General features: G+C 39.6%; 6 protein-coding genes across 6 annotated transcripts; 4 read left to right on the forward strand and 2 right to left on the reverse strand.

Moving 5' to 3' along the window:
• The first annotated feature begins 5,847 nt into the window (after nucleotides 1-5,847).
• LOC128628433 (olfactory receptor 2D3) lies at nucleotides 5,848-6,813 on the forward strand. Its single transcript, XM_053672250.1, has one exon. The coding sequence runs from the start codon at nucleotides 5,872-5,874 to the stop codon at nucleotides 6,811-6,813; it is 942 nt and encodes a 313-aa protein (XP_053528225.1). The 5' UTR covers nucleotides 5,848-5,871.
• Nucleotides 6,814-15,657: 8,844 nt separating this feature from the next.
• LOC119040582 (olfactory receptor 10A4-like) lies at nucleotides 15,658-16,650 on the forward strand. Its single transcript, XM_037133601.2, has one exon. The coding sequence runs from the start codon at nucleotides 15,658-15,660 to the stop codon at nucleotides 16,648-16,650; it is 993 nt and encodes a 330-aa protein (XP_036989496.2).
• Nucleotides 16,651-21,266: 4,616 nt separating this feature from the next.
• Nucleotides 21,267-22,202, reverse strand: LOC128628434 (olfactory receptor 2D2-like). Its single transcript, XM_053672251.1, has one exon. It carries the CDS (start codon nucleotides 22,200-22,202, stop codon nucleotides 21,267-21,269), a length of 936 nt encoding a protein of 311 aa, XP_053528226.1.
• A 16,526-nt stretch (nucleotides 22,203-38,728) lies between these two features.
• Nucleotides 38,729-39,754, forward strand: LOC119040578 (olfactory receptor 2D3-like). Its single transcript, XM_037133600.2, has one exon. It carries the CDS (start codon nucleotides 38,753-38,755, stop codon nucleotides 39,752-39,754), a length of 1,002 nt encoding a protein of 333 aa, XP_036989495.2. The 5' UTR covers nucleotides 38,729-38,752.
• Nucleotides 39,755-41,230: 1,476 nt separating this feature from the next.
• LOC119040581 (olfactory receptor 10A4-like) lies at nucleotides 41,231-42,205 on the forward strand. Its single transcript, XM_053672253.1, has one exon. The coding sequence runs from the start codon at nucleotides 41,231-41,233 to the stop codon at nucleotides 42,203-42,205; it is 975 nt and encodes a 324-aa protein (XP_053528228.1).
• Nucleotides 42,206-46,580: 4,375 nt separating this feature from the next.
• Nucleotides 46,581-47,516, reverse strand: LOC119040577 (olfactory receptor 2D2). Its single transcript, XM_037133599.2, has one exon. It carries the CDS (start codon nucleotides 47,514-47,516, stop codon nucleotides 46,581-46,583), a length of 936 nt encoding a protein of 311 aa, XP_036989494.2.
• Between the last annotated feature and the right edge of the window lie 16,460 nt (nucleotides 47,517-63,976).

Below are 63,976 nucleotides of genomic sequence, written 5' to 3' on the forward strand. Positions count from 1 at the left end.
ATATTCTATAATGTAACAGTTATTGAGCCAAAAACATTCACACACAGACTCATTATTGAGATATTTGTGGTTCTTTTATATGTGTTGATAATATGTTGTATAATTTGGATTACTCTCTCTGCGAGAGGAAATAAGTGAAAATGCAGTGGATGAACACCAAGGACAAGATACACCAGAGTAGTCAGAAGAGATTAGATGTACATGTGGCAACATGAATGATCTTAAAGACTTAGAACTGAGTAAGAAGGTAAAAAACAAAGAGACACATAATACAATATCACTTATACAAATTAAAAGTACATACACAAACAAAGTAATCATTTTGTAAGAATAGAATAAAGGCACTGCATACATCAGAATGGTTATGAGCTCAATGGGAATCATGTGTGGGTATATATTAAGCAAGTAATAAATAAAATAAATGTATACATAAATAAACAAGAGAGGGACTTTGGAACCAGTAATCATGGTGATATGTCATACACTTAGGAATATAGTTTAATTTAATTCTTCACACCTGAGAATCAAACAACAGGAGGAATTAAGATTGCATGGTACTCACATAGAAATAGAAAATCAGAAAATGGACAGACTAGAGAGAATAAAAATGAACCAAATTTAGTAGGCATTTATTTTTTCTGTTTTTACATTGATTTGGGGGATGGGTAACATTGTATAGGTTTTAAGTGTACCATTCTATAATACATCATCTGTGTGTTCCATTGTGTGCCCACCACCCAGTGGCTAGTCTTCTTTGTCACCGTATTTGACCCCATTTACTCTCTTCATCCTCTCATATTCTAAGCCCCCTTCCTTTCTCATATCCACCACAGTCTTGTCTATGTCTACAGGGCTTTTTGCTATTTGTTTTACATTCCATATTTGAGTGAAATCATGGTTCTTGCCTTTTTCTTACTTATTTCATTTCTTGTGATACTCTCAAGATCCATACATGCTGTTGCAAGTGGCAATATTTCATCTTTTTTATGGCTTAGTAGTATTCCATTGATCACATCTTCTAGAGCTTTTTTTTTAATCTTCTTTATCCAACTATTACTTGAAGGACAGTTAAGTTCTTTGCATGTCCCGGCTATTGTAAATAATGCTGCAGTGAACAAGGGGGCACATATATCTTTTTAGTATCTTGTATATAAGTCATTTAAAATTGATAGTTATCTCATAAATGGTACTAAGTGACTATTTGGGGGAAAAACTAAGTATACCTATCTCATTCCTTACATCAAAATAAATTCTAGGTGTATCAAGATGTAAAGAAAGTCATATATGTAAGCAAAATTATGAAAATCTTAGAGAAAAATGTAAATGAATTTTAAAAGCATTATTTTTCATAACAGAGGCCTTTCATATATTGACACAAAAATCAGAAGTCATGAGTTAAAAGAATGATCGATATGCCCATATTGAATTATAAATCACATGTGTGATACAAATATCCATAAAGAAAGTCAAGTGGCAAAGTGGAAAAGGACTTATCTCCAAGGCAAAAATCAAAGAGCCAAATTTTTTCATAATATTTAAGGGTTTTACAACGTGGTACAAGATGGTTGAACAACCCAATAAAAGAAAATTTGCAAAAGAAACAGAGTTCCTTTACAGTAAAAGAAATAAAAATAATTAATAAACAACATTATGCTCATCCTCAAGTACAGTTGAAGCGGTATGTAATAAAATAGCAAAATTGAAGACTGTGACACAAGTCATTGGTAAAGGTGTAACTGGATTGCAACTTTTGTGCAATTTAAAGGGAGTATCAATTAATGCAGCTGACAATGCCTACTAATATCTTAAAGGAATATTCCTCGAGACCCAGCAATTAAGCCTCAGGAAACTTACTCTTCAAATACATTTGACAAAGACACAAAGATATATGTGCAAAGAGTTTTTGATTTAATATCTAAAGACTGGAAATAACCCAATGTCCATTAATATGGATATGGTTAAATAAATCATGGCATGTTATACCACAGAACATAATCCATTTATTCTTAAGAGTTAGATTTATATGTGCTGTGAAAACAAAGCTAAACTAGTAATAATGGGTAAGCCAAACCATAAAACCAGTGAAACAGTTGCATATAAGGTAATAGCATTTCCTTGATGTGATTGATTGATGCATAAATTGCCACAGAAAATGTGACTGAGGGACCATCAGTTTCAGGGGCTTCCTTGAATCCCACCTGCCTGTACTACCATCTGATAACTCGATCCTTCCACCATTTTTCTCTTGCATCATTTACCCATCAGATGATAGGCATACAACATTTAAATGTAAAACTCACCTTCAATTTTTGTTTCTTAGCTTGAGAGAACTATAGGAGTTTCATTTTCATGTGGCCAAGTCTCAATTTAATAGTTTAAGAAGCAAATGGTTTAAGAAATAGTTGTATACAAAATGGCCTTTGACTGTGAATTATCCCCACAAAAGAAAATGTTTGACTTTATGTCCAGTAAAAGTATGCAACTTTAAGATAACAGCACACTCAAAACTCCTGTAGTTATATGGATATCATTGTGGGGGCAACTTTCCTCGCAAATTCCCCCATGTGCCACGGATGAGAATAAACATGGCTGAGACATGATCTGATCTGCTTGGGGAGGAAAGATGGCCCATCCCTCAAAGGGGAAGGGCCAAGAGCCCCCTGCTTAAGGGGATTTTATTGGGTTCATTTGCACAAGAATACAGGTAAGGATCAAACAATAGATAGCACTCAAAGAACTGTGAGGGCTTATTCTCAGTCACAGTCCTGAGAAGCCATAAAACTTTGAGGAACAAACTTCTTAATTGGACCCTTATCATTTAAATGAGAGCATTCTAAACAAAGCAGTTTTCACAGGATTTTTACATATTCTTTCTTATGCCTGATTTACCCCACAAAGCCGCCCTTTACAGCACAGGGTTGCACCACCTTCCACATCATAGGTTTTCAGTCTTAAGGGGATTAGAGCCAGGAAGAACTTCTCCCAGAAGACATAAGGACTCGGGCTATCTCAAAGGCTGGGGGGCGGGGGGCAGTGAGAGTCCATTGCTCTTTGTCGCAGCCCCCCTGAGTCCTTCCATGATGGCCTCCCAAGTGGTCGTGTCTGGCCTAGGTTGCCCCTCCTCTGAGAGGTCTTACTTGTCAAGGACTTCTAATCATGCTTTGGGAGCAGGGAAAGAAAATTGAGGCAGCGTTTGCTACCAGAAACAAGCTTTGTCTCCTGCAGCTCCATTCCAGAAGTCCTTAGCCACAGGGGGTTGAGTTACAATTTCTAGAACCAGACAGAGTGGTTCACAACGTATCATGGCTACAAGACAGTGCTAATCAACTCTATCACTTAAGTTTATCACCTTAACAACCATAAAACAAAATGAAAGTACAACCCTTCAATCAAGTTGCATTTCTCAGATAGAAAGTTGGTCTCCAGATAATTCAGTATATGCTCATTGTCCTTTTTATTTAATCACCATGTAAATGAAAACACAAGTGTGATAACTTGTAAATCCTCTGGGAATATATCTGCTGATGTCATTTGAATGACATTGGTGTACAGGTGAAAAATGTAGAGGCTTCAGTCTGTGATTTCAAATGTAACACTAAGTGCCCTAGGATGTCTCAGAGGATGGAAAGATAATAAAATGGAGGGCTGTTAAATCCCCAAGGGAATCCCTCATTTACGTCACTCTCAGCAATGCACCTTCAAATATTCCCGTGAAGGAAAATCTGCTGTTCACAACTGGGATCTAGGAGAATTGGAGTCTGTACCTTCAATCAAACAAGGAAAAAAGGCTTGGGATGAAGTCACACTCCTAGGATGACTCTGGTGCAGACCTTGAGAGGCACTGCTTAGGAGCCAACCTGCAGAAACCACTCCATCCCACACTCCACCCTGGATTCCTAAAGCAATGACTCCTCAGCCCCATGTCTGCCTGCTCTCTGCCCTCAGGTGAGAGTGGGAAAGCTGCTGCTGAGCCTCAGTGTGAAGGATTCTGCAGTATTGACTGGGGGGTTTGTGGGGACTAGAAATGGCGTTGGGAAAGATGGACTTTGTCATTTATTCTCCTAGTGTCCCTCAACTTATTCCTTGCCAATCTCTCAGACACAGCAGATCTATTTCCATTCTTTAGAAACCCAACCTAAAATCCTCTTTAGGACTCTCCTCTTAAATGAGGCTGTTTCCAGAAACATCCCACTCTGCCTGACTCTGCCTTCCCTCTGCTGTCAACCCTTCAATTTGCATAGTTCCTCTCAGTTGGCATTTGTTCCCTCATTTCCCACTGAACAGGCAGAGGACCTGAAGGAAACTAGGAACCTTACTTTGAGGAACCTCATCAAGAGCCTCTTGATCTTGAGCAGGCTCTGAGTCTAGGAGATGTGAGGGAACCAGGACTGAATGGGACACTGTTCTGGGAATACTGGCATTGCCACTTCCAGCCCCTTTGTAAGAGCAGGTGGAGTACAGAGGGTCACATGACATCAGTGCTGTCCATCAAGTCCAGAGGAGGACACTGACCTCCACCACTGGTGCCACCACACCACACCCTATTCTGCAATGACCTCCCCATACAAGCCAGGCATGGTGGGTTCCCATATACCCAGCCTGGGTCAGTATCCAATTGGCTCAGTATCCAAGTATCTGCTCTGTGACTCCTGTTACTGTGAAAGATCTGGTGCCCATGAAGGTCACATATAAGAATCTGAAACACTTATGTGAGTATATCCATGATGTGTGGATGTGTACATGTTTCTGTTGCATATGGTTTGTGTGCAGCATGAGGTGTGTATGAATAATAATCCACATGTATGCAGTTATGTGTATCAGTCATTATGAGGAGATTTTTGGAAAGGCCATATTGGTCACAACGCTGTCAGGGACTCATGGGGATAAAAGATTCATTACCCACACTTTTGGTTTGGGGGAAACAGCCAGACTCATAGATCTCTTCCTGCATCTCCTCTTCCTTCTGCTTTTCTCCACATCTCTGTGCTCAGCTTTCTATCCCTGCTTTCTTCTAACTTTTATTTTCTTTATTGTATTTTAACTACTCTTATTTTTTTTCTCATCTTCTGGCCATATTACATAAAGAGACATCCTGTTGAAATAATTAGTAAAGCTGATAGTTAGATTAAATATTTAGAGTACAAATGAATGAATAATTATTCCTGGCCTTTCTTGGAATGTAAATGTACAACAGTTCATCTTTTCACCTCCTTCTTCACTAATTTTTTTACTCATTTGATACTCTCCTTTTCTCTCCTTTAATCTTGAGATTAAATCATCTTTTTCCTCATGCCATATATACACACATGTGTACATAAGCGCTCAAATCCTACCTCTGAGAGATAGACTGTTCTTTATATTTGCTGTGCAGTCTGTACATGGATTTAAATTACAACCACAGCCCTGACCCATGTGGCTTAGTTGAGCCACCCAATGCCCACCCATGGGCATTGTCCCACAAGGAAAAAGTTTGCCAGATCTGTCCAAGTCTGGGCACATGCCTGGGCTGTGGTTTGGTTTTCCTGATCACAGTGCCGCTCAGGCCAGGTACAGGCCATGTCTCTCAACTAATTGGTTGAGAGACAACCAATTAGTATTTCTCTTGCACATTGCTGCTTCTCTTTATCTCTTTCTCCTAACCTTTCCCTCTCTCCAAAAATAAATAAATCAATTGTTGTAAAAAATTACAACCAGCTAATAAGAATAAAAATGTTATATTTAGCATTAATTGGAACAAGCTGGATAGCAAAGGAGCTACAAATATGCACTTAGGTGTCAGTTTTAAATGAGCCTCTTCTACAGGACTTGACATTGGAAACCCGAAGTTTTCCTTGTTGTTGGTGCCAAACAGGTAAATAGGCATCACTCTCAATGGGAGAAGAAAACCAAACCTTTGTGGCTGAGTTCATCTTCCTCGGCCTTTCACGGGACTTGCACACACAGATCCTGCTGTTTATTCTTTTCCTCATCATTTATCTGTTGACTGTGCTTGGAAACCTGCTTATCATCGTTCTCATCTTCGTGGACTCTCAGCTTCACACACCCATGTATTTTTTCCTTAGAAACCTCTCTTTCGCAGATCTTTGTTTCTCTACTAGCATTGTCCCTCAAGTGTTGGTCCACTTCCTGGTAAATAGGAAAACTATTTCTTTTGGAGGGTGTGTGGCACAGATAATTGCCTTCCTTCTGGTTGGGTGCACAGAGTGTGCACTGCTGGCAGTGATGTCCTATGACCGGTATGTGGCTGTCTGCAAGCCCCTGCACTACTCCACCATCATGACACCACAGGTGTGTCTCCAGCTGGCCATAGCATCCTGGGCCAGTGGGACAGTAGTGTCTCTGGTGGACACCACCTTTACCTTCCGACTTCCCTATCGAGGACAGAACATTATCAATCACTACTTTTGTGAACCTCCTGCTCTCCTGAAGCTGGCTTCAGCAGACACCTACAGCACAGAAATGGCCATCTTTGCAATGGGTGTGGTCATCCTCCTAGCTCCTGTCTCCCTGATCCTTGTCTCCTACTGGCATATTATCTCCACTGTGATCCAGATGCAGTCCGGGGAGGGCAGGCTCAAGGCTTTCTCTACCTGTGGCTCCCACCTCATTGTCGTTGTCCTTTTCTATGGGTCAGGAATATTCACCTACATGCGGCCCAACTCCAAGACCACAAAAGAGCGGGATAAGATGATATCTGTCTTTTATACAGTGGTGACACCAATGTTGAACCCCATAATTTATAGCCTGAGAAACAAGGATGTCAAAGGGGCTCTCAAAAAACTAACTAGAAGAAAGACTTCTCACAAGCAGTGACCTCTAGGTGTCACTTTCTGAGCTATGGGAGCATCCTTAGAAGAGAAGCAGAACTTTGATAAAGAGTTATTAATTAGGTCATTTCAAAAAAAAAAAAAGCATGACATCCTGGCTGGTGTTGCTCAGTGGATTAAGTTCCAACCTGCAAACCAAAGGGTTGCTCATTCATTTCCTAGTCATGGCACATGCCTAGATTTTGGGCCAGGTCCCCAGTGAAGAGTATGCAAGAGGCAACCACACATTGATGTTTCTCTCCCTCTCTCCCTCCTTTCTCCTGTCTATAAATAAATAAATAAATAAAATCTATCTTAGAAAACTATTTTTAAAAGCATGAAAGTGAAGGGCATTATTCTAGAAACTGTGAATACTGCACTCTAAGCTATGACACAGGGGGGAAATAAAAGAACGAAAAGGTAGATTATATTCTGAATATGAAAACTGTCATCTTATCTTGAAGATGTTTATGGTTAATTCGTCTAATGTGGACTTGTTTTACTCATGGTTACAATGGAATCTAGGAGGTTTAAACTGGATTATCCAGAAATATGAATGCTTGCATGATTCTCATATCAAAGATGCTTCAGGTTTGGATGTCCCAGTCATACAAACCTAGGAAGAGGCTCTGAGTAAAACAGTCGACATACCTAAAAGAGTTTTTACTGCTGGGGTCATGTACCATAATATTTCACTTTGTAGAAAGTACTAGAGGTAATCATATTTGATCGTTCATAATGTTCTCTCCTGAAACCTCCAGAAAAAGTTATTTTGTAGTATCATCCAAATCTCATGTAATTGTGGAGTATCAGTTGGGGTAAAAATGAATTCAACAGTCTTTTAATCCAACCACATATCTGAGGCTTAAACTACTCCATAATATTTTTAATTGAATAAGTGTCTAGCATTTGTCTAAACAAGGATGATACAGCTCCTTGCTCTCTTGGATGTTCTCTTCCATATATAGTTTTTTATTACAAATGTGTTCCTCGTGGTATGTCAAAACCAATTTTCATGTATCTTCAACTCACTTTTTCTAGTTATTCCTAGAACAATTTTTTATTATCCTTCTAGACCACAACTTATTGGAGTCAGTTCCCATATTTGCCCCAAATCAGTTCGCACTAAACCATCCCCTTTTTCCTTTAAAATTCCTTTATCCAACATAATTTTCATCCCCACAGTCCAAATTCTGAACCCACAGAATGCTGAGCAAAATAAAATAGTTACCATTTTAAGGCACTACGTTTTGAGAGGGTTTGTGAAGTGGCAATAGATGACTGAAACCCTGAGAGAATCATGCTCCTATTTATTCCACCAAAGTAGATGCTACTGGGCCTTTTTCACATGACCAAAGAAAAATGGTCTCCTGACACTACTACCTCTCACTCTGTGGAGGGAGAGGGGGAATAAAGGGCCAGAAAGCTTCTAAAGAAAAAGTATTTAGTATACATACCCCCAAATCATAATAAACATCATATGTCAGTCAGGGCTCTTAATAATCATTATGCATGAATATGCATAATGACTATGCATGATTAAAGCTAAAAGGACAAATATTGGAATAAAGACAATTCTGGTATTCTGGTCCTGAGCCAGAACCACAGACGCAAGCCCTATCACATAACTACTATTCAACACTAGGTGGCGCAAATACCCTGCCAACACCATCAGTGCAGACTCTGCTTCTGGAGCTGCTTCTTGGCTGAAACTGGAAATTGGGATGTTGCTGCTTCCTCTGCCACAGATGATCAAGGTTAACATCAACAGTGATAAGTCATGTTGATAGTATGTCTCCTTGAGCTGATATGATGAAAAAAAGCACTTTCTCAGTGGTCTGTCTTGCCCAAACTCATAACCTGAACCTAATCATGAGCAAAACATCAGGAATATTCTAATAGATGAGCTTCCCATGAAATAAATATATGACCAGTACTTCCCAAAACTGTAAAGGTCATCAAAAACAAGTCTGAGAAATTGCCAAGAGGAACCTATGGAGACATGACAACTAAATGTAATACACTATCTGGTTGGATCAGAAAAGGATCAGGAAAAAAATTATACAAAAAAATCCTAAAGAAGTCTGAATAAAGTATGGACTTTAGTTAATAATAAGGTATGAGTGTTGTTTTCTTAATTATAACAAACGTACCACAGTAATGTAAAATAACCTGATGAACGAAATAGAACCAGAGTCATGGGTACATGGAACAGAATGACAGCTGTCAGAGGGGAGCAGGGAGAGAGGACTGGATGAGAGAAGGTGAACAGATTAGCCAAAGAACATATGTGCATAACCCATAGACACAGACAAGAGTGTGGTGATGGCCAGAGGGAAGGGGGCAGACTGGGTGGAGGTGGGAAAAGGGGGAGAAATGGGGACATCTTTAAGTGTCAACAATAAAAATAAAGTTAGAAAAACTAATAGGGAAAAGTGAGTAGGTATATGGGAGTTCACTGTACTATATCTTTTCAATTTTTCTGTAAATCTGAAACTGCTTTAAAACATCTATTTTTAAAAAATACAAGAAACTGTTTGCTGTCTTTGCTTTTTCATATCACTATCTCTTCATTTAAAGTCTACACAGGGCCCATCTAATTGAGTTCAAGTTACATGCAATGCCCTAGCTGCATTGAAGACAAAGAAAGTGGATTTCAGGTAATATTCAAATTCTGTGGAGGGAGGCACACTCTAAAATCCCCCCATATTCACAGAAATCTATAAACACAGAAAGGGTATTCAATGATCAGAAACCAAAAGTTGACAAATGTCCATTACATATAGCCTATGAAACCAAATTATCCCCACTAATGTCTTGACTAGTGAAAAATTCCAGACTTACCAGTGCAATTCACAATCTACACAACACAATATTCTGAGGATGTGTGTAATAACACAGAGCTTTAAGTGAAGAGATATAATAATTTAGCATAAGGGATCTTCTGTTTAACATTAAGATAGCCCTCATCTGATTGTGTTTACTAATATACTCTCTCAACTGTTAGGACAGTATCTGCCACATTGGATTTGCAACACAAATTTGCTGAATGAGTACAGAAGTGGTCTAGGAAAAGTGTTGGATTAAGTCAGGTCAAGTATCTGTGTGTGTGTGTGTGTGTTTAATGCAAACAGATTACTTAATAAGAAGCGAACCAATAAATCAGGAGAGCTGAATTTCATGGTGATAAGAGGGAATGGAGTTTGTAACAGACAATTCTATGCATTTTAAGGATCTGGTTCCAGGTGGCTTTGGAAACCTTTATCTATACGGTATGAGTCATATATTTTAGTGCTTCTCTAGGGATTACAATAAACAGCTTTAAGTGTTTCTAACCTGCAGTTACTGCAACACCACTTCTGAGCTGAAGAGTTTATTTCCTTTAGCATGTTAAAGATGAGTTTTCACTGTCTTCTGGGCTCTATGGCTTCTGATGAGAAAAGCTGCCAACATTCAAATCATAGTAAACTCAATGGAGAAGACGGGCAAAGAGATACCTTATAAACTTGTGCCATCCCAATAGCTAGACCTTCTGTGAGGTGACTGCAACCTGAAAATGACCCTCGTCTCATTAGAGAAGACCATCTAAACTTCAGTGGGCCTTTGAAGGTGCCTGGTCAGAAACTTCAAGTCTGCAAATGTTATGAAAGGAAGGCTGATCATTCTCCCTCCTACTTAGTGTGTTTTCCATTTCCCTGCACTCTTAATTGACTCAAGACAACGTCGGAGCATGTTTACTATCAATACTTTCAAGTTAAGTTTTTATTTTGCCTAGCTAGTAAACTATGAATTGTATAAAGGCCAGTCCCATCACAAACAATTCAGGGCACATATCATACCCTCAATCTTAGAAAATATCATTCCAACATTCTGTCTTCTCTTACTTCTAAATCTTGTAGCATGAAGAGAGCAGCTGTGGGACCAGTATGAAGTGATCTGAGCTTGAGCTTTTGAACCTTAGCTGTGCCTTAGCTGTGCCTAAATTTAAAGGGGTAATAATGTCATCAACCTTATGTAAAAAATAATTAAAACTTAGGCTACATTAATTACTAAGTCTTTAGTGTTCAGCACTCCACTGGGTGCAGAAGGTACAGGGACAAAGGAATAGATGTGTCCTCGTTGTGTTAACAATTCAATGACATCAATAGATGCACACATACACAATTATGAAAGTGCCCTAATACAGGTAAGACACAAAGTGTTATAACACAATTAATAAATTATTCCTTGGTTTGGCCAAGGGAAGACATAAAACTCCACAGAGGAAGTTATGTTTCAGCTGAAAATTGCAAAATGAACAGGAAGTTATACATAATTGCAGGAAGAGGCTTCCAAGAACAGAGAGCCACATGCAGAAGGCAAGGAGGGGTGAAAGAACATGACATGTGCACAGAACAGAAAATATTTTTACGTGACCAGGGCATCAGTAGTCTAGAGGATTCACAACTGGAAAAATAAGCATATATCAGAGAAAAAATCCTTATTAAAGGGTTTATCCTTAATCTCAAGGACAGTAGGGAGTGACTGAAAGATGTGAAGCAGGTAACTTAATCAGAGTTGCTCTCAGATCATGCAAAAGCCACAGATGGTTTGAAAAGAACCAACTGGAATTCAGTTCCCACAATATTCCAAAGCAGAAAAAATAAGAGTTAGTATTTGCAATCAGTATGGTAGGTATGGGGAAGGGGCCACTGAATCAGTGTTCAGAAGGAAAAGTAATCAAGTCTGGAGGAGGAATTAAAAGATTTTTATCCTGGTTCCTGGGTTATATAGTGGGTATTGTCATTTTCTGAAATGGGGTAGGTAGAAAGAGAAGGCTCTGGATAGAGGGAGATAATGAGTATAATTTATAACTCACTACTGTTTAAATCTGTGTATAGTGTATAAGGCTGTGTTGTTGACACATGCAGTCTTTTGTGTCTAAATTCCTTATGGGTAGAGCTCAATGTGTTCTTATATTCTGTTTATACAGTTATTTCCCTGATTTTCTTCATTATCTATCCATTCATTCAATAACAATTTACTGGGCATCTACCTTGCTAGAAACTGAAATAAAAAATTGAATAGCATAATTTCTTCTCTCAAGGAATATACCATCTTGACTATGAGATGGAGACATAAGTCAATGATTATTCTAAAATAAAGACTATGAAAGTGGTATTTCATGTCTCCAGTATTATGTCCTGCTCCTCCTGAGAGATGGTCTTACTATTTGCTCTCGTACTGTCACCCAATGCTGAGTGCTCCAGCTTGTCCTCTGTGGGAGCTCAGACTTGGTCCGGTTTTCAGACAGTGGGTGGAAGTGTTGCTGGCAGTTAAATTCATGAGTTGCAGTCAGATGGCTCCGGATGCATATCCTAACACCAACACTTCCTGGAGGCCTATCCTTAGAAAAATGACTTAATTTTTCTATTCCTCCTCTTCCTTGGCTGTAAAGTAGAACTAATAAAAGTTTCTATTATCTTTAGGTTGTTGTCAGACAAACAGCATGACACGTGTGAAACATTTGAATTGGGGCCTGGAACTAATTTGGTTCTCAATAAACACTAGTTTTTACATGAAAACAAAAAGGTATCAAAAGAAGTTTTCATAGAAGTAATACCAGGCTTGAAGTGTTTTAAATGAATAGGATTCAGAAAAAAGATTTAAAATAGCACTTTCTCATTATTTTTGCTCTTTAACTCCCTCCTTCCTTGACCACCCTGACTTCACATCTTGCACCTGCTCAGGACTTTACTCAACTGTCCTCTTTGCAGTGAAGCCTTCTGTGACACTCCCCACACAGCCACATGCCTATCTCCTCCCCTGCCTTGTTCTTCTTCATTATTCTGGTTCCTATCTAACAGACCATACATTCTACTTACATAATTTGTTCATAATCTGTTTTCTCTACTAGAAGATGGGTTCTGTGAGGGCAGAGATTTTTGTCTAGAAGACAATCAAAGTCTATTGAATAAATTATTTTTTAACATGTTTTTTTATTTTATTGATTATGGCATTACATTTGTTCTATTTCCCCCCTCCCTTCCCCTCCACCCTGCACACCCCTTCCCTACCATTCCCCGCTTTAGTTCATGAACACGTGTCTCAAGTTCTTTAGATTCTATATTTACCCTACTATTCTTACCCTCCCCCCATCTATTTTCTATCTTCTGTCTATGCTACTTATTTTCTGTACCTTCTCCCGCCTTCTCCTTCTCCCACTCCCCTGTTGCTAACCCTCCATGTGATCTTCATTTCTATGGTTCACTCCTGATCTTGCTGTCCTCTTAATTTGCTTTTGTTTTAGGTATGGGTGTTAATAACTGTGAGTTTGCTGTCCTTTCACTGTTCATCTTTTCTATCTTCTTTTTCTTAGGTAAGTCCCTTTAACATTTCATATAATAAGGGCTTGGTGATGATGAACTCCTTGAATTTGATCTTATCTGAGAAGCACTTTATCTGTCCTTCCATTTTAAATGAAAGATTTGCTGGATAAAGCAATCTTGGTTGTAGGTCTTTAGTTTTCATGACTTGGAATACCTCTTTCCAGCCCCTTCTTGTCCGTAAGGTGTCTTTTGAGAAATCTGCTGACAGTCTGATGGGAACTCCTTTGTAGGTGACTGTCCCCTTATCTCTTGCTGCTTCTAGGATTGTCTCCTTCATTTTAATCTTGGCTAATGTAATTATGATGTCCCTTGGCGTGTTCCTTCTTGGGTCAAACTTCTTTGGGAGTCTCTGAGCTTCCTGGATTTCCTGGAAGTCTATTTCCTTTGCCAGATTGGGGAAGTTCTCCTTTATTATTTATTCACATAAGTTTTCCATTTGTTACTCTTCCTCTTCCCCTTCTGGTACCCCTATAATTCGGATGTTGGAATGTTTAAAGATGTCCTGGAGGTTCCTAAGGAGGTTCCTCATTTTTTTGAATTCTTGTTTCTCCATCCTTTTCTGTTTGGTCATTTTTTCCTTCATTCTGGTCTACTCCCTTGATTTGAGTCCCAGTTTCCTTTCCATTACTATTGGTTTCCTGTGCATTTCCCTTCATTTCAATTAGTTTAGCCTTCATATGTTCCTCTAATTTATGACTAAAATCAACCAGCTCTGTGAGCATTCTGATCACCGGTGTTTTGAACTGTGCATCTGAAAGTTTGGCTATTTCTTCATCGCTTAAATTTATCGGCTCTGGGACTCTGAGTTGTTCTTGAGCCATGTTTTGATCTGTTCATTCCTGTTACATATGAAGAGCCAAGCCTTAGGTGTTCACCAGGGCGGGGCCGCCCAGGTCACTGCTTTGTGACACTGTATGTGGGGGCGGGGTCAGCGAGGGAACGATGGCGGTCCTCTCTGCTTGCCTAGTCTGCCTCACCGCTCCCCCCTGCCTGTTTATCTGCGTGCAAATGTGCGAGCTCGCTGCCCTGCGCTGGGGCCTGCGAGGTCTGTCTCAACCCACGTCCCTTCACTGGTTTATCTGCGCTGGTTTATCTGCACGCATATGTGCGACCTCAGACCGCCAGCCGTATCGCGCCTTTCCTGCTTCTACCCGTAGCTACCCTGCACCTGGGATCCTTGCCCTCGGTTGCTTGCACATCACTTGAGTCAGGGAATCATTTTGCCCAACCTGCTCCTCTGCTGGCTTCGCCCCTCTCGCAGGTTTAGCTGAGCAGTTTGTAGTTTTTGGACTCCGTATTGTTCAATTTTCTATAGTTTGGTTGCGTTTGTTGTTGTTAAAACTTTATTGTTTTTAGATTTGGTTGTGCGAGGAAGCAAAGTGCTTCCACCTACAACTCCACCTTGGAGGAAGTCCTCTAAATTATTCTTTTATTAGAGATGAAAAGCAAGTCCTATAGTGAGTTTGGGCAATGGTAAGATAAGTGAATTTTGAAAGGTAGATTTAACACTCTATCATAATAATTACAATGGCAATTATTATATATGTATTATATACCAGTTACCATGCTAAGTGCTTTATATTTATTCCTTCATTTAAATTTGTAGTGACCAGAAATAATTTCAGTCTCAATTTTGAAGCTTAGTTATTGATACAATGATGAAAACTTGTTTCTTTTTCAGAGGATTTAATATTATCAGTCACACCTGTGCTTTACTAACATGTAACACTCAAGCTTCATATTTCTGGAGAGTAAAGACACAAGTCAACCAACAGACAATGATGAAAGGGTGCATTCATAACACGCCCAGGTTCTCTCTATGGTCTGATACTACCTTGAGTCTGTTTTCCCTTTGTCTGACCACAAATATGTGTGTACCCACATGGAGAATATTTAGCCCAGGGATCAAAATAAACCACAGTTTCTGTATCGTGTGTCTTCTTGTTTACACTGCAATTGTCTGAGTTTACAATGAACATTCCTCCAATATGCTGAAATCTTCCTGAGTGCAAGCTGCTGGAGACTGGCACGCATTCAGGACTCCTCCTCGGGGATCGTTGGTAACTGCTGCCTCACTTCCTTTGCTTTTCTCCTTCCCACCCTTTTACTTTGTAGAAAACATATACTGATTCATGTCAATACCTTTTGTTGTGCCTCAAGATCTGTGTCTTCAGAAATGCTTGGCCTGGCCTCATTTCTTTTTACCACCAGTGACTGGTGCTAAAGAAATGAGAAAAGTCAGGAGATATATGGGTATGCACATCTATGGTGTGCCTCAGTTCAGTCTGAAAAACAGGCTAGTGTTTTTCCCCCCAAAATGTGAATCCCATAGTCAGACTCGTTTTTCACATTTTTGAAAGTACAGCTGTTTGATCTTCAACAACCATAACAAGAGAGGTGGAGAATGAGGCCACAGGAGGTCCCATTTCCAAGGGTATAAGAGAGGGCTATGTAACATACTGAGAGTTCTTCCCAGAGCATGAATGCCTGGCAGAATCCTGGGCAGGAAAATGATGTGGGGAAACTGGACAAGTGTCAGTGAGTTTGTTCTTGTGAGTTTCTCAGCCTTGTCTTTTGAGCTACAAGTTCTGCTATTTCTCCTTTTCTTGACCATTTACATCGTTACCCTAATGGGCAACATCCTTATCATCCTGGTCACCACAGCTGACTCTGCACTACAAAGTCCTATGTACTTCTTCCTTAGGAACTTGTCCTTCCTGGAGATAGGTTTCAACTTGGTCATTGTGCCCAAGATGCTGGGGACCCTGATCATCCAAGACACAACCATCTCCTTCCTTGGCTGTGCCACTCAGATGTATTTCTTCTTCTTCTTTGGGGCTGCTGAATGCTGCCTCCTGGCCACAATGGCATATGACTGCTATGTGGCCATCTGTGACCCTTTGCATTACCCAGTCATCATGGGACACAGGGCCTGTGCTCAGCTGGCAGCTGCGTCCTGGTTCTCAGGGTTTCCAGTGGCCACTGTACAAACCACATGGATTTTCAGCTTTCCTTTCTGTGGCCCCAACAGGGTGAACCACTTCTTCTGTGACAGTCCCCCTGTCATAGCCCTAGTCTGTGTTGATACTTTGCTGTTTGAACTGGAAGCTTTGACAGCCACTGTTCTCTTCATCCTCTTCCCCTTCTTGCTGATCCTGGGGTCCTATGTTCGCATCCTCTCCACTATCTTCAGGATGCCCTCAGATGAAGGGAAATGCAAGGCCTTCTCCTCCTGTTCCTCCCACCTCCTGGTTGTCTCCCTTTTCTACAGCACTGCCATCCTCACATACTTCCGGCCCCGGTCCAGCACCTCTCCTGAGAACAAGAAGCTGCTCTCACTCTCCTACACGGTGGTGACCCCCATGTTGAACCCCATCATTTACAGCCTAAGGAACAGTGAAGTGAAGGCTGCACTAAATGGGTCATCCAAAGGTCCCTATGCCTGCGGAGACAAAACTGACTTAGATGAAAACTGAAAGGGTGGAATTCAAGGACAAAGGAAAGAAAAACAAATTCCTCAGATGGATTTTGGGACTCCAGTCTTTCTAGTTGCTGCAGTACACTCACTGGGATTTTTGACTTTCCACTGGGATCATTTTCTGAAAAAACAAAAAAAAAAAAAAAAAACCAAAAACCCATAAGTGATGAAACAAAGAACTTCATTCAGTAGGCCCAGGGTTCTTTCGGACTGTGGTACCAATGTCTCTAAAGATGCTACTAGTTTACCATGTTATGGACCCATGTGAAGGTCAAGAACTTCATTATGATTTGCTGTCTTTTATTTTAAATTTTTCTAGAACTTCATCTATATAATTTCATAATTTTTCTTTTTCTCTCTTCTCTTTGTCCCAAAACTCTACATTAACTTTTAAAGATCCTTTTCTTTACAAGGTAAAATAATGAAAATAAATAGTAGAGTTTTGTTTCATATTTTATTGGTTATGCTATTACAGTTGTCTCATTTTCTTTCCTCACTCCCCTCTACCCTGCACATCCTCTCCCATACGCATTCCCCCACTTTAGTTCATGTTTGTATGTCATACTTATAAGTTCTTGGTTTCCACATTTCCTATACTATTCTTACCTTCCCTCTGTCTATTTTCTACCTACCACCTATGCTACTTATTCTCTGTACCTTTTCCCCCTCTCTCCCAACCCACTATCCTACTGGTAACCTGCCATGACTTCTCCATTTCTGTCGTTCTGTTACTGTTTTAGTTGTTTGCTTACTTTGTTTTTGTTTTTGTTTTAGGTGTGGGTGTTAATCATTGTGAGTTTGCTGTCATTTTACTGTACTTGTTTTTATCTTCTTCTTCTTAGATAAATCCATTTAATATTTCACCAATAAAGGGCTTGGTGATGGTGAACTCCTTTAATTTGACATTATCCGAGAGGCACTTTATCTGTCCTTCCATTCTAAATGAACGCTTTGCTGAATAAAGCAATCTTGCATGTAGGTCCTTGGAATACTTCTTTCCTACCCCTTCTTTCCTGTAAGGATTCTTTTGAGAAATCAGCTGACCATCTTATTGGTACTCCTTTGTAGGTAACTCTCCTTCTTTCTTGCTGCTTTTGAGATTCTCTCCTTATCTTTAATTTTGGGTAATGTAATTATGATGTGACCTCCTTGGGCTCAAGGGGTGTGTTCCTCCTTGAGCTCAACTTCTTTGGGACTCTCTGAGCTTCCTGGACTCCCTGGAAGTCTATTTCCTTTGCCAGATTGGGGAAGTTCTCCTTCATTATTATTTCAAATAACTTTTCCACATGTTGCTCTTCTTCTTCTCCCTCTGCTACCCCTATAATTCAGATGTTAGAACATTTAAAGATGTCCTGGAGGTTCCTGAGCCTCTCCTCATTTTTTTGAATTCTTGTTTCTTCATTATTTTCTGATTGAATGTTTCTTTCTTCCTTCTGGTCCACTGCATTGATTTGAGTCCCAGTTTCTTTCCCATCACCATTAGTTCCCTGTACATTTTCTTTTAATTCCCCTAGAGTAGCCTTCATTTTTTCATCTAACCAGCAACCAAATTCAACCATTTTTGTGAGCATTCTGATTACCAGTGTTTTGAACTGTGCATCTCATAGGTTGGCTATCTCTTGGTTGTTTACTTGTATTTTTTTTTTTTGGAGCTTTGATTTGTTCTTTCCTTCTGGCCATTTTTTTATTTGACCCACCTCTTATGTAGCGAGGGGTGAAGCCTTAGGTATTCACTAGGGCAGGTGACCCAGATTGCTGTGTTGTGATGCTGTATGTGGGGAAGGGGTCTAAGAGGAAACAATGGTGCTTGCTGTACTCTCTGCTGGATTTTAGTCCCTTCCACCACTTCCTCCAAGCAAATTGGCTTTTCTGGTGCTGATTCCCATGAGGGTGAGTTTGTATATGTCCTGAGGCCCTGTGGGTCTCTCCAGTGAACTCTCCTGTGAGGCTCAGAGTTTCTTCTGTCACCTCAACCCCCACAGGTGTCCTCAATTGGTGTTTTGAGGCCTTATTTCTCTGCACTGGGACCCTGGGTTGCTTGGTCTGGCTTGCTGCCCAGTTGTGCCTGGTTTATCTGCACTGGAACTTTGGACCACCAGCCTACCAGCAGCCTTGAGCGCCTCACCCCTCCACAATCTACCACCTCACTGGGTCCGCAAGCTTCGCAGCCTTGAGCCCTCTGTGTTTCTGCTCCTCAATTCTGCCCCTCCTACCAGTGTGGATGGATGTGTCTACATTAACTCCTTGGTTGTCGGACTTTCATACAGTTCAATTTTTTGTCAGTACTGGTTGGTTTTTCTTTTTAAATTGTGTGTTGTTCTTCTTTTGGTTGCACAGTGTTGTCTACCCACTCCTCCATCTTGGCCAGAAGCGTTTCCTTCTTTTTTTTTTTAAACAAAGTTTTATTCAGTACTCAGCCTATGTTAGACCCTGTTTAGGCCCAGAAGACACATTTCTAAATAAAACAGACCAATTTCTCACCTTTTGGAAATTATACTGAGAGAGGGAAAATAAAAAGATACTTAAAAACTCCACAGGCAATTGAAAAGTTCTCCCCCTGCTACCATGTGTTCTGTGCCTTGTCTGGAGAAAAAGAATTCTACACTACAAACCGTTTCCTCCATATCCAATTATCCACCTTGGATATGAGAGTTGATTGACAGAAAGTATTAAAGGAAGTTGTAGTCAAGTATAAGTGGCCAACTTACAGAAAACTGCTCCGAATAACCCAAAGTATCTTTGCTTAGCAAATTATTTTTCAAAAATTCATTGTGATTGAATGAAGTCAACTGTTCATTTTAAGCTTTGGTATCACTCAACCAATGCAGCAGCCACACTTTATGATTTTGTCCAGCAAATATTACCCAAATCCAGACTCCCAGCAAACAACAGGCTTGCAACATGACACCACAGCTTTGTGTAAACTATTCACAAGAATGTAGTGATAGTTAACAAAGTAAGATAGCATTTACTGCACAGGTATGTCCTTTCCACAAACCCTGTGAATAACTCTAACTCTGTGTGCCATGGAGACACCAGGACCAGCCCAGTCTCCTACACAAGGTATCCTTCAGCTCAGGGGCATCAGGGCTCCTGCAGGGCAGCACATTCTGAACATTACCATCAAAATTTGTAAATGAGCCCTGGCTGGTGTACCTCAGTGGATTGAGCACGGGCCTGTGAACCAGACAATCGCGGTTCGATTCCCAGTCAGGGCACATGCCTGGGTTGCAGACCAGTTCCCTGCAGGCAAATTCCCAGCACGGGACGCAAGAAAGGCAACCATACATTGATGTTTCTCTCACTCTCTCCTTCCCTTCCCCTCTAAAAATAAATAAATAAATAAATCTTTAAAAAATTTTTCTATAAAATTTGTAAATGAAAAGGCAGACCACAGGGTTTTATTTGCATGATGGCAATCACACAACTGAGCAGGTTGGTACCATTTATTCATTTATCATCTCTCATTTAAGCCAAGCATTCATCACTGCCTCACATTCATTTTACTTGACCTCAGTATGGTAGGCAGAATAATGGGCCTACAGAGATAGCCACATCCTGGACCCCGGTACATGTTACCTTACATGGTGAAAAGGACTTTGTCAATGTGACTAAATTAAGGATCTTCACATGGAGAGATTAGCCAGGAATTTTGTTTTACTATGGTGACAGAAAATCAGAAAGCAGGTTGAGAATGACTTTGAAACATTTATTCCCATGGCTTCCTCACCTCCATATACCAAGTCCACCGCCCCTGCCTGGTGGCCTTTTATATAAAGTTCCCTCTCCAAGTTCTGTTTGCCTCCTCTTGGTCCTTTGGTCCCAGGATTGGTAATAGCTTCTTACCCTTGCTGCTCTGGGTTATCACTATTTCTTGCTGTTTCCCCAAACCCTGTTCTTACTTTCATAAAGGTGTGTCCTAATAGATATAGTACTCATGTCTCTAATAAGAGTGTGAGAAGTACAGCAAAGCTCATAAATTCTATTTCATTGTAGCCATGCTCTTCACTACCCACCGAGAACATATACAAGGGTGGGCAAAATAGGTTTACAAATAATACAGGTAGATAATACAATAATAATTAATTAACAATAATAAAAGTTTAAACTCTGTTTCTTGTACTCATACAGTAAACCTACTTTTGCCAACCCCTGTGTGGAGGTACGTGTGCATGCACATGTATATGTGGCACCTAGCTCATAGTGAATAAGTAAGTAATGTGTACTAATTTGTTGTTTGATGATGATAAGAAATATTAAAAGATAAAGGAATGGAATGGGAGTAGGTTCTGAGATAGATAGATATTAATACATAGCCTGACTTAATAAGGTAGATGTCATAGGTTTCAGGGCTTATAAAATATAAATGCTTCTTAAGAGATTTCCTAACTCTTAGGTGCTGAAAGACCAACCAGAGGGAAGGCCCTCCTTCCTATTGCTCCATGAATTACTCTTTCTTCTCTTACTGAGGAAGTGCTGAATAAAGGGAAGAGGGTTGGGCCATGGAAAAGGCCCAAGGATGAGACTCATACCACATTCTAGTCTTGCTGAGGAAACTACTCAGCAAATCTTAAAAGTAGGGAGCCAGGCAGTTCTCCCTGTCAAGTGGCAATTTCAGAATCTGCATAGAAAATTCCTTGCAGCCATTTTCCTCAGAGCTCCCTTCACATCCTTGTTCCTCAGGCTGTAGATGAGGGGATTCAGCATGGGGGTCACCATTGTGTAGAACACAGACATCAGTTTTTTCTGTTCTTTGGAGAACTTTGGTGCCATGTAGATGACAATTGTTGACCCGAAGAAAATAAAGACCACCATGAGGTGGGAGCCACAGGTAGAGAATGCCTTGAGTCGTCCTGCAGCTGACTTCATCCTGACCACAGTCACTATGATGTGGCCATAGGACACCAGGATTAGGGAAACAGGTATGAGGAGAATCACAACCCCCATGAGGAAAATGGCCATCTCTGCAGTCCAGGTGTCTGTGGATGCCACACTCAACAGTGCAGGTGCCTCACAGAAGAAATGGGCAATACTATTGCTGCCTCTGTAGGGTAGCCTTAGTGTGAAGGTGGTGTCCACCACAGACACCAGAATGCCACTGGTCCATGAACCTGCAGCCAGCTGGAAACACACTCTCCAAGTCATGATGCTGGGGTAGTGCAGAGGGTTACAGATGGCTGCATACCGATCATAAGACATCACTGCCAAAAGGGCACACTGAGTAGCCCCAAAAATGAGGAAGAGTAGAAGCTGAGCTGCACAGCGTGTGAATGAAATGACTTTCTTTCTGGAAAGCAGGTGGACAAGGGCCTGAGGAACGGTGCTGGTAGAGAAGCAGAGGTCAGCCAAAGATAAATTGCAGAGAAAGAAATACATAGGTGTGTGAAGCAGGGAGTCAACCTGTACAAGGGACATGAGCAGCAGATTTCCGACCACAGTGACAAGGTAAACACCCAGGAATAAGATGAATAGTAGCTGCTGGGTATGTGGGTTTTCAGAGAGTCCCAGAAGCAAGAATTCTGTCACCTGTGTCTGATTTGTCTGTCTCATGGTTTGTCTCCTTTTTCAGTACAAGGTCACTACATGCTAAACATAGGTGTGCATATTCAGAGTTGGAGAACTTAGGAATTGCCTCCTCTCGCTACCAACCATTTCAAGAACATTCTTTACAGGATTTTTAGAAGATGATTATGCTGCTTTAGTTGGAACATTTTCAATCCTGTTACACTTAAATCTTTATAAGATGGTGCACTCATTTCTAATGTCCTCTGGCAAGTATAGAGTAGGACAAAGCATTATCTTCTTTACATGTAATATTGCGTATCTAATAATAAAAAGATAGATTGAATTCACATATGAGGTCATGCTATTTAATTTTACCTTATTATTAATAAAACCTTGAGTCTTATGCTGCTCTTGCCACACCTTCCCCATCTCATGTAGGTGCAGATGTTTTTCATTCTTTGGACATCCAACCAATCTGCTGTCTATTTCTTGGAAGGGAAGAAACAAAGGTATGAAAAAGCAAATGGAACTGACTCTTGTCTTGGAGAAAATGACCTGTTTAGAAGGAGCAGGGGAACCAAGAGGTACCTCTGGATAATATGCCACAATCTCTTTGGAAATCCTATCCTCCCTTTACTGGGGCTCCCATATATCAATCTTAACTGTCAGTGAACTTCCAAAATAATGAACACACATCCCAACATAATTTCTATTTCAATCCACCAACATGGCTAGTTTTCTGTGTTCAGACAAACAATACTGATCTGCTACCACCAGCCCATCAAGTCTCCCTCCTTGTGTTCTCTTTGTCTACTCCTTCCACAAATTTTGAACAACATTGAAAATTTTGCATATATTTTTTATTTTTTATTTACTTTATTAAGCATACTATAGAGCTTTGTTTAATAAATTGTCATTAATTAAATAAAGTAAATAAAAATTATTTGCCCACATAGTTTAATAGGGTTGTTTTAACAGCCTGCCTAGAGAGACCTGCAAGAGTTTGGGAGCAATGATAAGACATCATAGAGCCACTCCAAAAAGAAAGGAAAAAACTTAAAGTCTAAATTATAAGGTTCTATATGAGCCTGGGTCTGTCAAGCCTTTATCTGTCTGATAAAGGCACTTCAAAATAATGTTTTACAAACGTCAAATGCATACATACACATGTGTATACATACAAAAAAGAAATGCATAGGATTATCAAGAAAACCAATTACATCAAAATTTACCTATAATAGTTTCAGAAAACAAATATACCACATTTTTTGGACCATAAGGCACACACAGGTTTTAGAGGTGGCAAATAGAAAAAAAACAGATTTTGAAGGAAAGACTGTGGTAAAATATTTACTAAAATAAATAACATACTATTTCACCAAAGTAAATGTAAACAGAACTCAACAGCAGTATTAACAGCCATTATTCCTCCCATATTTGGGGGAGGTGAGTGCATCTTATAGTCCAAAAAATACAGTAATAATATGTATGCTTCTTTAAAACATTACATTTTAAAATGTTCTGGCAAGTCTAATAACCGTCTTAATTTCAAAATGATGAGCTTAAATGGTACTTTGAGATATCTTCAACAACTACAATGCAATGTAAAAATATCTCTGATATCTATTGGTGATGAAGTCATGGATGTGGATAATGTTGGTTTGGCTTGCTTACCTACATTCAAACAAGAAAATCATTTTAGATTTCAGTTAAAGTAAAATAAAGAAGTAGCATTTACACCTAAATCAAATAACCCCTGAGTTCCAAGTGAAGAACTCCTGGGCTGAAGGAATTGCCAGTTTTCTCAAAAAGACACAGTTACACTCTATATAATCTGAAACTGGAGTCTTAGGTAGTTGGATGGGTCCATGACCCAAAAAGATGAAACATTTCAATTCATCATTGAAATAATGAATGAATACATAAAATGTTACTATGAACAATCACATCTCTGCTTGCTTATCATTCATGACTCTCTTAGTTGACACAGGCCACCTTTCTAGGCATTTTTCCCCACATAACTAGGACACACTGTATTTTTATATTGTACTGGTTTTTGCTCAGCCTTCTAATATTCCCTCTATTTAAAGGTATGCCCACCACACAGAGTTAGCACCATTTCTGTTAAACATTCATCACACTTTGAATACTCAATCGCCTTATTCATTGAATAAATGTTATTGACCAAGCACTTTCTTGGTGATGGGGATACAGACAGAAGATCCAGCCTCTGAGGACAAAGACTCTCAGATAGGAGGGACCAAACTATAATCATGTTTTATCCCCAGTGCCATTGTGTTTCCAGAACATCATAGATTCACAGCAAATACTGGCTTATGAATGAAGGTACTGGACCAAGTGAGTCCAGATGATCTAACAATTACCTAAATCAAACTCATATAGAACTGCTTCTAATGAGAAATGTAATCTATTGTTAAAGCTGAAAAAAAAAAACCAAATTTTTGGAACGCAAGCTCTTTCAAGATAGGTACTCTTGGAATTACCATCCCCTAGTGGAAGGTACTGCCTGGTTAGTTGTTAAAGTCTCCAGGTTATGGTCCAGCTCAGGTCCTTTAGACTTACTTCTTCTGCCACAGTTCACATCCTTCCCAGAGGTACTCATCATGTGTCTAGAGCTCAGGGAAAATTCAGTGGTAAGCAAATGATGTTTCTTGGTTTTGATGAAAAGACAGGATAAAATGTTAACACTTGTCACAAAAGTCTGAGTGATGTTTACATCGGTGGTTAACCTAATGAAAGGGCAGCTATAGGATATTGTTCACTTCTATGCCTTCTTGTCCATTCCCCAGCTCCCACCTCTAACACACAAAGACATAGACACACACAAGTACACACATTACAAACACCTGGTACAGCCTAGACAAATTAATGTACTTACTGCATGATGTACTTACCTCCATCATTGCTCTTAACAAATATGATTGAAGTTATTTTCTTTCTCTGTTACTGCAAGGCATTCAAGAACAGCGACCACATCTGACTCCTTTTTATTCACAGCAAATAAGATCAATCCTGGCACAGAATAAGTGTCCAACACATGCTTTTGAGCTGATTTGACTTGAACCAAAGTAGTAGCAGACAGGTAAATGAGTCAGAAATGAGTGTGACTCGTGACTTGTCAGATGGTAGGGATGCTCACTGACCCTGGTAGTATAATGTTAGAAGGCTACATTTCTGACCCCTCCCAAGTTCTTTTTTAAAGCATGTTATTCTCCCATGCAAATCTGGAGGAGAAATTGCTCCCCCAGGCCACCTCAGGGTCAGGAAACTTCTGTAAGAAAATCCTGTCTTCTGTCAGTCTTTCATCTTATTCTGCCTTTCCTCCAGATTTAACATCAACTTGTAAGTTGATTTCTCTAAAAATGACATATATTACTAGGGGTAGGGTAGGATAATAAGGTCACAAAACCATGCATTATATAATTCACATTTCTCTTTGGATGAGGATGCTGGGAAAATCCATAGGAACCAAGAGAAAATTTAAATTTGTAATTCCAAGTACTTTTGACCTCAAAATTACCTATTTCCCACCATCCATACCCACTTACTGTCTTCCCAGCCTCATGCAGAGGTGTAAGAATTTACACCCAGAGGATCAGTAATGAGTCCATGGAAGTTCTGCTTTTGTCTCCCTCAGGTGAGGACCAGGATTCTTCTTCACAGGGAATTCAACATGGAAATTGTGGTTTGATGAGGCAGATCCACTGTGGAGAAAACCTTAGCTAGATATATTACAGAAGATTTAGCCCTAAGAACTATGTTGTTTGGACAAAAATTAGCTGAATTTAAAACCTCAGATGTATGAAGGGATTAAATCAAATTCCCTCTCAACATATGCCAGGTTGTCCCCTTTGTTCAATGTGTGCCTCCTCTTTCCCTCTCTCTAATAACCTTACCAACATTTTCTCCCCCAGTGGACAAAAAAGATCAACTGAGCATGCCCAAACCAATAAAGACATCTCACTGTTGGGGGAACTGTTGCAGGTGTATAGCTACACAATGGGCAGGGTAGAGACTGGGAGCATCTTGTCATGAAGTCAAAGGGCTCAGAAAAATCAAGGACAAGGCAGGAAGGGGAATCCCCACATCTCCCATGTTCACAGAGGTCTTATCATTGATTTCAGGACATGCTCTGCAACAACACTTCCATTTAAAGGAGATGAACAAAGGGATGCTTGAGCAGTCTCTGGAGCCACTCAAGTGCTCAGGAGAATTCTGAATCATTAGAGTGAATCCTGAGCTGCATTTCCTATCAAAAACTTCCTTAATGGTTAATGGGAGGACAAAGAAATAACATGTTGTTAGCACTCACATCTCCATGTGTGGGAGAATGTACATGTAAAAATTTTAACTAAAGGGAGAACTGATTGAATCCAAAAAAATTATTTTAAAATAATATGGCATAATTAAATATGATTCATCTCTGGGATGCAAATGTGTTTCAACATCAGAAACCCAACCTAGAAATTTATTAATTATTACACTGAAAATAAAATCAGTTAATAATTTCACTGATGTAGGAAAAGCATATCCTAAAATATATTTATTATTAATTAATCTTTGCCCATCAGGAATAAATAAACTTTCTTAAAACCTGGTTGGTTATGCATCAAAACCCAACAACACATCTCATATTTAATAGACAAGTTTTTGGTGCAGTCTCTAACATAAGGAACAAGACAAGGAAGGGTACTGTCTGCACAATTACTATTTAGCATAGTGCTGAGAGTAATAAAGGTTACCATGAAGAAAGAAAAAATATAAGTAGTGTAAGATATAAGAAATGGAAGATAAGATATAAAACTGTACTATTTTCTTGTTCTATATAACACCAATTTAAAAACAAAAAAAATTCAACAGTTAGAAGCTGTAAAGAAATATTACAAGTTTTTTGTATCAGAGCTCAACCTTAAAAAAATTAAAACAATTTTTCTACCTCTCGAGCAGCAATAACCAATTAAAAATGTAATTTTACATATACGGTAAAATTTCACAATAGCAACAAAAATTATAAAGTATGTAGAAATGAATCATGGTGTGACAAATTAGCTCTAGTAAAATAGAAGATAATTTGAATAAATGGAGAGATATTTCATTTTTTGGATCAGTTGATTTTAATATTAAAAAGATACCATTGTTCCTCAAATTGATTTATAAATTTAGGGTGATAACAATAACCCTTCCAGTTGGACGTTTAGAGTAACCCAACAGATTTACCTTTACATTTATGTAGGGAAATGATGCACACTTGTCAGAGTATTGAAAGAGGTGATCTAGGAATGTCCTACTTATACCCTGTTAAGACATATTGTCAAGCCACAAAAGTAAAAGCCACTGGTACTGGTGCAAAAAAAATGACTAATAAACAAATGGAGAAGAATTTTGAGCTTATAGATAGACTCTATGTGAATTTAATATTTATATAGAACAAAACAAAGGTAATTCCAAATATCATTAAGCAGAGGACAAATACTTTAGTAAATAGTGTTGGTAAAAAAATTAGTTCAGTACAACGAGACAAATAAAACTGAGTTCCTACCCAATCTGACCCAAGGAGGTAGTCTATAAATGGGTTAAGTACCACAAGTTACAATAGAACAATGACATGATAGAAGATAACATAGCAGTGTATCTTACTGACCTAGAGTAAAGAAATTCCAAAGCATAATTCATAAGGAAAAATTTGCTGAAATTGATTCAACAAATTCTGGGATATGTGTTTAGTAAAAAATATTGTGAATAAAGTTAAAAGATACACAAGAAAATAGATAAAATATTTGTTTTATCTGAAACAAACAAGAAACAAGAACTTACTACCAGGTATTTACAATGAATTGTAAAAATCAGCAAGAAGAGGGAGAATCCCATCCCCTCAAAAGAAAACAGGGCAGAGAATGTATAAAGAGAATTTACAAAAAAAAAAAAGAACAACTTTACAACTTTAAAGGGCTACATCAACATAAAGCAATGCTCAAATTCATGAATAAACAAAAGTCTACAAAGTAAACTCAAAGAGATATTGATTTACCTGTATTACACATGCAGAAATTAGAAATTCAGGCACAATAAAGTGATGGCAAAACACTAGAAAATAGAAGAACACATTTACCTGTGTGAATAGGTAGACCCATTCTGGGAAGGAATCCAGTATTACTTGGTCATCTTATGCTTGTGCATATTCTGTGATGTAGCACTCACTGAACCAAAAACATTCTCACACAGAATCATTATTGGGATATTTGTGGTCCTTTTATCTGTGTGGATAATATGTTGCGTAATTTGGATTACCCTCTCTGAGAGAGGAAATAAGTGAAAATGCAGTGGATGAACACCAAGGACAGGATACACCATAGCAGTCAGAGGAGATTAGATGTACATGTGCCAACATGAATGATCTTAGAGACTTAGAATTGAGTGAGAAAGTAAGAAGCAAAGAGACACATAATACAATATCACTTATATAAATTAAAAGTACATACACAAACAAAGTAATCATTTTGTAAGAACAGAATAAAGGCACTGCATACATCTGAATGGTTATGAGGTGAATGGGAATCATGTATGGGTATATACTAAGCAATTAATAAATAAAATAAATGTATACATAAATAAACAAAAGAGGGGCTTTGGAACCGCTAATCATGGTGATATGTCTTACACTTAGGAATGTAGTTTAATTTAATTCTTCACACCTGAGAATCGAGCAAATAAACAACAGGAGGAATTAAGATTGCATGGTACTCGCAGAGAAATAGAAAATCAGAAAAGGGACAGACTAGGGACAATAAATATGAACTAAATTTAGTAGGCATTTATTTTTTCTGTTTTTACATTGATTTGGGAGGTGCATAACATTGGTTAATAACATTGTATACATTTCAAGTGTACCATTCTATAATACATCATCTGTGTGTTCCATTGTGTGCCCACCACCAAATGTCTAGTCTTGTTTTGTCACCATATTTGACCCCATTTACTCTCTTCATCCTCCTAAGCCCCCTTCCCCTCTCATATCCACCACAGTGTTGTCTGTGTCTGTGGGGGGGGTTTTGCTATTTGTTTTACATCCCATATTTGAGTAAAATCATATGGTTCTTGCCCTTTTCTTACTTATTTCACTTCTCATGATACTCTCAAGATCCATACATGTTGTTGCAAGTGGCAATATTTCCTCTTTTCTATGACTCAGTAGTATTCCATTGATCATATCTTCTAGATCTTCTTTATCCAACTGTCACTTGAAGGACAGTTAAGTTCTTTGCATTTCCTGGCTATTGAAAGTAATGCTGCAGTGAACATGGGGGAACATATATCTTTTTAGTATCTTGTATATAAGTCATTTAAAATTGATAGGAAATTATCTCATAAATGGTGCTGAGTAACTATTTGTGGGGAAAACTAAGGACACCTATCTCATTCCTTACATCAAAATAAATTCTAGGTGTTTCAAGACATAAAGAAAGTCACGTATGTCAGCAAAACTATGAAAATCTTAGAGAAAAAATAAATGAATTTTAAAAGCATTATTTTTCATAGGAGAAGCCTTTCAAATATTAGCACAAAAATCAGAAGTCAAGACTTCCGGCCAAGATGGAGGCATATTGGAAATACTGTACCTCATCACACAACCAAATTTAAGGACAACAAAGATTTAGAAACAAAAATACAACCAAAACAGACAGAAAATTGAACTGTACCAAAGTCCAACAACAACGAACAATTCATCCAGACTAGTAAGAGGAGCAAAGTTGGCAGCTGGCAGAGAGGGGTCTGGGCAGAAAAAGGCAATGGTTGGAGACCCAGATGGGTGTGGGGACAAAATCCCAATAAGGCTCACAAGGCGGCTGGATGACCACGGACACACATTATTGTACAGATAAACCAGGCAGGTTTAAAAGTGGTCAGTGAGAAAGACCACGCAACACAGGGCCCCAACAATAAGAAATAAATCCTAAAAGTACTGATTGAAAAAACTTTTGGAGGTTGAGGTGCCAAGAGAGGCTCCCTGCCTCATAGGAGAGTCCACTGGGAAGATCCACAGTGTCATAAAATGTACAGAAGCCCACACACCTGGGAATCAGCACCAGAAGAGCCCAATTTCCTTCTGGGAAGCAGAAGAGGGGACCAAAATCCAGGAAAGAAAGAAAAAAGCACCATCACTCCCTCTGACCCCGCCCCCACATTTAGCATCACATCCAAGCAACTTGGGTTGCTGCACCCTGGGGAACACCTAGGCTCTGCCCCTCAAATGTAACAGACCCAAACAGACCAAAACATTATGGCTCAAGCAGAAGAACAGCTCAAATCCCCAGAGCCAATACTTTGAAGTGACCAAGAGATAGCCAATCTATCAGATGCACAGTTCAAAACACTGGTGATCAGGATGCTCACAGAACTGGTTGATTTTAGTCAAAAATTAGTTAAAAAATGAAGGCTACACTAAGTGAGAAGAAGCAGAATGCACAGGGAACCAATAATGATGGAAAGAAAACTGGGACTAAAATTAATGGAGTGGACCAGTGGAAGAAAGAAATAACCAAACAAAAGAACGAAGAAACAAAAATTCAAAAAAAGGAGGAGAGGCTTAGGAACCTCCAGGACATCTTCAAATGTTCCAACATCCAAATTATAAGGGTACCAGAAGAGGAAGAGGAAGACAAACAGGTGGAAAAGTTATTTGAACAAATAATAAAGGAGAATTTCCCCAATCTGGCAAATGAAATAGAGTTCCAGGAAGTCCAGGAAGCTCAGAGAGTCCCAAAAATGGTGGACCCAAGGAGGAACACACCAAGGCACACCATAATTACATTGGCCAAGATGAAAATGAAGGAGACAATCCTAGAAGCAGCAGGACATAAGGGGACAGTCAACTACAAAGAAGTTCCCATCAGACTGTCAGGTGATTTCTCAAAAGAGACTTTACAGACAAGAAGCGGCTGGAAAGAAGTATTCCAAGTTATGAAATCCAAAGACCTTACAGGCAAGAAGGGGCTGGAAAGAAGTATTCCAAGTCATGAAATTTAAAGACCTACAACCAAGATTGCTCTATCCAGCAAATCTTTCCTTTAGAATGGAAGGGCAAATAAAGTGCTTCTCAGATAAGGTCAAGTTCAAGGAGTTCATCATCACCAAGGCCTTATTATAGGAAATGTTAGAGACTTATCTAAGAAAAAGAAGATAAAAATATGAACAGTGAAAGGACAGCAAACTCCCAGTTATTAATATTCACACCTAAAACAAAAGCCAACTAAGTAGGCAGCTAGATCAGGAGTGGAGACACAGAAATGGAGATAACATGGAGGGTTAGCAACAGGGGAGTGGGAGGAGGAGAAGGGGGGAGAAGGTACAGAGAATAAGTAGCATAAGTGGTGAGGAGAAATAGACAGGGGGAGGGCCAGAATAATATGGGAAATGTAGAATCTAAAGAACTTGTGACACATGGACTAAAGGAGGGAATGTGGGGGGAGGGGTGTACAGGGTGGAGGGGAGTGAAGGGGGGAAATGGGACAACTGTAATGGCATAATCAGTAAAATATTTAAAAAATAAGAAGTCATAAGTTAAAAGACTGATTTATATGCCTAGCTTGAATTATAAATCACATGTGTGATACAAATCTTCATAAAGAAGTCAAGTAGCAAAGTGGAAAAGAACTTATCTCCAAGGCAAAAATCAAAGAGCCAAATTTTTTTGTAATATTTAAGGGTTTTACAACGTGGTACAAGATGGTTGAACAACCCAATAAAAGAAAATTTGCACAAGAAACAGAGTTCCTTTACAGTAAAAGAAATAAAATGATTAATAAACATAACATTACGCTCATCCTCAAGTACAGTTGAAGTAGTATGTAATAAAATAGCAAAATTGAAGACTGTGACACAAGTCGTTGGTAAAGGTGTAACTGGATTGGAACCTTTGTGCAATTTAAAGGGGATATCAATTAATGCAGCTGACAATGCCTACTAATATTTTAAAGGAATATTCCTTGAGACCCAGCAATTAAGCCTCAGGAAACTTACTCTTCAAATACATTTGACAAAGACACAAAGATATATGTGCAAAGAGTTTTTGATTTAATATCTAAAGACTGGAAATAACCCAAATGTCCATTAATATGGATATGGTTAAATAAATCATGGCATGTTACACCACAGAACATAATCCATTTATCCTTGAGAGTTAGATTTATATGTGTTGTGAAAACAAAGCTAAACTAGTAATAATGGGTAAGCCAAACTATAAAACCAGTGAAACAGTTGCATATAAGGTAATAGCATTTCCTTGATGTGATTGATTGATGTATAAATTGCCACAAAAAATGTGACTGGGGGACCATCAGTTTCAGGGGCTTCCTTGAATCCCACCTGCCTGTACTACCATCTGATAACTCAATCCTTCCACCATTTTTCTCTTGCATCATTTAGCCTTCAGATGATACGCATACAACATTTAAATGTATAACTTGCCTTCAATTTTTGTTCCTTAGCTTGAGAGAGCTATAGGAGTTTCATTTTCAGGTGGCCAAACCAAAGTCTCAATTTAATAATTTAAGAAGCAAATGGTTTAAGAAATAGTTGTATACAAAATGGCCTTTGACTATGAATTATCCCCGCAAAAGAAAATCTTTGACTTCATGTCCACAAAAGTTTGCAACTTTAAGCTAACAGCACACTCAAAACTCCTGTTGTTATGTTGATATTAGGACATTGTTAATGGAATAAAATTCTATCACTTAAGGTTATCACTTTAATAACTATAAACTGAAATGAGAATGCAACCTGTCAATCAAGTTGCATCACTCAGATAGAAAGTGGCATCCAAAAATTTATATGGAACCATAAATGACCCCGAATAGCAATGTATATTTTGAGAAAGAAGATCAAACTAGGAGGGATCACAACACATGATACCAAAATGCATTACAAGGCCACTGTAATCAAAACAGCCTGGTACTGGCATAAAAATGGACACATGGACCAATGGAACAGAACAGAGAGCCCCAAAATTAACCCAGGTTTCTATGGTCAATTAATATTCAACAAAGGGGGCAGCAACATAAAATGGAGTAAATATAGCCTGTTCAACAAATAGTGTTGGGAGAACTGGACAGCTATGTTCAATAATGAAACTTGACACCAATTTACACCATATACCAAAATAAATTCAAGGTCAATACAGGACTTAAATGTAAGACATAACACCATTATAGTCCTAGAGGAGAACATAGGCAGAAAAATCTCAGATATTTCACACAGCAACATTTTTACTGATATATCTCCTAGAGCAAGGGACATAAAGGAAAGAATAAACAAAAGGAATCTCATCAAAATAAAAAAGCCTCTGCACAACTAAAGAAAAGAGTATTAAAATGAAAAGAGAACCAACTGTATGGGAAAACATAGTTGCCAATAATAACTCAGACAAAGGTTTAGTCTCCAAAATATATAAAGAACTTACATGACTCCACTCTAAGACAAGCAACCCAATTTAAAAATGGGCAAAGGACTTCAACAGTCATTTCTCCAAGAAGGACATACAGAGGATCTAGAGTCACATGAAATGATGCTCAGTATTGCTAGCTATCAGAGAAATACAAATTAAAACTACAATGAGATACCACTTCACACTGGTCAGAATGGCCATCATAAACAAAGCAACAAACAACAAGTGTTGGAGAGGGTGTGGAGAAGAGGGGACCCTAATCCATTATTGGTGGATTGCAGACTTGTACAACCACTGTGGAAAACAGTATGGAATTTTCTCAGAAAACTAAAAATGAACCTGCCTTTTGATCCAGCAATTCCACTGCTAGGATTTTATCCTAAGAACCCTAAAACACCAGCCCAAAAGAACCTATGCACCCCAATGTTCATAGCAGCACAATTTACAATAGCCAAGTGCTGGAAGCAACCTAGGTGTCCATCAGTAAATGAATGGATCAAAAAACTATGGTCCATTTACATGATGAAATTCTATGCAGCAGAAAGAAAGAAGGAGCTCCTACCTTTTGCAACAGCATGAATGGAACTGGAAAGCATTATGCTAAGTGAAATAAGCCAGGTGGTGAAAGACAAATACCATACGATCTCACCTTTAACAGGAACCTAAATAACAAAACAAATAAGCAAGCAAAATATAACCAGAGACACTGAAATAAAGAACAGGCTGACAGTGACCAGAGAAGAGATGGGAAGGAATTTCAAGGGAAAGGGGGAAAGGTTTAAAAAAACAGGTATAAAAAACACATGGAGAAAAACTAAGAAGGATGGGAGACTTCCACCAAGATGGAGGCATAGGTGGAAATACTGTGCCTTCTTGCAAAACCAAATCTAAGAACAACAAAGTTTTAGGAAAAAAAAACACAGCCAAACGACAGAAAATTGAACAATCCTGGAGTCCGACAACAAGGAACCACTCAGCTAGATCAGTAAGAGGGGCGGAGCCAGCAGCTGAGTGGGTCTGGCAGGAAAGATCCCCCGACCCAGGCTCGGAGGCAGCCAGCGAGGGTCTCAGGTGTCGGGTAGCAACGGGCAATCCCAGTGAAGGCGCAAGGCAGCTGGCTGACTGCGGTCACACATTTGTGCGCAGATAAACCAGCAATGGAGTGAGCAGTGAGACAGACTGCGCAGGCCCCAGCAAGGGGAAAAAGCAGAGGGGACCATTATTGCTCCCTCTCTGACCCCATCCCCACATACAGCGTCACAACCCAACAACCTGGGTGGCCCCTCCCTGGTGAACATCTAAGGCTCCCCACCTCCTATGTAACAGGCAAAAACAGATCAAAACATGGATCAAGAACTCAGAGCCCCAAAGCCGATAAATCTAGGCGAACAAGAAATTGCCAACCTATCAGATGCACAGTTCAAAACACTGGTGATCAGGATGCTCACAGAACTGGTTGATTTTAACCACAAATTAGAGGAACGTATGAAGGCTAAACTAATTGAAATAAAGGGAAATGCACAGGAAACCAATAGTGATGGAAAGAAAACTGGGACTCAAATCAAGGGAGTGGACCAGAAAGAAGAAAAAAAAGACTAAACAGAAAAATATGAAGAAACAAGAATTCAAAAACATGAGGAGAGGCTTAGGAACCTCCAGGACATCTGTAAATGCTCAAATATTTGAATTATAGGGGTACCAAAAGGGGAAGAGGAACAGCCGTGAGTAGAGAACTTATTTGAACATATAATAAAAAATAATTTCCTCAATCTGGCAAACAAAATAGACTTCCAGAAAATCCAGGAAGCACAGAGAGTCCGAAAGAAGGCGGACCCAAGAAAGAACACACCAAGATACACCATAATTATATTAGCCAAGATTAAAATGAAGGAGAGAATCCTAGAAGCAGCAAGACATAAGGGGACAGTCACCTCCAAAGGAGTTCCCATCAGACTGTCAGTGGATTTCTCAACAGACACCTTACAGGCAAGAAGGGGCTGGAAAGAAGTATTCCAAGTCATGAAATTTAAAGACCTACAACCAAGATTGCTCTATCCAGCAAATCTTTCATTTAGAATGGAAGGACAGATAAGCTGCTTCTCAGATAAGATCAAGTTCAAGGAGTTCATCATCACCAAGCCCTTATTATATGAAATGTTAAAGGGACTTACCTAAGAAAAAGAAGATAAAAAAGATGAACAGTGAAAGGACAGCAAACTCACAGTTATTAACAACCACACCTAAAACAAAAGCAAACTAAAAGAACAGCTAGATCAGGAGCGAACCATAGAAATGAAGATCACATGGAGGGTTAGCAACAGGGGAGTGGGAGGAGGAGAAGGGGGGGAAGGTACAGAAAATAAGTAGCATAGACAGTAGATAGAAAATAGATGGGGGGCAATAATAGTAGGGTAAATATAGAATCTAAAGAACTTGAGACACGTGGTCATAAACTAAAGGGGGGTGAGAATGGTGGGGGAGGGGTGTGCAGGGTGGAGGGGAATGAAGGGGGGAATAGAACAACTGCAATGGCATAATCAATAAAATATATTTTTTAAAAAAATTAAGAAGTGTGGAAATGGGAGGGAGGGAGGAAAAGTTGTGTAGGTGGACTGAGATGGGACTAAAAGAAAACTGTACTTGAACAACAGTTAAAATAAAATACTAAATATAATAAAAAAGAAAAGAAACTTGGCATCCAGGTAATCCAATATATGCTGATTGGTCTTTTTATTTAATCACCATGTAAATGAAAACACAAGTGTGATAACTTGTGAACCTTGTAAACCTCTGGGAATATATCTGCTGATGTCATTTGAATGACATTGGTTTACAGTTGAAAGATGTAGAGGCTTCAGTCTGTGATTTCAAATGTAACACTAAGTGCCCTAGGATGTCTCAGAGGATGGAAAGATAATAAAATGGAGGGCTGTTAAATCCCCAAGGGAATCCCTCATTTATGTCACTCTCAGCAGTGCACCTTCAAATATTCCCGTGAAGGAAAATCTGCTGTTCACAACTGGGATCTAGGAGAATTGGAGTTTGTACCTTCAATCAAACAAGGAAAAAAGGCTTGGGATGAAGTCACACTCCTAGGATGACTCTGGTGCAGACCTTGAGAGGCACTGCTTAGGAGCCAGCCTACAGATGGCGCTGTCCTTCCAGAGTGGATCTCTGCAGGGTGCAGAAACCACACCATCCCACACTCCACCCTGGATTCCTAAACCAATGACTCCTCAGGCCTGCTCTCTGCCCTCAGGTGAGAGTGGGAAAGCTGCTGCTGAGCCTCAGTGTGAAGGATTCTGCAATATTGACTGGGGGGTTGGTGGGGACTGGAAATGGTGTTGGGAAAGATGGACTTTGTCATTTATTCTCCTAGTGTCCCTCAACTTATTCCTTGCCAATCTCTCAGACACAGCAGATCTATTTCCATTCTTCTTTAGAACCCAACCTAAAATCCTCTTCCAGACTCTCTTCGTAGGGATGAGGCTGTTTCCAGAAACATCCCACTCTGCCTGACTCTGCCTCCCACGCCCTCTGCTGTCAACCCTTCTGTTTGCATAGTTCCTCTCAGTTGGCATTTGTTCCCTCATTTCCCACTGAACAGGCAGAGGACCTGAAGGAAACTAGGAACCTTACTTTGAGGAACCTCATCAAGAGCCTCTTGATCTTGAGCAGGCTCTGAGTCTAGGAGATGTGAGGGAACCAGGACTGAATGGGACACTGTTCTGGGAATGCTGGCATTGCTGCTTCCAGCCCCTTTGTGAGTAAAAGCAGGTGGAGGAAAGGGTGTCCTGTGACATCAGTGCTGTCCATCTAGTCCAGAGGAGGACACTGACCTCCAGCACTGGTGCCACCATACCACACCCTATACTGCAACGACCTCCCCCTACAAGCCAGGCATGGTGGGTTCCCATATACCCAGCCTGGGCCAGTATCCAATTGGCTCAGTAACCAAGTATCTGCTCTGTGACTCCTTCTGTTACTGTGAAAGATCTGGTGCCCATGAGGGTCACATATAAGAATCTGAAACACTTATGTGAGTATATCCATGATGTGTGGATGTGTACATGTTTCTGTTGCATATGGTTTGTGTGCAGCATGAGGTGTGTATGAACAATAATCCACATGTATGCAGTTATGTGTATCACAGTCATTATGAGGAGATTTTTGGAAAGGCCATATTGGTCACAATGTAGTTAGGGCCTCAGAGAGATAAAAGACGAATTACTCACACTTTTGGTTATGGGAAAATGGCCAGACTCATAGATCTCTTCCTGCATGTCCTCTTCCTTCTGCTTTTCTCCACATCTTTGTGCCCAGCTTTCTGACCCTGCTTTCTTCTAACTTCTATTTTCTTTATTCTATTTTAACCATTCTTAGTTTTTGTTCCTCATCTTCTGCCCGTATTACATAAAGAGACATCCTGTTGAATTAATCAGTAAAGTTGATAGATGAAATCCTTGGAGTACAAAAGAATGAATAATTATTCTTGGCCTTTCTTGGAATGTAAATGTACAACAGTTCATCTTTTTACCTCCTTCTTCACTCATTTCTTACTCATTTGATACTCTCCTTTTCTCTCTGGGGATTAAATCATCTTCTTCCTTATGCTCTTATATACACATGTGTACATAAGCGCTCAAATCCTACCTCTGAGAGATAGACTGTTCTTTATATTTGCTGTGCAGTCTGTACATGGATTTAAATTACAACCACAGCCCTGACCCGTGTGGCTTAGTTGATGGGCATTGTCCCACAAGGAAAAAGTTTGCCAGATCTGTCCAAGTCTGGGCACGTGCCAGGGCTGTGGTTTGGTTTTCCTGATCACAGTGCTGCTCAGGCCTCATATGAGAGACAACCAATCAGTGTTTCTCTTGCACATTGATGCTTCTCTTTCTCCCTACCTTTCCCTTTCTCCAAAAATAAATAAATTATTGCAAAAAATTATAACCAGCTAATAAGAATAAAAATGTTATATTTAGCATTAATTAGAACAAGCTGGATAGCAAAAGAGCTACAAATATGCACTTAGGTGTCAGTTTTAAATGAGCCTCTTCGACAGGACTTGACATTGGAAACCCGAAGTTTTCCTTGTTGTTGGTGCCAAACAGGTAAATAGGCATCACTCTCAATGGGAGAAGAAAACCAAACCTTTGTGGCTGAGTTCATCTTCCTCGGCCTTTCACGGGACTTGCACACACAGATCCTGCTGTTTATTCTTTTCCTCATCATTTATCTGTTGACTGTGCTTGGAAACCTCCTTATCATCGTTCTCATCTCCATGGACTCTCAGCTTCACACACCCATGTATTTTTTCCTTAGAAACCTCTCTTTCACAGATCTTTGTTTCTCTACTAGCATTGTCCCTCAAGTGTTGGTCCACTTCCTGGTAAATAGGAAAACTATTTCTTTTGGAGGGTGTGTGGCACAGATAATTGCCTTCCTTCTGGTTGGGTGCACAGAGTGTGCACTGCTGGCAGTGATGTCCTATGACCGGTATGTGGCTGTCTGCAAGCCCCTGCACTACTCCACCATCATGACACCACAGGTGTGTCTCCAGCTGGCCATAGCATCCTGGGCCAGTGGGACAGTAGTGTCTCTGGTGGACACCACCTTTACCTTCCAACTTCCCTATCGAGGACAGAACATTATCAATCACTACTTTTGTGAACCTCCTGCTCTCCTGAAGCTGGCTTCAGCAGACACCTACAGCACAGAAATGGCCATCTTTGCAATGGGTGTGGTCATCCTCCTAGCTCCTGTCTCCCTGATCCTTGTCTCCTACTGGCACATTATCTCCACTGTGATCCAGATGCAGTCCGGGGAGGGCAGGCTCAAGGCTTTCTCTACCTGTGGCTCCCACCTCATTGTCGTTGTTCTTTTCTATGGGTCAGGAATATTCACCTACTTGTGTCCCAACTCCGAGACCACAAAACAGGGGGATAAGATGATATCTGTCTTTTATACAGTGGTGACACCAATGTTTAACCCCATCATTTATAGCCTGAGAAACAAGGATGTCAAAGGGGCTCTCAAAAAACTAACTAGAAAGAGTTTTTTCTCACAAGCAGTGACCTCTAGGTGTCACTTTCTGAGCTATGGGAACATCCTTAGCAGAGGAGCAGGACTTTGATAAAGAGTTATTAATTAGGTCATTTCAAAAAAAAAAAAAAAAGCATGACATCCTGGCTGGTGTTGCTCAGTGGATTAAGTTCCAACCCGCAAACCAAAAGGTTGGTCATTCATTTCCTAGCTGTGGCACATGGCTGGGTTTGGCCAGGTCCCCAGTGAAGGGTATGCAAGAGGCAACCACACATTGATGTTTCTCTCCCTCTCTCCCTCCTTTCTCCTCTGTCTAAAAATTAATAAATTAAATATTTTAAAGCTTTAAAAAAAAGTATGAATGTAAAGGACATGTTCTAGAAACTGTGAATACTGCACTCTAAGCTATGACACAGGGGGGAAATAAAAGAATGAAAAGGTAGATTATATTCTGAATATGAAAACTGTCATCTTATCTTGAAGAAGTTTATGGTTAATTCATCTAATGTGAACTTGTTTTACTCATGGTTACAATGGAATCTAGGAGGTTTAAACTGGATTATCCAGAAATATGAATGCTTGCATGATTCTCATATCAAAGATGCTTCAAGTTTGGATGTCCCAGTCATACAAACCTAGGAAGAGGCTCTGAGTAAAACAGTCAACATATCTAAAAGAGTTTTTACTGCTGGGGTCATATACCATAATATTTCACTTTGTAAAAAGTACTAGAGTTAATCATATTTGATCGTTCATAATGTTCTCTCCTGAAACCTCCAGAAAAAGTTATTTAGTAGTATCACCCAAATTTCTTCATGTAATTATGGAGTATCAGATGGAGTAAAAAATGAATTCAACAGTCTTCTAATCCAACCATATATCTGAGGCTTAAACTACTCCATAATATTTTAAACAGACCTTGAGTTTGTTTTCCCTTTGTCTGATCACAAATATATGTGTAGCCACATGGAGAATATTTAGCCCAGGGATCAAAATAAACCACAGTTTCTGTATTGTGTGTCTTCTTGTTTACACTGCAATTGTCTGAGTTTACAATGAACACTCCTCCAATATGCTGAAATCTTCCTGAGTGCAAGCTGCTGGAGACTGGCACGCATTCAGGACTCCTCCTGGGGGATCGTTGGTAACTGCTGCCTCACTTCCTTTGCTTTTCTCTTTCCCACCCTTTTACTTTGTAGAAAACATATACTGATTCATGTCAATACCTTTTGTTGTGCCTCAAGATCTGTGTCTTCAGAAATGCTTGGCCTGGCCTCATTTCTTTTTACCACCAGTGACTGGTGCTAAAGAAATGAGAAAAGTCAGGAGATGTGTATGTATGCACATCTATGGTGTGCCTCAGTTCAGTCTGAAAAACAGGCTAGTGTTTTCCCCCCCAAAATGTGAATCCCATAGTCAGACTCGTTTTTCACATTTTTGAAAGTACAGCTGTTTGATCTTCAACAACCATAACAAGAGAGGTGGAGAATGAGGCCACAGGAGGTCCCATTTCCAAGGGTATAAGAGAGGGCTATGTAACATACTGAGAGTTCTTCCCAGAGCATGAATGCCTGGCAGAATCCTGGGCAGGAAAATGATGTGGGGAAACTGGACAAGTGTCAGTGAGTTTGTTCTTGTGAGTTTCTCAGCCTTGTCTTTTGAGCTACAAGCTCTGCTATTTCTCCTTTTCTTGACCATTTACATCGTTACCCTAATGGGCAAGGTCCTTATCATCCTGGTCACCACAGCTAACTCTGCACTACAAAGTCCTATGTACTTCTTCCTTAGGAACTTGTCCTTCCTGGAGATAGGTTTCAACTTGGTCATTGTGCCCAAGATGCTGGGGGCCCTGATCATCCAAGACACAACCATCTCCTTCCTTGGCTGTGCCACTCAGATGTATTTCTTCTTCTTCTTTGGGGCTGCTGAATGCTGCCTCCTGGCCACAATAGCATATGACTGCTATGTGGCCATCTGTGACCCTTTGCATTACCCAGTCATCATGGGACACAGGGCCTGTGCTCAGCTGGCAGCTGCGTCCTGGTTCTCAGGGTTTCCAGTGGCCACTGTACAAACCACATGGATTTTCAGCTTTCCTTTCTGTGGCCCCAACAGGGTGAACCACTTCTTCTGTGACAGTCCCCCTGTCATAGCCCTAGTCTGTGCTGATACCTCGCTGTTTGAACTGGAAGCTTTGACAGCCACTGTTCTCTTCATCCTCTTCCCCTTCTTGCTGATCCTGGGGTCCTATGTTCGCATCCTCTCCACTATCTTCAGGATGCCCTCAGCTGAAGGGAAACGCAAGGCCTTCTCCACCTGTTCCTCCCACCTCCTGGTTGTCTCCCTTTTCTACAGCACTGCCATCCTCACATACTTCCGGCCCCGGTCCAGCACCTCTCCTGAGAACAAGAAGCTGCTCTCACTCTCCTACACGGTGGTGACTCCCATGTTGAACCCCATCATTTACAGCCTAAGGAACAGTGAAGTGAAGGCTGCACTGAAACGGGTCATCCACAGGACCCTACGCCCACGGAAACTATGACTGACTTAGATGAAAACTGAAAGGGTGGAATTCAAGGACAAAGGAAAGAAAAACAAATTCCTCAGATGGATTTTGGGACTCCAGTCTTTCCAGAGGCCACAGAGCACTCACTGGGATTTTGAACTTTCCATGGGATCCATTTCTGAAAACAACATGAGTGGTGAACAAAGAACTGCATGCAGTAGGCCCAGCATTCTATGGGACTCTGCTACCAATGTCTCTGAAGATGCCACTAGTTTACCAGGTTAGGTGCTTATGTGAAGTTTGAGAATTTCACCGCAATTTGCTGTTTTTTTGTTTTAACTTTTTCTGGAACTTCTACATCATTTCATAATTTTTTGCCTTCCTCTCTTTCATTTGTCTAAAAACTCTACAACCAACTTTTAAAGATCTTTTTTATTACAAGGTAAAGTAATGATAATAAATAATAGAGTTTTGTTTTACACTTTTTAAAATGTATTTTATTGATTATTCTATTATAGCTGTCTCATTTTCCTCCTTCACACCCCTCCACCTTAAACACCCTCTACCACCCACATTCCCACACTGTAGTTCATGTCCATATGTCCTATTTAGAGGTTCTTGGCTTCCACATTTCCCATACTATTCTTACTTTCCCCTGTCTATTTTCTACCTACCATTTATGCTACTTGTTCTCTGTACCTTTTCCCCCTCTCTCCCCACCCAGTCCCTCACTGGTAACCCTCTATGTGATCTCCATTTCTGCGGTTCTGTTCCTGTTTTAGTTGTTTGCTTAGTTTGTTTTTGTTTTTATTTTAGGTGTGGTTGTTAATCATTGTGAGTTTGCTGTCATTTTACTGTACCTGTATTTTTATCTTCTTTTTCTTAGATAAATCCCTTTAACATTTCATGTAATGAGGGCTTGGTGATGGTAAACTCCTTGAACTTGACCTTATCTCAGAAGCACTTTTCTGCCCTTTTATTCTAAATGAAGGCTTTGCTGGATAGAGCAATCTTGCATGTAGGTCCTGGCATTTCATGAGTTGGAATAGTTCTTTCCAGCCGCTTCTTGCCTGTGAGGTCTCTTTTGAGAAACCAGCTGACAGTCTGATGGTAAGTCCTTTATAGGTGACTGTCTCCTTATCTCTTGCTGCTACTAGAATTCTCTCCTTCATTTTAATCTTCGGTAATGTAATTATGATGTGCTTGGATGTGTTCCTTTTGGGCCCACTTTCTTTGGGACTCTCTGAGGTTCCTGGACTCCCTGGAAGTCTATTGCCTTTGCCAGATTGGGGAAGTTCTCCTTCATTATTTTTTCAAATACTTTTGCACTTGTTGCTCTTTCTCCTCCATTTTGGTACCCCTATAATTCAGATGTTAGAACTTTTAAACATGTCCTGGAGGTTCCTAAGCCTGTCCTCATTTTTTTAAATTCTTGTTTCTTCATTATTTTCTGATTGAATTTTTCTTTCTTCCTTCTGGTCCACTACATTGATCTGAGTCCCAATTTCCTTCCCATCACCATTAGTTCCCTGTACATTTTCCTTTAATTCCCCAATTGTAGCCTTCAGTTTTTCATCTAATTTGCAACCAAATTCAAGCAATTCTGTGAGATTCTGATTACCAGTGTTTTAAAATGTGCATCTCATAAATTGGCTATCATTTTGTTATTTACTTGTATTTTTTTCTGGAGCTTTTATCTGTTCTTTTCTTTGGGCCACTTTTTTTCCTGACACACCTCTTATGCAGTGAGTAGCAGAGCCTTAGATGTTCACCAGGGCAGATAACCCAGATTGCTGTGTTGTGATGCTGTATGTGGAGAAGAGGTGAGAGGGAACAATGGCATTTGCTGTACTCTCAGCTGAATTTCAGTCTCTTCCACCACTTTCTCCAAGCAAATTGGCTCTTCTGGTGCTGATTCTCATGAGGGTGAGTTTGTGTATGTTCTGGGACCCTGTGGGTCTCTCCAACAAACTCTCCTGTGAGGCTTGGAGTTTCTCCTGTCACCTCAACCCCCACAGATGTTTTCAATCAGTGTTTTGGGGCTTTATGTCTCTGCACTGGGACCCTGGATTGTTTGGTCTTTCTCGCTCCCCAGTTTTGCCTGGTTTATCTACGCTGGAACTTTGGACCACCCAGCCTGCCAGCAGCCTTGAGCGCCGCAGCCCTCCACTATCCACCACTTTACTGAGTCTGCTAGGCACCTACCCTCAAGCCTTCTTGATCCGGCTCCCTAACTCACCCCCTCCTACTGGTCAGGATGAATGTGTCTACTTTAACTCCTTGGTTGTCAGACTTCCATACAATTCAATTTTATCAGTACTGGGTTTTGTTTGTTTGTTTTTAATTTGCTGTTGTCCTTTTTTTGTTGTGCAAGGATGCACAGTGTGTTTACCTACCCCTCCACCTTGGCCAGAAATGTTTCATTCTGTTTTTTGAAACAAAGTTTTATTCAGTACTCAGCCTATGTAAGACCCTGTTTAGGCCCAGAAGAGACTTGCTTAATAAAACAGACCAATTTCTCACCTCATGGAAATTATACTGGGAGAAGGAAAATAAAGAGATACTTAAAAACTCCATTGGAAATTGAGGAGCTCTTCCTCTGCTACCATGTGTTCTGTGCCTTGTCTGGAGAAAGACAATTCCACAGAATAGACAGTTGCCTCAATCTCTAATTATCCACCTCGGATGTGAGAGTTGATTGACAGAAAGTGTTAAAGGAAGTTGTAGTCAAGTATAAGTGGCCAACTTACAGGAAACTGCTCCAAATAACCCAGGGTTTGTTTGTTTACCAAATTTTTTTTGGAAAATTTATTGTGATTGAATAAAGTCAACTGTTCATTTTAAGCTTTGGTATCACTCAACCAGTGCAGCACCCACAATTCATGATTTTGTCTAGCAAACATTGCCCAAATCTGGACTCCTGGCAAACAACAGGCTTGCAACATGACACCACAGCTTTGTGTAAATTATTCACAAGAATGTAGTGATAGTAAACAAAGTAAGATAGCATTTACTGCATAGGTATGTCCTTTCCACAAACCCTGTGAACAACTCTCACTCTGTGTGCCATGGAGACACCAGGACCAGCCCAGTCTCCCACACAAGGTATCCTTCAGCTCAGGGGCATCAGGGCTCCTCCAGGGCAGCACATTCTGAGCATCACCATCGGAATTTGTAAATGAAAAGGCAGACCACAGGGTTTTATTTGCATGATGGCAATCACACAACTGAGCAGGTTGGCACCATTTATTCATTTATCATTTCTCACTTTAGCCAAGCATTCATCACTGCCTCACATTCATTTTACTTGACCTCAGTATGGTAAGCAGAATAACGGGTGCACAGAGATGGCCATATCCTGGACCCCTGTACATGTTACCTTACATGGTGAAAAGGACTTTGTCAATGTGACTAAATTAAGGATCTTCACATAGGGAGATTAGCCAGGATTTTTTTTATATGGTAACAAAAAAGCAGAAAGCAGGTTGATAATGACTTTGAAACATTTATTCCCATGGCTTCCTCACCTCCATATACCAAGTCCACCGCCCCTGCCTGGTGGCCTTTTATATAAAGTTCCCTCTCCAAGTTCTGTTTGCCTCCTCTTGGTCCTTTGGTCCCAGGATTGGTAATAGCTTCTTACCCTTGCTGCTCTGGGTTATCACTATTTCTTGCTGTTTCCCCAAACCCTGTTCTTACTTTCATAAAGGTGTGTCCTAATAGATATAGTACTCATGTCTCTAATAAGAGTGTGAGAAGTACAGCAAAGCTCATAAATTCTATTTCATTGTAGCCATGCTCTTCACTACCCACCGAGAACATATACAAGGGTGGGCAAAATAGGTTTACAAATAATACAGGTAGATAATACAATAATAATTAATTAACAATAATAAAAGTTTAAACTCTGTTTCTTGTACTCATACAGTAAACCTACTTTTGCCAACCCCTGTGTGGAGGTACGTGTGCATGCACATGTATATGTGGCACCTAGCTCATAGTGAATAAGTAAGTAATGTGTACTAATTTGTTGTTTGATGATGATAAGAAATATTAAAAGATAAAGGAATGGAATGGGAGTAGGTTCTGAGATAGATAGATATTAATACATAACATGACTTAATAAGGTAGATGTCATAGGTTCCAGGGCTTATAAAATATAAATGCTTCTTAAGGGATTTCCTAACTCTTAGGTGCTGAAAGACCAACCAGAGGGAAGGCCCTCCTTCCTATTGCTCCATGAATTACTCTTTCTTCTCTTACTGAGGAAGTGCTGAATAAAGGGAAGAGGGTTGGGCCATGGAAAAGGCCCAAGGATGAGACTCATACCACATTCTAGTCTTGCTGAGGAAACTACTCAGCAAATCTTAAAAGTAGGGAGCCAGGCAGTTCTCCCTGTCAAGTGGCAGTTTCAGAATCTGCATAGAAAATTCCTTGCAGCCATTTTCCTCAGAGCTCCCTTCACATCCTTGTTCCTCAGGCTGTAGATGAGGGGATTCAGCATGGGGGTCACCATTGTGTAGAACACAGACATCAGTTTTTTCTGTTCTTTGGAGGACTTTGGTGTCATGTAGGTCACAATTGCTGACCCATAAAAAAGAATGACCACCATGAGGTGGGAGCCACAGGTAGAGAATGCCTTGAGTCGTCCTGCAGCTGACTTCATCCTGACCACAGTCACTATGATGTGGCCATAGGACACCAGGATTAGGGAAACAGGTATGAGGAGAATCACAACCCCAATGAGAAAAATGGCCATCTCTGAAGCCCAGGTGTCCGTGGATGCCACGCTCAACAGTGCAGGTGCCTCACAGAAGAAATGGGCAATACTATTGCTGCCTCTGTAGGGTAGCCTTAGTGTGAAGGTGGTATCCACCACAGACACCAGAATGCCACTGGTCCATGAACCTGCAGCCAGCTGGAAACACACTCTCCAAGTCATGATGCTGGGATAATGCAGAGGGTTACAGATGGCTGCATACCGATCATAAGACATCACTGCCAAAAGGGCACACTGAGTAGCCCCAAAAATGAGGAAGAGTAGAAGCTGAGCTGCACAGCGTGTGAATGAAATGACTTTCTTTCTGGAAAGCAGGTGGACAAGGGCCTGAGGGACGATGTTGGTAGAGAAGCAGAGGTCAGCCAAAGATAAATTGCAGAGAAAGAAATACATAGGTGTGTGAAGCAGGGAGTCAACGTGTACAAGGGACATGAGCAGCAGATTTCCGACCACAGTGACAAGGTAAACACCCAGGAATAAGATGAATAGTAGCTGCTGGGTATGTGGGTTTTCAGAGAGTCCCAGAAGCAAGAATTCTGTCACCTGCGTCTGATTTGTCTGTCTCATGGTTTGTCTCCTTTTTCAGTACAAAGTCACTACATGCTAAACATAGGTGTGCATAACCTAGGAAATTATTCAGAGTTGGATGGCTTAGGAATTGCCTCCTCTCACTACCAACCATTTCAAGAACACTCTTTACAGGATTTTAAGAAGATGATCATGCTGCTTTAGTTGGAACATTTTCAATTCTGTAAAACTTTAATCTTTATAAGATGGTGCATTCATTTCTAATGTCCTCTGGCAAGTGTAGAGTAGATCAAAGCATTATCTTCTTTATTGGTAATATTGTGTATCTAACAATAAAAAGACAGGTTGAATTCACATATAAAGTCATGCTATTTAATTTTACCTTATTATTAACTAAAACCTTGAGTCTTATGCTGCTCTTGCCACACCTCCCCATCTCATCTCATGTTGGTGCAGATGTTTTTCATTCTTTGGACATCCAAGCAATCTGCTCTCTATTTCTTGGAAGGGTAGTCACAAAGGTATGAGAAAGCAAATGGAACTGACTCTTGTCTTGGAGAAAATGACCTGTTTAGAAGGAGCAGGGGAACCAAGAGGTATCTCTGGATAATATGCCACAATCTCTTTGGAAATCCTATCCCCCCTTTACTGTGGCTCCCATATATCAATCTTAACTGTCAGTGAGCTTCCAAAATAATGAACACATACTCCGACATAATTTCTATTTCAATCCACCAGCATGGCTAGTTTTCTGTGTTCAGACAAACAGCACTGATCTGCTACCTCCAGCCCATCAAGTCTCCCTCCTTGTGTTCTCTTTGTCTACTCCTTCCACAAATTTTGAACAACATTGAAAATTTTGCATATATTTTTTATTTTTTATTTACTTTATTAAGCATACTATAGAGCTTTGTTTAATAAATTGTCATTAATTAAATAAAGTAAATAAAAATTATTTGCCCACATAGTTTAATAGGGTTGTTTTAACAGCCTGCCTAGAGAGACCTGCAAAAGTTTGGGAGCAATGATAAGACATCATAGAGCCACTCCAAAAAGAAAGGAAAAAACTTAAAGTCTAAATTATAAGGTTCTATATGAGCCTGGGTCTGTCAAGCCTTTATCTGTCTGATAAAGGCACTTCAAAATAATGTTTTACAAACGTCAAATGCATACATATACATGTGTATACATACAAAAAAGAAATGCATAGGATTATCAAGAAAACCAATTACATCAAAATTTACCTATAATAGTTTCAGAAAACAAATATACCACATTTTTTGGACCATAAGGCACACACAGGTTTTAGAGGTGGCAAATAGAAAAAAACAGATTTTGAAGGAAAGACTGTGGTAAAATATTTACTAAAATAAATAACATACTATTTCACCAAAGTAAATGTAAACAGAACTCAACAGCAATATTAACAGCCATTATTCCTCCCATATTTGGGGGAGGTGAGTGCATCTTATAGTCCAAAAAATACAGTAATAATATGTATGCTTCTTTAAAACATTACATTTTAAAATGTTCTGGCAAGTCTAATAACCGTCTTAATTTCAAAATGATGAGCTTAAATGGTACTTTGAGATATCTTCAACAACTACAATGCAATGTAAAAATATCTCTGATATCTATTGGTGATGAAGTCATGGATGTGGATAATGTTGGTTTGGCTTGCTTACCTACATTCAAACAAGAAAAGCATTTTGGATTTCAGTTAAAGTAAAATAAAGAAGTAGCATTTACACCTAAATCAAATAACCCCTGAGTTCCAAGTGAAGAACTCCTGGGCTGAAGGAATTGCCAGTTTTCTCAAAAAGACACAGTTACACTCTATATAATCTGAAACTGGAGTCTTAGGTAGTTGGATGGGTCCATGACCCAAAAAGATGAAACATTTCAATTCATCATTGAAATAATGAATGAATACATAAAATGTTACTATGAACAATCACATCTCTGCTTGCTTATCATTCATGACTCTCTTAGTTGACACAGGCCACCTTTCTAGGCATTTTTCCCCACATAACTAGGACACACTGTATTTTTATATTGTACTGGTTTTTGCTCAGCCTTCTAATATTCCCTCTATTTAAAGGTATGCCCACTACACAGAGTTAGCATCATTTCTGTTAAACATTCATCACACTTTGAATACTCAATCGCCTTATTCATTGAATAAATGTTATTGACCAAGCACTTTCTTGGTGATGGGGATACAGACAGAAGACCCAGCCTCTGAGGACAAAGACTCTCAGATAGGAGGGACCAAACCATAATCATGTTTTATCCCCAGTGCCATTGTGTTTCCAGAACATCATAGATTCACAGCAAATACTGGCTTATGAATGAAGGTACTGGACCAAGTGAGTCCAGATGATCTAACAATTACCTAAATCAAACTCATATAGAACTGCTTCTAATGAGAAATGTAATCTATTGTTAAATAGCTGAAAAAAAACCCAAATTTTTGGAACGCAAGCTCTTTCAAGATAGGTACTCTTGGAATTACCATCCCCTAGTGGAAGGTACTGCCTGGTTAGTTGTTAAAGTCTCCAGGTTATGGTCCAGCTCAGGTCCTTTAGACTTACTTCTTCTGCCACAGTTCACATCCTTCCCAGAGGTACTAATCATGTGTCTAGAGCTCAGGGAAAATTCAATGGTAAGCAAATGATGTTTCTTGGTTTTGATGAAAAGACAGGATAAAATGTTAACACTTGTCACAAAAGTCTGAGTGATGTTTACATCAGTGGTTAACCTAATGAAAGGGCAGCTATAGGATATTGCTGACTTCTATGCCTTCTTGTCCATTCCCCAGCTCCCACCTCTAACACATAAAGACATGGACACACACAAGGACACACATTACAAACACCTGGTACAGCCTAGACAAATTAATGTACTTACTGCATGATGTACTTACCTCCATCATTGCTCTTAACAAATATGATTGAAGTTATTTTCTTTCTCTGTTACTGCAAGGCATTCAAGAACAGCGACCACATCTGACTCCTCTTTATTCACAGCAAATAAGATCAATCCTGGCACAGAATAAGTGTCCAACACATGCTTTTGAGCTGATTTGACTTGAACCAAAGTAGTAGGAGACAGGTAAATGAGTCAGAAATGAGTGTGACTCGTGACTTGTCAGATGGTAGGGATGCTCACTGACCCTGGTAGTATAATGTTAGAAGGCCACATCCCTGACCCCTCCCAAGTTCTTTTTTAAAGCATGTTATTCTCCCATGCAAATCTGGAGGAGAAATTGCTCCCCCAGGCCACCTCAGGGTCAGGAAGCTTCTGTAAGAAAATCCTGTCTTCTGTCAGTCTTTCATCTTATTCTGCCTTTCCTCTAGACTTAACATCAACTTGTAAGTTTATTTCTCTAAAACTGACATATACTACTAGAGGCTGGGTAGGATGATAGGGTCACAAAACCATGCATCATCTAATTCACATTTCTCTTTGGAAGAGGATGCTGGGAAAATCCATAGGAACTAAGAGAAAACTTAAATTTGTAATTCCAAGATCTTTCGACCTCAAAATTACCTATTTCCCACCATCCATACCCACTTACTGTCTTCCCAGCCTCATGCAGAGGTGTAAGAATTTACACCCAAAGGATCAATAATGAGTCCATGGAAGTTCTGCTTTTGTCTCCCTCAGGTGAGGACCAGGATTCTTCTTCACAGGGAATTCAACATGGAAATTGTGGTTTGATGAGGCAGATCCACTGTGGAGAAAACCTTAGCTAGATATATTACAGAAGATTTAGCCCTAAGAACTATGTTGTTTGGACAAAAATTAGCTCGGGCCTGTGAACCAGACAATCGCAGTTGGAATCCCAGTCAGGGCACATACCAGGGTTGCAGGCCAGTTCCCTGCAGGCCAGTTCCCAGCAGGGGACGCACAAAAGGCAACCATACATTGATGTTTCTCTCCCTCTCTCCTTCCCTTCCCCTCTAAAGATAAATAAATAAAAATTTTTAAAAAATAGCTGAATTTAAAACCTCAAATGTATGAAGGGATTAAATTAAATTCCCTCTCAACATATGCCAGGTTGTCCCCTTTGTTCAATGTGTGCCTCCTCTTTCCCTCTCTCTAATAACCTTACCAACATTTTCTCCCCCAGTGGACAAAAAAGATCAACTGAGCATGCCCAAACCAATAAAGACATCTCACTGTTGGGGGAACTGTTGCAGGTGTATAGCTACACAATGGGCAGGGTAGAGACTGGGAGCATCTTGTCATGAAGTCAAAGGGCTCAGAAAAATCAAGGACAAGGCAGGAAGGGGAATCCCCACATCTCCCATGTTCACAGAGGTCTTATCATTGATTTCAGGACATGCTCTGCAACAACACTTCCATTTAAAGGAGATGAACAAAGGGATGCTTGAGCAGTCTCTGGAGCCACTCAAGTGCTCAGGAGAATTCTGAATCATTAGAGTGAATCCTGAGCTGCATTTCCTATCAAAAACTTCCTTAATGGTTAATGGGAGGACAAAGAAATAACATGTTGTTAGCACTCACATCTCCATGTGTGGGAGAATGTACATGTAAAAATTTTAACTAAAGGGAGAACTGATTGAATCCAAAAAATTATTTTAAAATAATATGGCATAATTAAATATGATTCATCTCTGGGATGCAAATGTGTTTCAACATCAGAAACCCAACCTAGAAATTTATTAATTATTACACTGAAAATAAAATCAGTTAATAATTTCACTGATGTAGGAAAAGCATATCCTAAAATATATTTATTATTAATTAATCTTTGCCCATCAGGAATAAATAAACTTTCTTAAAACCTGGTTGGTTATGCATCAAAACCCAACAACACATCTCATATTTAATAGACAAGTTTTTGGTGCAGTCTCTAACATAAGGAACAAGACAAGGAAGGGTACTGTCTGCACAATTACTATTTAGCATAGTGCTGAGAGTAATAAAGGTTACCATGAAGAAAGAAAAAATATAAGTAGTGTAAGATATAAGAAATGGAAGATAAGATATAAAACTGTACTATTTTCTTGTTCTATATAACACCAATTTAAAAACAAAAAAATTCAACAGTTAGAAGCTGTAAAGAAATATTACAAGTTTTTTGTATCAGAGCTCAACCTTAAAAAAATTAAAACAATTTTTCTACCTCTCGAGCAGCAATAACCAATTAAAAATGTAATTTTACATATACGGTAAAATTTCACAATAGCAACAAAAATTATAAAATATGTAGAAATGAATCATGGTGTGACAAATTAGCTCTAGAAAAGTAGAAGATAATTTGAATAAATGGAGAGATATTTCATTTTTTGGATCAGTTGATTTTAATATTAAAAAGATACCATTGTTCCTCAAATTGATTTATAAATTTAGGGTGATAACAATAACCCTTCCAGTTGGACGTTTAGAGTAACCCAACAGATTTACCTTTACATTTATGTAGGGAAATGATGCACACTTGTCAGAGTATTGAAAGAGGTGATCTAGGAATGTCCTACTTATACCCTGTTAAGACATATTGTCAAGCCACAAAAGTAAAAGCCACTGGTACTGGTGCAAAAAATGACTAATAAACAATGGAGAAGAATTTTGAGCTTATAGATAGACTCTATGTGAATTTAATATTTATATAGAACAAAACAAAGGTAATTCCAAATATCATTAAGCAGAGGACAAATACTTTAGTAAATAGTGTTGGTAAAAAAATTAGTTCAGTACAACGAGACAAATAAAACTGAGTTCCTACCCAATCTGACCCAAGGAGGTAGTCTATAAATGGGTTAAGTACCACAAGTTACAATAGAACAATGACATGATAGAAGATAACATAGTAGTGTATCTTACTGACCTAGAGTAAAGAAATTCCAAAGCATAGTCCATAAGGAAAAATTTGCTGAATTTGATTTCAACAAATTCTGGGATATGTGTTTAGTAAAAAATATTGTGAATAAAGTTAAAAGATACACAAGAAAATAGATAAAATATTTGTTTTATCTGAAACAAACAAGAAACAAGAACTTACTACCAGGTATTTACAATGAATTGTAAAAAATCAGGAAGAAGAGGAAGAAAACCAAGCAAAGAATGTATGAAGAGAATTTATAAAAGAAAAAAAAAGAATAACTTTAAAGGGCTACATCAACATAAAGCAATGCTCAAATTCATGAATAAACAAAAGTCTACAAAGTAAACTCAAAGAGATATTGATTTGCCTCTATTACACATGCAGAAATTAGAAATTCAGACACAATAAAGTGATGGCAAAGCACTAGAAAATAGAAGAGCACATTTACCTGTGTGATGAGGTAGACCCATTCTGGGAAAGAATCCAGTATTACTTGGTCATCTTATGCTTGTGCATATTCTGTGATGTAGCACTCACTGAACCAAAAACATTCTCACACAGAATCATTATTGGGATATTTGTGGTCCTTTTATCTGTGTGGATAATATGTTGCGTAATTTGGATTACCCTCTCTGAGAGAGGAAATAAGTGAAAATGCAGTGGATGAACACCAAGGACAGGATACACCACAGCAGTCAGAGGAGATTAGATGTACATGTGCCAACATGAATGATCTTAGAGACTTAGAACTGAGTGAGAAAGTAAGAAGCAAAGAGACACATAATACAATATCACTTATATAAATTAAAAGTACATACACAAACAAAGTAATCATTTTGTAAGAACAGAATAAAGGCACTGCATACATCTGAATGGTTATGAGGTGAATGGGAATCATGTATGGGTATATACTAAGCAAGTAATAAATAAAATAAATGTATACATAAATAAACAAAAGAGGGGCTTTGGAACCGCTAATCATGGTGATATGTCCTACACTTAGGAATGTAGTTTAATTTAATTCTTCAAACCTGCAAATCGAGCAAATAAACAACAGAAGGAATTAAGATTGCATGGTACTCACATAGAAATAGAAAATCAGAAAATGGACAGACTAGAGAGAATAAATATGAACCAAATTTAGTAGGTGTTTATTTTTTCTGTTTTTACTTCGATTTGGGGGGCGGGTAACATTGGTTAATAACATTGTATAGGTTTCAAGTGTACCATTCTATAATACATCATCTGTGTGTTCCATTGTGTGCCCACCACCAAATGTCTAGTCTTCTTTGTCACCGTATTTGACCCCATTTACTCTCTTCATCCTCCCTAAGCCCCCTTACCCTCTCATATCTACCACAGTGCTGTCTATGTCTATGGGTTTTTTTGCTATTTGTTTTACATCCCATATTTGAGTAAAATCATATGGTTCTTGCCCTTTTCTTACTTATTTCATTTCTTGTGATACTCTCAAGATCCATACATGCTGTTGCAAGTGGCAATATTTCATCTTTTTTATGGCTTAGTAGTATTCCATTGTTCATATATTCTAGATCTTTTCTTTTTTAGATCTTCTTTATCCAACTATTACTTGAAGGACAGTTAAGTTTTTTGCATGTCCCAGCTATTGTAAATAATGCTGCAGTGAACAAGGGGGCACATATATCTTTTTAGTATCTTGTATATGTCATTTAAAATTGATAGGAAATTATCTCATAAATGGTGCTAAGTGACTATTTGTGGGGAAAACTAAGAATACCTATCTCATTCCTTACATCAAAATAAATTCTAGGTGTATCAAGGTGCAAAAAAAGTCATATATGTCAGCAAAACTATGAAAATCTTAGACAAAAAAATAAATGAATTTTATTTTTTCTTTTAATTTTATTGATTATGCCATTACATTTGTTCTATTCCCCTTCCCTTCCCTTCCACCCTGCACACCCCTCCCCCACCATTCCCCCCCTTTAGTTCATGAACACGTGTCTCAAGTTTTTTAGATTCTATATTTACCCTACTATTCTTACCCTCCCCCCATCTATTTTCTATCTACTGTCTATGCTACTTATTTTCTGTACCTTCTCCCCCCTTCTCCTTCTCCCACTCCCCTGTTGCTAACCCCTCCATGTGATCTTCATTTCTATGGTTCACTCCTGATCTAGCTGTCCTCTTAGTTTGCTTTTGTTTTAGGTGTGGTTCCTAATAACTGTGAGTTTGCTGTCCTTTCACTGTTCATCTTTTTACTCTTCTTTTTCTTAGGTAAGTCTCTTTAACATTTCATATAATAAGGGCTTGGTGATGATGAACTCCTTGAATTTGGTCTTATCTGAGAAGCACTTTATCTATCCTTCCATTGTGAATGAAAACTTTGCTGGATAGAGCAATCTTGGTTGTAGGTCTTTGGTTTTCATGACTTGGAATACTTCTTTCCAGTCCCTTCTTGCTTGTAAGGTCTCTTTTGAGAAATCTGCTGACAGTCTGATAGGGACTCCTTTGTAGGTGACAGTCCCCTTATCCCTTGCTGCTTCTAAGATTCTCTCCTTCACTTTAATCTTGGCTAATGCAATTATGGTGTGCCTTGGTGTGTTTCTTCTTGGGTCCAACTTCTTTTGGACTGTCTGAGCTTACTGGATTTCCTGAAAGTCTATTTCCTTTGCCAGATTGGGGAAGTTCTCCTTTATTATTTGTTCAAATAAGGTCTCCACTTGTGATTGTTCCTCTTCCCCTTTTGGTGCCCCAATAATTCAGATGTTGGAATGTTTAAAGATGTCCTGAAGGTTCCTAAGCCTCTCCTAATTTTTTTGAATTCTTGATTCTTCATATTTTTCTGTTTGGTCATTTTTTCCTTCCTTCTGGTCTGCTCCCTTGACTTGAGTCCTAGTTTCCTTTCCATTACTATTGGGTTCCTGTGCATTACCATTCATTTCAATTACTTTAGCCTTCATATGTTTCTCTACTTTGTGAGTAAAATCAACCAGTTCTGTGAGCATCCTGATGACCAGTGTTTTGAACTGTGCATCTGAAAGTTCGGCTATCTCTTGGTCACTTAGAATTATAGGCTCTGGGGTTTTGAGCTGTTCTTGAGCCACAATGTTTTAGTCTGTTCACACTGTTGTGAATGCGGGGTGGAGCCTTATTTGTTTACCAGGGTGGTGCCACCCAGGTCGCAGGTTTGTGATGCTATATGTGGGGGCAAGGTCAAAGACGGAGCAATGGCGGTCCTTTCCGCTTGCCCAGTCCCCCTCATCGCTTGCCCCTGCCAGTTTATCTGAGCGCAAATGTGTGAGCCCACTACCCTGTACCATGCGGTCTCAATGCTCGCCTCTTCACTGGTTTAACTACGCGCAAATGTGCAACCCACCACAGACAGCCAGCCGCACCTCTTCCCCGTGTCTGCCCATAGCTAGCCAGCACCTGGGATCCGTGCCCTTGGCTGCCTGAGCACCACCTGGGTCAGGGATCTTTTTTGACCAACCCGCTCCACTGCCGGCTTCGCCCCTCTCACAGATTTAGCTGAGGGGTTCATTGGTTTTGGACTCAGTATTGTCGATTTTCTGTGTGGTGTGGTTGCATTTATTCTTGTTAAAACTTTGTTGTTCTTAGATTTGGTTGTGCGAGGAAGCAAAGTGTTTCCACCTATGCCTCCATCTTGGTGGAAGTCCAATAAATGAATTTTAAAAGAATTATTTTTCATAGGAGAAGCCTTTCAAATATTAGCACAAAAATCAGAACTCAAGACTTCCAGCCAAGATGGAGGCATAGGTGGAAATACTGTACCTCATCACACAACCAAATTTAAGGACAACAAAGATTTAGAAACAAAAATACAACCAAAACAGACAGAAAATTGAACTGTACCAAAGTCCAACAACAATGAACCACTCATCCAGACTAGTAAGAGAGACGTAGTTGGCAGCTGGCAGAAAGAGGTCTGGGCAGAAAAAGGCGATGGTTGGAGACCCAGATGGGTGCAGGGACAAAATCCCACTAAGGTTTGGAAGGGAGCTGGCTGACCACGGACACACATTCTTGTACAGATAAACCAGGCAGGTTTAAAAATGGTCAGTGAGAAAGACCACACAACACAGGGCCCCAACAATAAGAAATAAATCCTAAAAGTACTGATTGAAAAAACTTATGGGGGTTGAGGTGCCAAGAGAGGCTCCCTGCCTCATAGGAGAGTCCACTGGGAAGATCCACAGTGTCATAAAATGTACAGAAGTCCACACACCTGGGATTCAGCACCAGAAGAGCCCAATTTCCTTCTGGGAAGCAGAAGAGGGGACCAAAATCCAGGAAAGAAAGAAAAAAGCACCATCACTCCCTCTGACCCCGCCCCCACATTTAGCATCACATCCAAGCAACTTGGGTTGCTGCACCCTGGGGAACACCTAGGCTCTGCCCCTCAAATGTAACAGACCCAAACAGACCAAAACATTATGGCTCAAGCAGAAGAACAGCTCAAATCCCCAGAGCCAATACTTTGAAGTGACCAAGAGATAGCCAATCTATCAGATGCACAGTTCAAAACACTGGTGATCAGGATGCTCACAGAACTGGTTGATTTTAGTCAAAAATTAGTTAAAAAATGAAGGCTACACTAAGTGAGAAGAAGCAGAATGCACAGGGAACCAATAATGATGGAAAGAAAACTGGGACTAAAATTAATGGAGTGGACCAGAGGAAGAAAGAAATAACCAAACAGAAAAGAACGAAGAAACAAAAATTCAAAAAAAGGAGGAGAGGCTTAGGAATCTCCAGGACATCTTCAAATGTTCCAACATCCAAATTATAAGGGTACCAGAAGAGGAAGAGGAAGACCAACAAGTGGAAAAGTTATTTGAAAAAATAATAAAGGAGAAATTCCCCAATCTAGCAAAGGAAATAGAGTTCCAGGAAGTCCAGGAAGCTCAGAGAGTCCCAAAGAAGGTGGACCCAAGGAGGAACACACCAAGGCACACCATAATTACATTGGCCAAGATGAAAATGAAGGAGTAAATTCTAGAAGCAGGAAGAGATAAGGGGACAGTCACCTCTAAAGGAGTTCCCATCAGACTGTCAGCTGATTTCTCAGAAGAGACCTTACAGGCAAGAAGGGGCTGGAAAGAAGTATTCCAAGTCATGAAATCCAAAGACCTACATCCAAGATTGCTCTATCCAGGAAATCTTTCATTTAGAATGGAAGAGCAAATAAAGTGCTTCTCAAATAAAGTCAAGTTCAAGGAGTTCGTCATCACCAAGGCCTTATTACAGGAAATGTTAAAGAGACTTATCTAAGAAAAAGAAGATAAAAAAGATGAACAGTGAAAGGACAGCAAACTCCCAGCTATTAACATTCACACCTAAAACAAAAGCAAACTAAGAGGACAGCTAGATCAGGAGTGGAGACACAGAAATGGAGATCACATGGAGGGTTAGCAACAGGGGAGTGGGAGGAGGAGAACGGGGGAGAAGGTACAGAGAATAAATAGCATAAATGGTAGGTAGAAAATAGACAGGGGGAGGGCCAGAATAGTATGGGAAATGTAGGATCTAAAGAACTTGTGACACATGGATATGGACTAAAGGAGGGAATCTGGGGGGAGGGGTGTACAGAATAGAGGGGAGTGAAGGGGGGAAACGGGACAAATGTAATGGCCTAATCAATAAAATATTAAAAAATAAGAAGTCATAAGTTAAAAGAATGATCGATATGCCCATATTGAATTATAAATCACATGGGTGATGCAAATATTCATAAAGAAATCAAGTGGCAAAGTGTAAAAGGACTTATCTCCAAGGCAAAAATCAAAGAGCCAAATTTTTTTGTAATATTTAAGGGTTTTACAACGTGGTACAAGATGGTTGAACAACCCAATGAAAGAAAATTTGCACAAGAAACAGAGTTCCTTTACAGTAAAAGAAATAAAAATGATTAATAAACATAACATTATGCTCATCCTCAAGTACAGTTGAAGCAGTATGTAATAAAATAGCAAAATTGAAGACTGTGACACAAGTCGTTGGTAAAGGTGTAACTGGATTGGAACCTTTGTGCAATTTAAAGGGAATATCAATTAATGCAGCTGACAATGCCTACTAATATTTTAAAGGAATATTCCTTGAGACCCAGCAATTAAGCCTCGGAAAACTTACTCTTCAAATACATTTGACAAAGACACAAAGATATATGTGCAAAGAGTTTTTGATTTAATATCTAAAGATTGGAAATAACCCAAATGTCCATTAATATGGATATGGTTAAATAAATCATGGCATGTTACACCACAGAACATAATCCATTTATCCTTGAGAGTTAGATTTATATGTGCTGTGAAAACAAAGCTAAACTACTAATAATGGGTAAGCCAAACCACAAAACCAGTGAAAGAGTGTCATTTAAGGTAATAGCATTTCCTTGATGTGATTGATTGATGTATAAATTGCCACAGAAAATGTGACTGGGGACCATCAGTTTCAGGGGCTTCCTTGAATCCCACCTGCCTGTACTACCACCTGATAACTCAATCCTTCCACCATTTTTCTCTTGCATCATTTAGCCTTCAGATGATACGCATACAACATTTAAATGTATAACTTGCCTTCAATTTTTGTTCCTTAGCTTGAGAGAGCTATAGGAGTTTCATTTTCAGGTGGCCAAACCCAAGTCTCAATTTAATAGTTTAAGAAGCAAATGGTTTAAGAAATAGTTGTATACAAAATGGCCTTTGACTGTGAATTATCCCCGCAAAAGAAAATCTTTGACTTCATGTCCGCAAAAGTTTGCAACTTTAAGCTAACAGCACACTCAAAACTCCTGTTGTCATGTGGGTATTAGGACATTGTTAATCGAATAAAATTCTATCACTTAAGGTTATCACCTTAACAACTATAAACTGAAATGAGAGTGCAACCTGTCAATCAAGTCGCATCACTCAGATAGAAAGTGGCATCCAAAAATTTATATGGGACCATAAATGACCCCGAATAGCAATGTATATTTTGAGAAAGAAGATCAAACTAGGAGGGATAACAATACCTGATACCAAACTGTATTACAAGGCCACTGTAATCAAAACAGCCTGGCACTGACATAAAAATGGACACATGGACCAATGGAACAGAACAGAGAGCCCCAAAATTAACCCAGATCTCTATGGTCAATTAATATTTGACAAAGGGGGCAGCAACATAAAATGGAGTAAAGATAGCCTGTTCAATAAATAGTGTTGGGAGAACTGGACAGCGATGTTCAATGAAATGAAACTCAAGCATTCATTTACACCATGTACCAAAATAAATGAAGGTCAATACAGTACTTAAATATAAACCATAACATTATTATAATCCTAGAGGAGAACATAGGCAGAAAAATCTCAGATATTTCACACAGCAACATTTTTATTCATATGTTTCCTAGAGCAAGGGACATAAAGGAAAGAATAAACAAAAGGAATCTCATCAAAATAAAAAGCCTCTGCACAACTAAAGAAAAGAGTATTAAAATGAAAAGAGAACCAAATGTATGGGAAAACATAGTTGCCAATAATAACTCAGATAAGGGTTTAGTCTCCAAAATATATAAAGAACTTACACGACTCCACTCTAAGACAAGCAACCCAATTAAAAAATGGGCAAAGGACTTGAACAGACAGTTCTCCAAGGAGGACATGCAGAGAATCCAGAGAAATGTGAAAAAATGCTGAATATGACTAGCTATGAGAGAGATGCACTTAAAACCACAATGATATACCACTTCACACTGGTCAGAATGGCCATCATAAACAAAGCAACAAACAAGAAGTGTTGGAGAGGTTGTGGAGAAAAGGGAACCCTAGTGCACTGTTGGTGGGATTGCGGACTCGTACAACCACTGTGGAAAACAGTATGGAATTTTCTAAGAAAACTAAAAAATGAATCTGCCTTTTGACCCAGCAATTTCTGCTAGGAATATATCCTAAGAACCCTGATACGCCAAACCAAAAGAACCTATGAACCCCACTGTTCATAGCAGCACAATTTACAATAGCCAAATGGCGGAAGCAACCTAGGTGCCTATCAGTAAATGAATGGATCAAAAAACTCTGGTCCATTTACACAGTGGAGCTCTATGCAGCAGAAAGAAAGAAGGAGCTCCTACACTTTGACACAGCATGAATGGAACTGGAGAGTGTAACGCTGAGTGAAATAAGCCAGGCAGTGAAAGACAAATACCATATGATCTCACCTTTAACAGGAACCTAAACAACAAAACAAACAAGCAAGCAAAATATAATTAAAGACAATGAAATAAAGAGCAGAGTGACAGTGACAAGAGGGGAGAGGGGAAGGAATTTCAGGAGAAAGGTTTAGAGGAACAAGTATAAAGGACACATGGACAAAAACTAAGGAGGATGGAAATGGGAGGGAGGAAGGAAGGGTTGGGTAGGTGGGCTGGGATGGGAGTAAAAGACAGAAAACTGTACTTGAACAACAGTTAAAATAAAATACTAAATATAATAAAAAAGAAAAGAAACTTGGCATCTAGGTAATCCAATATATGCTGATTGGTCTTTTTATTTAATCACCATGTAAATGAAAACACAAGTGTGATAACTTGTGAACCTTGTAAACCTCTGGGAATATATCTGCTGATGTCATTTGAATGACATTGGTGTACAGTTGAAAGATGTAGAGGCTTCAGTCTGTGATTTCAAATGTAACACTAAGTGCCCTAGGATGTCTCAGAGGATGGAAAGATAATAAAATGGAGGGCTGTTAAATCCCCAAGGGAATCCCTCATTTATGTCACTCTCAGCAGTGCACCTTCAAATATTCCCGTGAAGGAAAATCTGCTGTTCACAACTGGGATCTAGGAGAATTGGAGTTTGTACCTTCAATCAAACAAGGAAAAAAGGCTTGGGATGAAGTCACACTCCTAGGATGACTCTGGTGCAGACCTTGAGAGGCAGCTTAGGAGCCAGCCTACAGATGGCACTGTCCTTCCAGAGTGAATCTCTGCAGGGTGCAGAAACCACTCCATCCCACACTCCACCCTGGATTCCTAAACCAATGACTCCTCAGGCCTGCTCTCTGCCCTCAGGCAAGAGTGGGAAAGCTGCTGCTGAGCCTCAGTGTGAAGGATTCTGCAATATTGACTGGGGGGGTTGGTGGGGACTGGAAGTGGTGTTGGGAAAGATGGACTTTGTCATTTATTCTCCTAGTGTCCCTCAACTTATTCCTTGCCAATCTCTCAGACACAGCAGATCTATTTCCATTCTTCTTTAGAACCCAACCTAAAATCCTCTTCCAGACTCTCTTCGTAGGGATGAGGCTGTTTCCAGAAACATCCCACTCTGCCTGACTCTGCCTCCCACGCCCTCTGCTGTCAACCCTTCTGTTTGCATAGTTCCTCTCAGTTGGCATTTGTTCCCTCATTTCCCACTGAACAGGCAGAGGACCTGAAGGAAACTAGGAACCTTACTTTGAGGAACCTCATCAAGAGCCTCTTGATCTTGAGCAGGCTCTGAGTCTAGGAGATGTGAGGGAACCAGGACTGAATGGGTCACTGTTCTGGGGATGCTGGCATTGCTGCTTCCAGCCCCTTTGTGAGTAAAAGCAGGTGGAGGAAAGGGTGTCCTGTGACATCAGTGCTGTCCATCTAGTCCAGAGGAGGACACTGACCTCCACCACTGGTGCCACCATACCACACCCTATACTGCAACGACCTCCCCCTACAAGCCAGGCGTGGTGGGTTTCCATATACCCAGCCTGGGCCAGTATCCAATTGGCTCAGTAACCAAGTATCTGCTCTGTGACTCCTTCTGTTACTGTGAAAGATCTGGTGCCCATGAGGGTCACATATAAGAATCTGAAACACTTATGTGAGTATATCCATGATGTGTGGATGTGTACATGTTTCTGTTGCATATGGTTTGTGTGCAGCATGAGGTGTGTATGAACAATAATCCACATGTATGCAGTTATGTGTATCACAGTCATTATGAGGAGATTTTTGGAAAGGCCATATTGGTCACAATGTAGTTAGGGCCTCAGAGAGATAAAAGACGAATTACTCACACTTTTGGTTATGGGAAAATGGCCAGACTCATAGATCTCTTCCTGCATCTCCTCTTCCTTCTGCTTTTCTCCACATCTTTGTGCCCAGCTTTCTGACCCTGCTTTCTTCTAACTTCTATTTTCTTTATTCTATTTTAATCACTCTTAGTTTTTCTTCCTTATCTTTTGCTCATATTACATAAGGAGACATCCTGTTGAATTAATTGGTAAAGCTGATAGTTAGATGAAATCTTTGGAGTGCAAAAGAATGAGTAATTATTCTTGGCCTTTCTTGGAATGTAAATGTAGAAGTTCATCTTTTTACCTCCTTCTTCGCTCATTTGTTACTCATTTGATACTCTCCTTTTCTCTCTGGAGATTAAATCATCTTCTTCCTTATGCCCTTATACACACGTGTACATAAGCGCTCGAATCCTACCTCTGAGAGATAGACTGTTCTTTATATTTGCTGTGCAGTCTGTACATGGATTTAAATTACAACCACAGCCCTGACCCGTATGGCTTACTTGCTGGGCATTGTCCTACAAGGCAGAAGTTATCCTTATCTGGTTCTGTCCCAGGCTGGTTACATACCTGGTCTATGATTTGGTTTTCCTGATCAGAGTGC

Source organism: Artibeus jamaicensis, unplaced genomic scaffold (assembly GCF_021234435.1).
Source record: "Artibeus jamaicensis isolate MK-2021 breed Jamaican fruit bat unplaced genomic scaffold, CSHL_Jam_final contig_759, whole genome shotgun sequence".
NCBI classification, from domain to species: Eukaryota; Metazoa; Chordata; class Mammalia; order Chiroptera; family Phyllostomidae; genus Artibeus; species Artibeus jamaicensis.

Coding starts and splice junctions, on each gene's coding strand:
- LOC128628433 (XM_053672250.1), top strand. CDS start 5,872: ATGGGAGAAGAAAACCAAACCTTTGTGGCTGAGTTCATCTTCCTCGGC.
- LOC119040582 (XM_037133601.2), top strand. CDS start 15,658: ATGCCTGGCAGAATCCTGGGCAGGAAAATGATGTGGGGAAACTGGACA.
- LOC128628434 (XM_053672251.1), bottom strand. CDS start 22,202: ATGAGACAGACAAATCAGACACAGGTGACAGAATTCTTGCTTCTGGGA.
- LOC119040578 (XM_037133600.2), top strand. CDS start 38,753: ATGGGAGAAGAAAACCAAACCTTTGTGGCTGAGTTCATCTTCCTCGGC.
- LOC119040581 (XM_053672253.1), top strand. CDS start 41,231: ATGCCTGGCAGAATCCTGGGCAGGAAAATGATGTGGGGAAACTGGACA.
- LOC119040577 (XM_037133599.2), bottom strand. CDS start 47,516: ATGAGACAGACAAATCAGACGCAGGTGACAGAATTCTTGCTTCTGGGA.